A 56,871-nucleotide genomic window follows, 5' to 3' on the forward strand; every position below is an offset into this window, starting at 1 on the left:
ATTTTTGAATCTGTTTACTGCATTCGTAGCTGTTTAGCTTTTATAAAGGGTGGTTAAGTTTCAAGGGCCGGTGTTGATTTTGAATAAAATACAATTTTTTAGGAAATTATTGTCATTTCTCTTTATTATGATAATAGTGGTATATTTCAATTACGGATAAAACAAAATATCGGCCGAATGGCCGCCGCGGCATACCTCCATCCGATGGTCCAAATTTTCGATGACGCTGAGGCATAATTGAGGTCATAATTGAGGTTCCGTTAATGTGCCGAATTATCTCATCCTTTAGCTCTTGATTTGTTGCTGGCTTATCGACGTACACCTTTTCTTTCAAATAACCCCAAAGAAAGAAGTCCAACAGTGTCAAATCACATGACCTTAGCGGCGAATTGACATCGCCGCGACGTGAGATTATTCGCCCATCAAATTTTTCGCGCAAAAGAGCCATTGTTTCGTTAGCTGTGTGACAAGTGGCATCGTCTTGTTGAAACCACATACCGTCTACATCCATATCTTCCAATTTGGGCCATAAAAAGTTCGTTATCATCTCACAATAGCGAACACTATTCACAGTAACTGCCTGACCGGCCTCATTTTGGAAAAAATACGGCCCAATGATGCCGCCGGGCCATAAACCGTACCAAACAGTCACTCTTTGTGGGTGCATTGGTTTTTCGGCAATCACTCTTGGATTATCATTCGCCCAAATGCGGCAATTCTGCTTATTGACGAATCCACTGAGGTGAAAATGTGCCTCATCACTGAAGATGATTTTCTCGAAAATTGGTCATTAACTGTTGCCCGTTTTCATAATAAGCCTGAATAACTTTAACGCGTTGCTCGATTGTGTATCTTTCCATGGTTCAAATTGAGTTAGTCTGAAATTGAAAAATGTCAAATGAAAGGCAGAGAAAAACTTGACGTTTAGGTGTGGTTCACATTCAACATCTGCCCTTGAAATTTAACCACCCTTTAGTATAACGCCAACTTTTCCACTTTCCTAATTTCTTTCAATATATTTGGAATCAAGGTAAGAAAAGTTAAATTTTTTATTGATTAACTAGTGGTCGTATGTGTATTTCCCATTTTTTGGGGCAGGATTATTCTGAATTTCCACTCTCAAATTTTCGCGAAAAAAGAGGTTTCTTCGTTTTAAAAATATTGTTTTTATTTATTTATTTATTTCCTGAGTTTCTTAGAACTATTCCTTAAATAAATGCGAGTCTTCAATTTTATAATAAAGTGGAAAATATTGCATTTGTATAGTACTTTATTATTCAATACATGACCAATTTTCATAAATGAAAAACAGAATTATTTTCCTTTTTATATTTATTTTTTTTTAATTATATTTATTGTTTTTTTTTATTATATTCACATTGGAATTCGTTAAATTATTTTAAATAAATCACCTACTGTTAATTCAAATATAATCTTCTCTACAAAAATGCTAAAATGTTTTCTCTACAAAAGCTTTCCTATGAATTCTACAAAGATTTGTAGCACAGCTTTAAGTGTAATGTGTTGAGATACAAGTTAGTTGTTGCTATTGGACGCTAGAGAGCACTCTTCAGAGCCATAATCAACGGCGGAAAAAGTTTTTTGTATTTTGTTGTATTTGTCTATTTGTATTTGCTCAATAGTCAGTGGTTAATTCATAGCCCATTCTTCTCAATATTCTGGTTTTTTGGAGTATTACACTCTTGCAATAAAAAAAAATAAATAAAAAATGTTGCATAAAGAAGACTGTAGTTCATTAGCCTTGTACGACGAAAACGTTATATTTTGTGGTGTCGCTCTAGTGGCATTCAGAAGATTTGGAATTTCACACATGCACAAATTCTTATACTGCACCGTAATAGGTCTAATTGTACCTTGGGATGAAGTAGGGGATGCATTAGCTCGAGAAGCTGCTGCCTGGTTATTAATTGCATCTTCCTTACCATGAGACAACGCACCCAAAAAAAAAGGAGAATTTAGAAGCAAAGAGCTAAGGTTACGTTAGCTGGCATAAAACTCTGGGGCTACGTCAGGCAAAGTCCTCACTCCTCCCTAAATACACACGAAAAATGGTCACTGACATTCTCACAGGTAACTGCAGCCATCAGTACATGCTGGGGATATACTCCACTGAGACCTGTTGTTGCTATGACCAATCCTCGGAAACTTCAATACACCATATTCTCGAATATTATGAGTAGGCGAGAAGAAGGCTTAGATATTTCGTCCGGATGCAGCTGGAACAATGGCACATATGCTCAGTTAATCCAACTACATCTTAGCTTCATTGTGGGGCTGAGTTTGGTTGAGGTACTGTGTTGTGTAGAGGGCACAAAAGGCCGTGAAATTGAAGTGTATACCGCATTTCCATTCATTCGTTTAATTAATTCTAATTAACAAAATTACGAAATAAAAAAAATCTTATAAGACGTGGTTGGCATGGAAATTTGTAGAATGCCACATCGTATGAGTTTCCCAATGCCGTGAGAAATATAACTCACAATTTCTCAAAAATTCGCAAATCAAAAAAAGTCGAAGACAGTTTTAGTTGTGGAAACTTTTTGTTCTAGGTGAATTAAAAAAATTACAGAAATACAAAAATATTTCAGAAAAAAATTTATTTCGACCTCGTATAAAAATGAAAAAAAAAAAAAAATTCCAATAGAGGAGAATATAGCACTAACAAGAATAAGTCATGATTAATTCCAAAAGTTGCATAATTTTTTGTTTTTATTTTAGTGTGTTATCAAATTCAGAGAACTCATAAAAATGAAATGCCGCGCAAACGAGCTTCTAAGTTATAGTTTAGCAGTTCGGTCGCACCTTAACTACCTGCTGCTCTTCTGCTTCTTGCTCTGTACATACATACATTTCTATTGAAACATTGGGAACGAGACTCTGTAACTTTGTGCGCCTGTATTTTGAAATATATTAGGAATCGAGAGAGGCCAGAAAAAAACGATTTTTTTTTACCCTCTTAAAGCAGGATAAGAAGAAATATCTCACTTAAAACGAGATCGCATATTTTATAAGTATATGTAAGTTTATAACGCTGTAAATAAATTAGAAAACTGAAACAATTTGGCCCCTCTATGTCCCTTGCAGTAAATTCTAAAAAAAAAAATAATAATGTTCCATACAAATCTATTATGATTTAGGTTATGCTAGATCACAGAGAGAGCCATTCATGTTATGGCTGCGGCGAGCGAACGTACGGTTGTTCCGCTAATACATTACTTTCTGAAAAGAGTGGTTCGAAAGTTCGATATACAGCAACAACGATAGAAGAACAAAACGGATGAATTAAGGTCTTACTCGATCAACAACAATAACAGCAATATGCGAGAGGGTAGTAACTAAGTATTTTATAAGCTAACGCAGGCGTTTTATTTCGTAACCGCCAACCTTTTTTATTTAAAGCTGTATTAAAAATGAAAATAAGAAATTAAAAAAATTACGAAGTAGAAAATATAAACAAAGGGAAATAAATAAGTAAAAGGGAAACGTGGGAACTCAGATGGGCGGGAAATATAGAACAGACACTAACACGAACAACAACATTATTGCTAAGGAGGAAAAAATGAAAGACTCAGCAACAATTAGAACTGAGCGGACTGAGTAGGCTCAGCAACAACAATACAACGGAGTGACAGCAACAAATGTGTTTGGTGTTAATGCTAATGAAAAGGCAATATGGGAAGAGCAACAACAACAACAACAACAACAACAACAACAACAACAACAACAGATATACAAACACATAACAACACATATAAGTAATAAAAAATTTGGTATAAAAACTGAAAATTTATATCAGCAGTATGACACCGGCAGAAGATAACACGAGTGCCGCAAAGAAATGAAACAAAAAAAAAAAAAACAAAAAAACAGATAAAAAGTATAAGTATATTTTTGCGATATGAAGGAAAATATTATATATAGCAAAATCTTTGCTGAGTTCGAAGCGACAACTGCAATTCTTTTCACAGCAGTTCAAATTCACAAGCGCAAGTGAATAAACGTCGCATGAACAGACGGGCAAAACAGAGTGAGATGATGCGGTAGAATCGTGAGATATATCGAGACAAATGTGAATGTAGTGAGGGGGCGGTGTAGTGTGAAGGGAAAATCTGAGTGCGCAACGTGGCGAAATTTCAAGGTACAAAGTGGAAAACTTGGCTGAAAATGTGAAAGAAAGTATTAAAATGATTGACAATTGGAACTAATTTGATGTGAAATTTCAAGTTGAAAAGGAGACTGAAATGAAAATGGAATCGAATGAAGTGAAACGAAGAGAACTACAACGAGACGAAATGATGTGAAACGAAATCAAATGAAACTAATAGAAATGAAATAAAATAATATGATTCGAAATGAAATTAAATGAAATGAATTAAGTTAAATCGAATGAAATGAAAATATATAAAATAAAATAATATAAAATAAAGTAAAATAAAACAAATGAAAATGAAATAAAATAGAATAAAATAAAAGTGAACAAAATAAAATAGAAATAAATAAAGTAAAATGGCATGAATTAATTGGAAATATGGAGAAATAAAATCGTCTGAAAAGAAATGCAATGACATGGAATGGAATAAATGCCATTGCACTTCGTTTAGAAGTGGAATGGTATGAATTGAAATAAAATAATCGGAAGTTAAGCTAAATTTAATTAAATAAGAAAATAAACTAAAAAAATAAAACAAAATAAACTAAAATGAAATAAAATATAATAAAATAAAATGAGATGAAATGAAGTGAAGTGAAATAAAATAAAACAAAATACAATACAATACAATACAATAAAATAAAATAAAATAAAATAAAATGAAATGAAATGAGATGAGATGAGATGAGATTAAATGAAATGAAATGAAATGAAGTGAAATGAAATGAAATAAAATAAAATGAAAAATAAAAAATAAAAAGTAAAAAATAAAATAAAATGAAATAAAATAAGGTACATTGAAGTAAATTAAAGTAAAACAAAATAAAGTAAAAAGTAAAGTAATAAAACGAAATTGTCTCAAACGAAATGAAATGAGATGGAATGGAATAAAATCAAAATGGAATGGTATGAAATGAAATAAAATTAAATGAATTTGAATCAAATAATATCAATGGAACGAATTAAAATGGAACTATATTCATTGTTTGAAATTATTTGAATTGAGATTTATTTTATTATAAAATGAATTCAGGCTGAAACTGAAACAAATGGGAACAAGGGGAACAAAGCCATAAACTTAGTGAACATATATAAGAATAAAATGAAATGAATGAAAGCGACTGCAGAAGATCATGGGTTGATCTCATTTCAGAGGCTTCCAATCGCTTCTTGACCTACAATTTCAGACTTCCGAATGCTCTTGTTCCATGAAGCAGCGTTTCAGAATTATTTTCCGGGAATATAAAACTGAGATATACATAACAAATTTTATGTTCCTGCAAAATGTGCTGGATAATTAAAAATCAGATATAACCTGAACTGAGATACGTGGGTCAATCTATTTGAGAGTTATGTAGCTAGCCAGATTCATACTTCGAGTTGATTGGTGCTAGATATTACAATATGAAGACCCATGGAGAAAAAATTTCAGAAGGTGTAGCCAATATCAGACCGTTAATCGGCTCTCAGTGAATTTGAAAGAATCAGTTGATTGGCTGACGTAACCGGATTCATGACAGCGGGTTGCTTACGAAAAAACTGAAATTGTCTTGGTGCTATAAGAAAAAAATCAACACAGCCTTCATTCATGTTGCTTCGTTGCCGTTTGAACAACGACTGATTGGACGAGGGTGTCAAATGAGCGAGCATAACTCCGTTGTCGAGTTCCCGGTGACGTGACCTGACTAGCTCAATTTTTTTTCACCATAGCTGAAGACCCAATCTGGCATCCTTGATGAAGACCCTTTCTATGATCACTGCGCTCATGTGTTTTCAGCTGTGTGGATCCAGGTTGGAAAGGAATTCAAAGCCTCCACAAATAGATAATAGTTGGACGAGAGTGGTGCAGATATCACGCGCAAGACTCCCCGTTTAGTCGTCAATGGGTTACGTGTACTGAGCGAAATACATACAAAGTACCGATGAATATGGATTGGTGCTTGGTTAAAATTTTACTGAACACCCTTAATGCATTTTTACATCAAATATTCATAAATTTGACATATTTCTCCAACAAATTTGTTATCCTTTGTCTCAACGTTTTTAAATAGAAATACGCAATGGTTTCCAAAACAGTTTTTTCAAATTTTTTAATCAATTCAAATTTTTATTTGAGTGAATATCAAAAGGAAAAACAGCGCAATTTCCGCATTTCCTACTCGGAAGTCAGCAAAAAAAGTGCGTGTAACGTAGTACACATAACACAAGTGAAACTTTCAAGGCAGAAAAAGAAAGAGGGAGAGACCCGAGAGCGAATGAAAGAAAGAGAGAGAAAGAGAGAGAAAGAATATATATCTAAATAAATTCACAACATTTGCAGAGAATACAAATAGACAACATTTACAAAAAAAAAAAACACAAAAATGAATAATAATACACGTGGTATATCAACTGCGTATATATAGTGTCTTTCGCCATCGCGTTCTGCCACAGCACGCACAATACGATCTGTCGTATTCTAACTATACGTTGTTCTCTCTCGATCCCATGTATTAGCGTGGCATTAGAGCCGTGCGCACATATAGCGTCTAACTCTATAACGTGCATAGACAAGGCACGCGCATGCGCAATACTATCTATCCTATTCTAACAATATGTTGCCCTCTTTCGCTCTACTATAGTAACATAGCGTTAGTGCTGTACGTTTACACGTCACTCTATTTCTCTCTCTGTTATATTCTAACGCCTTGTATATAATGACTCCTGAGATACGAGTAACGTCGTACGACTTAGACTAGAGCCTTAGCGTAGAAGTGGGAGAAACGACGAAGGACCGCACAAAAGGGAGACGTGAATAGCCTAAAGTGTATCTAAGATATATATAAGGTAAAGCTCTCTCTCTTCTTTTCCTTTACGTTATATCTTTTTTCTCTCTCGCGGAACGAAAATGCCCAAAACGTTGCATGACGTTGAAATTTTACTCTCCATTCTCGCTCGTCCATCGACGCCTAGCCTAAGAAGTTTCACTTCAAAAGTAAATATGTAAATAAAATTGCAAGAAAACTATTAATTTAACAAAGAAGTACACACTTTGTGAGGCCTTATCTTTTAAAAAATCAATATTGACTTCGCAAGGTATTTGAAAATTTATTAGCTGCTTGATCGTAGTGAAATTTCGTTTTTCCCTTATCGATTACTAATACATACATACGTATGTATGTAGACTAACAATAGCACCTAATTATCTTTGAAATTTATTACGGTTTGGAGTCTACTTATAAATACACTTTTTGTCATTTACTTTGAAGTTTCCAGTCACACAGCTGAGAAACGTGGTTAGTGCGTTTTTTCGCGTAGCTGGAATTCCTGACTAATCATTTGTTAAGAAAACATTTGTATTTGTGTGGCAGGTGTTTGGTATAGCGAAGTTGTGCAAAAATTTTGGGAAAAATATAAAACTAAAGAAAAAAATTATACAACACTGTATTCAAAGTCTCGAATGTGGGAAATCAGCGGCGGTGCAAGCCATTGAATTTTTCGACCACAACTTTTTGTTTTAAAGCTCACATTTAGATTTTAATACCAATAGCAAGTCAAGTGTGAGATTGCATTCACTTTTTTATCGCCAGTTTATCAATGAAAAGAAATAAAGTCATAAATTATAAGCATTTCAGCAAAGGCTGTACAAGAAAAAAAAAGTAATAATAATAAAATAATCAAAGAATGTATACGTGAGGGGATTTTTATTTGGAAATTTTATTTATCAGTATTTGTTTAACTACATGGTTTAATAAGTATGACTAAGTATGTAAAATATTTTAATTTTGCTTGGTAAAAAAATTCATCAAATATTTTATACATTTCATAATAATAGCAATAAAAAGGGCGTAGCACCAAGTAGTGCCCTTTATGACACGAAACACAGATTACTTAGTCCAGCCATAAGTTCCGTTACAAATTAACTCCTTTATAGATATGAAATTATAATACTTGTTTTTAATGAAGTTATATATATATATATATATATAATTGAGGCGTACACCCTTTTCGGGTGCTTGGCCGAACTCCTACTCCTATTTGTGGTGTGCGTCTTAATGTTGTTCCAAAAATGGAGGGACCCACACTTTCAAGTCGACTCCGAACGGCAGATATTTTTTTATGAGAAGCTTTTTCATGGCAGAAATACACTCGGAGGTTTGCCATTGCCTGCCTAGAGACGACCGCTATTAGAAAAAACTTTTTCTTCATTTTAATCTTTCACAGAGATTCGAACTTACGTTCTCTCGGAATTCCGAATGATAGTCACGCGCCAATCCATTCGGCTATGGCGGTCGTGCCCCTTTTATCTTATATATAAAATAAAGTCAACTTTTTGTGTGTGTTCGCTAACCGGCCGTGTCTTTGCACCGAATTAAACCAAACTTACACACATTGTTAAGAAGGTATTGAAGATGGTTTCCGTATAGTTTGGATACCTATTTGTGGATAGGGTTCGAGATATAGGTCAAAACGTGGACCCGGGTAACCTTCGGATGTGTATGTACAATATGGATATCAAATGGAAGCTGTTGATAAGTGCTTTAATACGGGGTAATTTTCATACTTATTGATGACAAGGGTCTCGAAATATATGCCAAAACGTGCACCCGCCGTGTCCTTGCACCGAATTAAACCAAACTTACACACATTGTATTGAAAATGGGTTTCGAAAAGTTTGGTTGTAATTCGGAACACTGGCAACGGGTACAGCGTTCTTTTGAGCCAGCCATAATGTCGTTTACTTTTATAACGCTTGGGGCGGAACTGAACTGTCAAATTCACAGTGTGAATTACAATGTGTCAATATTTCTTTCTGATTTGGATGCCATAAGGAGAAGACGTAAGGGCAAAGTGTAAAAATTTTTTGTGAAATTGTTTGGAGTGGATTTTGGAACAGTGAATAATTTCTTACGAAATTTGAGAATTTAATGTGAAATCCGAATGTTCAAACGAAATTATGTGTTCGTGGAAAAAAAAATTTTTTCGTTTTTTTTTTTTTTGAAAAATATGAATTGAAAATAGTTATAAAAGGTCCAATGCTTAATAAAACATATAAATTGAAACGAAAAATTCATGGATGATCAGGAAAATAGACGATTGTTTTTTAGTTATTCATTTGCGTTGATTTAAAATTTAAAAACAATCTTCTTTTTTCCTGATTTTCAATTTATATTTTATATTTAATCAAAAACAAATAGAAAAACAAAAAATATTGTTTATGCCAAAGCGCTTGAATAAAGAATAAAGAAATAAATAATATGAAAACCATATATTTTCTGTTCTAAACCATATCTATTCTATTTTAGTGTGCCCAGCGAAGGGGGCCGGGTTTGCTAGTGATAAATAAAATCGTTTTCAACCACCAATGCTCATTTTCCTATTGTTAGGCCAGCATAGCCTAAATAGCAACCCTTGTATCTATATTGCGCTGTAAAAATAACAATGCAGCAGTGTAGATCATCCTAAGAAAAACTCAAGTCACTGCTAATGAAAACTGCATGTGGTGTGTGTGTGTGACTAGAAACAAAATCGTTCATTGTTCATTACAATGTCGTTATTTCGTTTTATGGAAATTGAATGGCGAGGAGTCCAAACGACTTTCTGAGCCATCCTTCTATTGTACTGGGGCCAAAGGGTTTTGCGAAATAGCTCACGAAGAAACGGAGCTCCATCTTTTCTGGGCTTTTCTGAAAAATAAGTTGTGCGATTCCCCTTCAATAACAGTCAGGGGGATGCCAATGATCGAGCAGAAGGTCTCTGAGACTAATTCAGTCTTCTTCCTGGCAAGCTCATCAGCAATGTCATTTCCCCCTATGTTTTTGTGTCCTGGAAACCATATCAGAGAGATGTTACCTGCACTCCCAAGAGATTTGATCTCCTCCTTACAGAAGTTGACTAGTTTGGATCTGCAGCATGGCATCGTCAGAGTTTTGATCGTAGCTTGACTATTGGATAAAATGTTAATATCTCCCTTGTTTGCAAGGATCGCAAAGACTTTTGCCTGAAAAGCATTAGCAGTATTCGGAAATTTTAAGGAGATAGACAAATTGTCTAATTTAGAGAAAACCCCTGCTGCGATGCCCCATTCCATCTTGGAGCCTTCAGTGAAGGCATAGGTGCCAGTTTCGGTATTGATTTTCCGCCTTGTTTCAATCCTGCCTATTTGGAAAGATTGCTCAAATTCGTAAAAAGTAAAAAAGAAAAAATACAACTCATGAGCGAGTTCGCTATTTAATTGAGATTACACTTTTACCGATCGTCCGATATTGTGTTGGTGCTATAAGAAAATAAAATCAACACATTCCTCATTTATATTGCTTCGTTGTCGTTTGCACAACAACTGATTGGACGAGTGTGAGCGAGCAGAATTTTGCTGCCGAGTCTCCAGTGACCTGAGAGCCGAAGTTAATCGCTCAATTTCGTTTTTCACCATGGCTGATATCTGGTTATCTATCATCCTTGATAAAGACTCTTTCTATGATTAGTGTCAATAGATCAAATGTTTGACCAACTGTTTGGTGTCGGGCTCAATCTTGCTGGAACCGCATATCATTCATATTAAGTCCTTTCAATTCTGTTAAAAAATAGTTCTCCGAATTCCATAGATCATATAATAGCATGGCGATTATTTTCATCGCTTAAAAAAAGAAGTTGAATCGCACCTCTGCCATGAAGTGAAGCACTTACTGCACTCTTTTCTATGTAGATAGAATCATAAATCCGATTACGGGGTGTGTATGCATGTATGCATATGTGTGTATGCATGCTCTTGTAGCATAATGGGCTTGTACATCTTCAACAAAGCATACTTTTTTATAATATTTGACAAGGCCATTAGTTCGAAAGGAGTTTTGTTTTATTTATGAAGAATAGTTTTCCTGCTTCAAATGAACCAGTGACTTCACTTCTTGATTTGATATAATTTTGTTGAGGTGTAGGCTTAGACTTTTGCGCAAATACCGCCACGAAGAGAACTGAGATATTTCGAATTCCTATTAAAATCATCAACTCGGTATAAAGGTTGCCAGTTCCTTCGCAACTAGTTTAATATCGTTCATGTTACCGTGGCATTCAGAAGATGTATATGGGATATGGAAGAGGAAGAGAGATATGGTGAGGAAGTGGTAGAAAGTGGTTCTCATTGAACTATTGAACTCGATTTATTCTTTCCTAAGCTCTTGTTAACTTTGTTGCCAGTATTTATGTAGGCTGCTTTGTGGGCAAAGTCCTTCAAAACTTCAACTCTATTCGTTTTATCTTTGCCTTATTCTCTATACCATATTAAAGAAAAGAGTGCTGCAGTAAATGCTTATTCACTAACAGCATTGAGGCTAACGATATTTTGACTGACTTAAGCCAACACATTTGATAAGATTAAAAGTTTTACGCATACAGGTATTCAACGGTTCTTCGAACATATAAGTGATTTTTTGGTTGATTTGTAAGCAAGAAATAAAAAATTAGCATTGAAAAACGTAGCACCGAAAAAACTGAAACAAGGTAGAAAAAAATCTGTCGCGATATTTGAGTAAAAAATTATAATATAATAAAAAAAAGTTTTTCTGTACGTGTACGCGTACGATTTTACGTCATTGCGGGACATACAAAAAATTCGGCTGAATGTCTCGTGAATTGCGCAAATTGATAAGTAAAAAAATTTAGGTAAAACAACTAAAAACGTCCACTGCAATAACTTAAATAACTTATCAAGCTGAAAACAAAGAAAACCGGGAAGTAAAGAAGAATCGTAAAGAAAAGTACACTAATGTGTATGGAGTGCAATAAAAAATTATTGAAAACGTTTTAAACTACTTACTTATATATAAAAATTAATATAGGCATGCGAAGTCAAGTTAATTGTAAATAAGTAGTAAGGAAAAAACGCAAGAGAGAGAGGAAATATGCATGTGCAGAGAGTTGTTTATGTAGACAAGGGCTAATACTCGTATTTACTATATATCGTTAAGTAAATGGGCGTCAGAAGAGCTTAAATCGTCGATTGAGGTATTTTTTGTTTTGAGAAATCGTAATTTCTGCTAGCCTATATTTATTACTATGCTGGGGCGAGTGTGCGAGTGTGTTTGTGTGAGAGTATGCGCCTCTAACAAATTTATAATATAATATTTGTTCTCTTTGTTGTTTTTTCCTTTATTTCATTTGGACATTTTAAATAATACCCGGCGTATTACCAATTTGTACAGTTGTTGTAGACTAACTCGACAATGCTTAAAAACACCTACTAAGTATAGAATGTGTGCATGTAGGTGTGCATATGTGGACACGAATGTGAGTATAATGAGCTGACTCTGCCTGGCACTGCTGTGCTAGTTAGTCAAGACGTGCACACGGGGTTTATTGGTTACTTGGTTAGTTACTTAGTGGCTTGTCGGTTGTTCGATTGTGAGCAAAAAATTTAAATGTTTTAATTACTCTGATATTCTGATCGGTGCGTTGCGCGAAAAGTGTGTTATTGTTTTTGAGTGTTGAAAACACAGAGTGTGCATAATGGGTTGATTTTAATTGTTTTAAAATGTAGAGTTTACAGACAAAAAAATAAAAATTGGTAAAATTGCACTTTTTGGAAAGAATAAATAAAAACAAAAGATCAATAACAAAGAAATAAAAACAAATTAAAAAAATAAAATAAAATAAACTCAAGTAAAATGAAAAAAATAACAAACAAAATAAAGGTGAAATAAAAAAACTAATATAATAAATTAAAAAATATAGTACAGCAATTATAAAATTAAGTAAAAAGAAAAAATTTAACCAATTTAAAGTGAAGTAAAAAATTCAGTAAGGAAAAACAAAAAAAAATTAATGAATATAAGATAAAATAAAGCAATTAGAATGAAAAATTAAAAAATAAGGAAATTAAATGGCAACAAAATCGAATAAAATGAAAAAATGAGCAGCTTAAACTTAAAAAGGGCCTAAATATAAAAAAAAAACAAAAAACAAATTTATATATATTAAAACCAAATAAAATGAAATGGAATATAAATTTTAAAAAGACGCAATAAATAAAAACTAAACTAAAAAGTATAAATGAAATTAAAACAATTGAATTAAAGTAAAAAATAAATAAAGTAATTTGAGATAAAAAGGAACAGCGAAATTAGAATGAAATAAAAAAAAATTAATAAAGTAAAAAATTTAGTGAGGAAAAAAATAAAATATATTAAATTAGCATAACATAAAAAAAACAATTAGAATTAAAAACTAAAAAAAAGGAGATTAAATGGCAGCAACATCAAATAAAATACAAAATTAAAAAAATTATAGGTTAAACTTAAAAAGGCTTAAATAAAAAAAAAATAAGTAAATAATATTTAATTAAATAAAATGAAAAAGAATACAAAATTTAAAAAATAAAGAGTAAATAAAAACTACAACAAAACGTAACATAAAGTTTAAATGAAATAAAACCATTTGATTTAAAGTAAGAATTAAATAAAATAAATTAATTAAAACAAATTGAAATTAAAAGTAACAGCAAAACTAGAAAGAAATAAAAAAATGTATAAAGTAAAGCAAAAAATTTCGTAAGTAAAAATAAAAATATATTAATATGAAAAAAGTGCATGTAACGTAGTACACATAACAGAAGTAAAACTTTCAAGACAGACAAAGAAAGAGGGAGAGACTCGAGAGAGAATGAGAGAGAGAGGGAGAGAGAGAAAGAATATATATCTAAATAAATTCACAACATTTGCAGAAAATACAAATAGACAAAATTTACAAAAAAACGGAGAAGGGTCGAACGGTGTAGGTAAACGTCGGACACAAACCGTGGCAACAAAGCGCACTACTCCAAGCGTTTATCACCCGCAAAAACGCAGCGATTCCAGGACCGCAGCTACGGCACAAATTACGGCAAGGCAATACCAATAAATCCGACGCCGGAATGGATAGCATTTTATAGTACGCACAAGCACTAGCCAGGAAACGGAAATAAGCGCCAAAAAGTAGGCACCAAAAATGTACTTCCTAAAAGTTTGCGCCAACAAACAAGCGCCAAAAAATAGGCAGTGTTATTTCTGACTAGAAATTAGCAACCACAAGAAAAACTCAGGAAAAATAACCTAAAGTGTATCTAAGATATACATAAAGTACAGCTCTCTCTCTCCTTTTCCTCTACGTTACATCTTTTTTCTCTCTCGCAAAAAACGTTGCATGGCCTTGAAATTTTACTCTCCATTCTCGCTCGTCTATCGACGCCTAAGAAGTTTTACTTCAATAAAATAAAATAAGGAAATTAAACGGAAATAACATAAAACATGAAAAAATATAATAAAAAAATGAGAAAATAAAGTAAAATGAAATATAACTAAAAATTTAAATTTATAAAAAACAAATAAAAAATTGTGTAAAATTTAATTAATTTCGCTTAAAATAAAAAAAATGATTAAAAATTTAGTAAAGTAAAAATGAAATCATATAAAATATACCAACCGAATTATAATAAAATAAAAAATAGAGAAATCAAATGGAAATAAAATCAAATGAAGTAAAACATGAGCTAAACGTTATAGCAGAATGAAATAAAATAGTAAAAAAATAAAATAAATAATTGAAATGAAATTAAAAAATAATTAAAAAAAAATTAATTCAAAATCATGGAAAACACTAAAATGCATAAAAACCAAAAAAATAAATAAATGATAAAAAATTTAAGATAAAATTTAAATGAAATTAGAAAGAATGTATATAAGTATACTGTATTAAAACATTTTGTAAAGCAAATAAACCAATTAAAATAAAATAAAACTGACATAAAAACTATAATTAAATAAAAAAAAATTATAAAGTAAAAAATTTAGTAAAGCAAAACTAAAATAAACAAATAAAAATAAAAATTGATATAACAAAACTATAATAAAAAAATTATGTTAAATTAAAAATTTAGTGAAATGAAAAAAAATTCAGTGAAATAAAATAATAAAAACTAAAGTAAACGAATTTAAATAAAATAAAAAATCAATAACTCAAATTAAATAAAATATAAACAAATTAAGCAGATACAAATTTGGTGAAAAAGTGATTCACTTGAAAAATTACTAAAATTTAAAGAGAAAAACTAACAGCGTTGCCCGTTGCAGTTACGTAAAGTTTAACAGAAAATTGTTGAAAAACTCTGTTTGCAAAATGCTAATTATCAGAAAAGCAGTATAAGCGTGCAGTTTGCAGTGCTTTGAAAATTAATTTCGTCCAACTCATTTTTATTGATCTATAAACTCGTTGCTGGCAAAATATTCAGAAATGTTTCCATTCATTTGCTTTGTTTACATTTGTATATAACAAAAATGAAAGGTGTTTGAAAGCTAAAAATGTTTCAATAGAAACCAAAAGTGAGAGTAATAATGTGAGAGAGCTACAAGTTTGTGTTGGTAAACGTTTTGTTAGTACGGCAAATTATTTACTAGGGGAATTTTGCAGCTCTCACGTTGTATGTTCTCGTTCTGGGATTCTCTTTCAAGTACAGGAACACTTTAAAGTATAATTTCGTAATAACTTGTAAACATTTTTTGATAAAGTTATGTAAAATAAACTGTGGGTAAAAAAAAAAAATACAAAATAAAGGAAAAAAAGTTCATTAGCGAATTAATAAGAAAAAATGAATTAATTAAAATCCATATGGTAAAAAATTTTGTTTTATAAACACAGTGCGCTGCAAAAATATACAAAAAGCAATAATTAGTTTGAATCTCATATTTCATATTTTGTTTTATATTTTCTTATATTTTTATATTTTACAAAACAAAAAAAAAATAGGTAAATATTTACCGACAACTTGCCGATCAAGTGCGTTTGCGATAATTATATGTATGTATTACCAAAATTTCTATTATAAACTTAAATGTATGAACAATAAAAAATAGAAAAAATGAAAACAAAAAGTCGGTGTATTAAAATTCATCGACATTGACATGCACAGCCGTGACAAAAATATTAGCAAAATCTGAAAGTGTGAAAATACGACAAAACGTGTAACGTCGCGCCTTAGCCGAATGTGTGAAAAGTGTGTAGAATTAACAAAACTGACAAGCACAAAAACAATAATAACCGCATCCAAATCCATAAAAACAAGTGTTTGACAAATCTGTAATAATTTTCTATTTTTAGCAGCAACAATAAATGAGGAGAAACATAAACAAAAAGCTGACGAATGAAATTAATCAAAAACAATTTTAGAAAATAGAGAAATAGTGCGAGGGCGCACTATACCAGCAGTGTACATATGTAGGTATGCATGCACGTGAGTGAGCGCTACACAGAAATACATGAAAAAAATATTGAAAGAGAATAGAGAGCTAAAGTCAGCGTGATCAACAGTAAGCACACTCAAGAGAGAGTGCAGAAGGCGAGCAAATAGCTTCCGTTAGTGATTTCAGCCGAGTGTGCTTGTGGGTGGTACGTTAAAACCCTTATCACACTCCGTTCCATTTGAATTTTGCGCTGTCTTGCCAATTAACCCACTATCGTTACAAAACCACTCAAGCTACTTGCACATGGCGGACGAGAGCAGCACCGATAGTCCGCGTCCATTTCGACGCGAACGCAATCTCAGTAATCGCAATTTCGCTAAGCGACGCTCTACGCGACGTATCAGCGTTGAGAGTCACAGCTCAGTGGAGTCGTTTAATCTGAGTGCAGCTGAGAGGAACAACACTGCCAGCGAGGCGAGCTCAGCGCATGAGAGCAACTCCAGTGCGAGACACAATCACAGTACGGCGAGTAGCAGCGGCAGTAGTGGTTCACATTCGTTCAGCGTCGCTAGTAGCCAACTGCAGTATTCATATTCGGTACAATCGGACACGGAAAGTGCTTTTCAACGCGTTTCTACGCGTAGAATGATACCACCACCATTGCCCGTAACTGGGCCTCCCCACAGTGACGATGAGCAGGCAACGAACCATGATGGCGGTGCAGAAGATGGCGCTGCACAGCCAACGACACCCACAGATCCAGCTTTGTTGGGTGTACGACAGAAAGTGCATCGCTTCGAGACGTTGACAGCTGAGCAGCGTATTTTGTTCAAAACGGGACGTCATCAATTACGTAAGCAACAGTACAACACACATGGGGAGACAGTTGAAGTGACAACATCGCCTGGCTTATGGCGAGTCTTTCCGCCTGTGCTCCGACGGCCGACACCCGAAGCGGATAGTTCGGCGGCAAGTCGCATCTCGACAACCAGCTCTTTTCACACCTCCATCGATGAGGAACGTTCAGTGGACGATGTGGATGATTTCTCCGACTATGCAGAGGATGCGCATGCTGCGCGCGCAGAGGACGACAGTATTGGCGTTGTGGCGGAAAACCTCGTGCCGGAGGAGGCGCATGAATTACGCGAGGATGTGGTGCCGTCCCCCTTGCCTGGCTATGAGCAGCCCAATGAGGGTGATCAGCTAGTAACGACGCATGCTGTTGAATCGGAAATAGATGATTTGGGCAAAGTGGAAAATGTGCGTCGCGCTGTGAGCCATGAATATGCGACCACAATGCCGAAGAGTCGGAAGAAGACGCACGCAGTAGAAGAGGACAAAAGTGCAAACAAAGCGGGTGTAGATTTTCCGAGGTAAGTGATAATTCTTTAGTAATATAGTTATGCTTGGTGCAGAGGCATTCGTTTTAGGAAAATTTTGTAGTAGCGCGAGTGCTAGTGCCCTTGAACCAATTATGCTAAAGTGCACTGAATTCTGGAAATGGAAAGTGGGATAATTCCGATTGATCTTCTGTTATGACCTAATTTTCAGAAGTTCAGGGAGTTACTCGTCTTACTGAGTTATGTCTTTTAGGAACAATAAAAAATCCGGAAAGTATTAAAATAGGGAAGGTCACTACTATTGTCCAGTACTACTCGAACCTATCTACAAAAGTTTCTAACAACTGTTTTATTGTTTACATTGCTTATTCAAAGTCTGTCGCATATAAGCCACACAGCTTCTATTGAGATTGAAATTCAAGTCGGCGTAAGATCTCGTTGTGCTACACCTTCACCATACTTTGCATCCAATGTGGGGTTAAAGTTGCCCCTCAAGTGGTCAGACCTACTGTGTTATCACGTCTGCGCAGAGCAGACAGCTTTTTCTGGCAAATCGTTTCATTACTTATCTGGCTTCGGCGTTTGCAACTGATTGCCGAGAAGCCACTATTGTTAGAAAAAATACCATTTTTTATATGGATATCGAAGGGAATAATTTTCATGCATCTACTTCGTGGAGAGAACCGCCGACCACTGATCATTAGTGAACATTAATTTCCTGCGAAAGTTACAGTATTTTTTGAGAGAAGTAAATCCATGATTCATGCTAAATTAGGTAGACTCCCTTTGTCTTACTTCCTCTTCTCCTTGAGCGCCTGAACCTAATAGTTCACTCCAAAGGTAAATACAAACAAATACAAAATAAAGCGACCCTTTTCTATGCTCCATCATTCACCAATTTACATAGCCACGATCCACACTAAAGTATTATATTAAGTTTTAAAAGCTGGATCCTTCGGATTCATTATCTGATCTGAACTATATCTGGTCGAAATGCTTTTACAGCTCATCACACTAATGCATGCAGACTCCCGGAAGCAAACGAACTGAGATCCATAAATCAGGTTGAAAAAACTTGTTATATAGCGTCCAACACAATAGGAGTGGGAGGCGAGCGACTTGAAGAAATTAATTTTTGTTTGTGCAAGTCTCAAGGCTTTACTGTTCATTTGTCTTTTTAATCCAAAGCAGATTTGATGGTGAGTTGCTGTGTAAGGCTAACAATTCCGGTGTTGATGCTGATTTCAAAGTAAGCGAAATCTTCTACCACTTTCGATATACGAGATGTGCTTGTCAAAAAATATTTGGTCCCCTTCAAAATAAACCTCACTCAGATAAAGGGTGTTTTTTTAGAGGTTAGGTTTTCAAGATGAAATAAAACGTATATAATTTAATGTTATGGCCAAGAATTTAGCTTTATTATAAAGATAAGGGTTTGCCATTATGTTTTAAAAATGATTTCGGGCAAGTGGCCGCCGCGGCTGGCTCGAATAAATTCCAGCCGAGAGGCCCAATTTTCGACCACTTTTTGTAGTAATTGGGACCGTATGTCAGCAATAACGCGCCGAATATTTTCTTCCAAGACGTCAATCGTCTCGGGTTTATCTGCGTAGCCAAGCGACTTCACATAGCCCCACAAGAAATAGTCCAGCGGTGTTATATCACACGATCTTGGAGGCCACGCCACAGGTCCACGGCGCGAGATAATGCGCTCACCAAAAGTTTCCTTCAATAAATCGATTGTTGCGTTGGCTGTATGGCATGTAGCGCCGTCTTGTTGGAACCAAGGGTCGTCCACATCAACATCGTCCAATTCAGGCACGAAAAAGTCATTAATCATGGCTCTATAGCGCTCTCCATTGACTGTAACATTATGGCCGGCTTCATTTTTAAAGAAATATGGACCAATGATTCCCTCTGCCCATAGAGCACACCAAACAGTGACTTTTTGAGGATGTAACGGCGTCTCAGCAATGGCTTGTGGATTATGTTCACTCCAAATGCGACAATTTTGCTTATTGACATACCCATTCAACCAAAAGTGAGCTTCATCGCTGAACAAAATTTTCTCGATGCGTCGCGCGAACCGAACCATTATTTTCGTAATAAATTTGCACGATTTGCAAACGTTGTTCAGGTGTAAGTCTATTCATTATGAAATGGCAACCCAAACTGAGCGTAAATCAAGTGACAGCTGTCAAAAAGACCATCTACGAAAAAAGTAGTGCCAACTTGAAAACCTAACCTCTAAAAAAACACCCTTTAGAATATACTTGGGAGAACGCTCTTCCTATCTCCGAACGACCTCTGACCAAAAAACGCTGTGGTATGACGTGAGCTCTTCCAAAGTTGCCAAGCTTATCTCCAGAATTGTGGTAAATGTCAGTCTTTTCACAGGTACTTTCTGTAAGAAAAAGTCGCTAGCAGCTAAACCTGAGTATGGTGTTTGTCGCAAAATTATGGTGTTATTTTTCGCAAAAAATTTAAGATTTTTTTAATGAACTTTCGTCGAAGTTTACTTTTTGAAATAATTTTTGAACACCCACGTATAACTATCAGCAGCGGGAGCCCAAAAATTTAAGATTTTTTTACGATCTTTGGTGCAAATTTGAAAAGTTATCTTACTTTTTGAACACCCTCGTATAACTATTAGCAGTGAAGTGCTTGTCGAGACGCGAGAGCAAACAATTCGTATTTTTTTATGATTTTTTGTAAAATTTGAAAAGTTATTTTACTTTTTGTACACCCTCGTATAACTATTAGCAGTTAAGTGCTTGTCGAGATGCAAGAGCAAACAATTTAAAATTTTTTTATGAACTTTTGCCGAAGTTTCAAAAGTTATCTACTTTTTGCACACCCTCGTATAACTATCAGCAGTGAAGTGATTGTCGAGAAGCGAGGGCTCTAAATGGTTGCTGACAGAATATACTTCACATTTTCCTCCTTCCATAGCGGGCGTTTTGGCTTCATCCAGTATAGAGAAGTCAGTACTAAGGTGCGATTTGTGATTTCCGCGACCGATGTGTTGTTGATATCGTCTTCATACGTCAGCTGTCTGTAGTGCGTGACTCAATTCAGTAATAACAGATTAAAATAATTTGATTAAGGGGGGGTAACGTTAATTCATGGAAAAAAAGGCACCTTTTTATGATTTTTTTTTGATGACACAGTTAAAATTTATTCGTCAAATCTTTTACTACATAAAACTATAGCATTTGAAGTATATTTTGTGAAATTTTCATCCAAAAATATTTAAAAATACGGCAATGGCAGAAATTATTCGGAGGCATCTCAAAAAAAAGTAGTTTTGCGGTGCCCCTCATAACTCGGTGTTAAATCATCTGAAATCAAAAAACCAAAGTTATTTCGTTAGATAATCGTTTTCTCCGGGTAACGCCGAGAGGGTTTTTTGAAATTAAAAATTTTTCGATTTTTGGGAACACGTTAAAGTCAAAAACACGATTTTCGCGTAAAAAATCGGTGAATTAGTTACCGTAAAAACAAAAGTATCAACAAATTCGAAAAAAACTCTTCGGCGTTACCTTGTAAAACATCTACAGAAAAAGTGTTCAAAATTTCAAAAGGATCGGTGCAGTAGTTTCAAAGTTATGAGGGGCACCGACTTTGAAAACGTAAGTTGTGGGAAAAACGCTTTAAAGTACAAATGGCGCGCGGTTGAGCCAGGTAGGTAGCAATACTTACATGGCTGTATCTTTGTAAGTTTTGCTCCGATTCGTCTAAAATTTTCACAGAATATTCTTGAAAGGTTCTTCATTTAAAAAACCAAATAAAAAAAAAAAATGCAAAAATAAAAATTTAAAAACGTTACCCCCCCCTTAATGATAGGAAGCCAATGCTTCTGAATTTTCGGTTGGAGAGTTTCGTCTCAATTTTGTTGGATGGAATATTATCCCCATCATTAGCGCATTGGAATGCTAAAAATTCTCATTTTAAAATAATTTGTATGCAGCCTTGAAACCATCGAGTATACGCCAGCATTTTCGGACTTTTCTCTTTTCGACCGAAATTATGAGGTATTCTTATTCCAACTACTGCTCTCTTTTTCCTGCTTTCGTAAATACTGGTTTGCTACTCTCTTATGTTTTTTCATACTTTTTCATACTAATTAACTTTTCAGACTTGTGAAAATCCAATGACTTTCTCAGCGTTTGTACGAAAAAACATTCTAATGTTAAAGATGGCTTTTTATGAACACTCCAGCCAAAAAAAAGGGGAAATTTTTGTCTCCCCATTGCGACATTAATAATTTCACTAAACTGTATTCAAACCTAAAAATAAGTAACCAGAAGTTTTTTAAAAAATATATTTTCAATATGTAGTGAAAAATATGTGCCTACATACGTACATACATACACACATATGTTTATATAAATAAACAACATGCGTCAGTGGGTTTACCAAGTGTAACTATAAACTATGGCCAGTGGCCGCAATTAAACGCAAACGCTTTGTGCCCAAAACATGAAATGTTGCTTCTGTTTTTCAAGGTGTTTGCAACTACACAAGTGGTTTTGGCGGTCATCGCATTACAGCGACATATATTTACAACAACAATATGACACTTAATACTTACTTTGTAGAATAGCTATAAAAAAATAAATAAAAACATTTAAATATAAAGTCAGACTAACACCCAATTTGTCGTAATGCCATATTGAGTGAAATGCTTAAACATTTGCGGCCTACATTGAGTTGGTGAACAGCTTTTGCTGAGTACAAATATTTTGTGTAATTTCGGCGTTACAGCTTTGTAGTTTATTTACAGTGATTTTTTTCTCCACAGCTTTGGTAGTTCTTCATTTTTAGCAGCCTACTCTGCTCTGTCTGGCTGTAGTTGAAGGTAAAAAAAGAGGGGAAAAACATGTTGCTCTGAATGTCTCGCAACATTGTTGCTGAAGATTGCCTTGCCTCATTTATTCTTTTTAATTGGCTTGGGTGTAGACAAAATTCTATTATAGGTTTTATTTCTTATAAAGCGCGAGGGTGTATGCATTATTGACGTTTGGTGACAGTGAAAAAATTTATTAAAAAATAAATGAATAAATAATTGGCGCGTACACTTCTGTTAGGTGTACGGCCGCGCTCCTTCTCCTATTTGTGGTGTGCGTCTTAATGTTGCTCCACAAACGGAAAGGGGACCTACAGTTTTAAGTCGACTCCAAATAGCAGATGGAGGAGTTTTAATGGCGCATTTTTTGATGAGAGAAATACACTCGGAGGTTTGCCACTGCCTGTCGACCGGGGCGACCGCTGTTAGAAAAAAATTTTTTTCTATTATTTTGCTGTTTCATGCAGCGACATATGAACCTACGCACTCTCGAATAGCAGTCACGCACCAACTCGGCTACGGCGACCGCTTAGAAGTGTTTAAAGTAATTTTTTACACTATTTTTTAGCTTATCTGTCTCTCTGTTTGCATTGTATTTAAGGTGTTGCCAATTGATGGACGTCATCTAAATGGTGTCATATAACAATTCACCAGACAAAAAACTGGTTAGACATGTTCGCGAGGTTTATTGTTGATATTTTATTGTTTTTTTTTTTTAATTTTTATTTTGTTTGGACGTGTATTTGCATGTGGCGCATTGTTTAGGTTGCGCTTGTAAACAGTATTTAGAGCTGTGGGTTGGTGCTGTGTTTGGTCATACTTTAAAGTATTAAAATTCATAATTTAAAATGATATAAAAATAAGGAAAGGCGAGCCACAGACATTTTTGAACGCAAAGCTTCCCAAATGCATATATATATTTATATATGTATGTGACATTTATGGAAAATTGTCAATAAATATTGTTTTTATTATATACAGGGTGAATTTTTGTGGTATACGAATTAAAAAAAAAATATTATTTTATTTAAATATATTATTATATTTTTACTTTTAGTCTCAAAACTAATTTTATGACTAAATAGTGATAATAACCACAATACAATTTTTTGCTTACCGTATTTTTCGAGGGATATTTCGTTGGATAGTCATTATCGTAATTTTTCCAAATCCATCCTTGTAGCGACTCACTTATGTGCTCAGCAACTCGATTCACTGCTTCACTGTGCCACAAAGCATCAGCTTGTACTTAGGCTTGCTATTACTTACGCTCTTCTTTTTCCCCTTCATCTTTCCTATGCTGTAATGGTACTACAAAGTACGAATGATTTTTTACGTCAAAAAAAAAAAAATTAAATATGACAAAGTTTTTTATAAACTATTCCTACGGCAGCTAGTATTTTTTGCGTATAATATTAATTTCGGTAAATTTTAAATTCAACAAACTCTTTTAATTCTCCAAAATTTTGGAAGCATTTCGGCTTCGCTCTTTGAATATCCTCAAAAGAAAGACGACGGCGCAATCAAATTCGATGATCGTGGTGAATAGCTATGTTTGTTAATTTTCAAAATCAGTCCTTCATGTTGTTGTTTTTGTAGTTGCTGTAGTAGTATAAACTTTCCCCATACATGTACGGGTTAGGCTGCTGGAATGACAGCCCTCGGTCGAATATAAGTCCGGGCAATGTAGAATCGACTGTCAGTGGAATGAGTTCTTTAACTCGATTGCTTTAGTACGCCACAAAAAGATCAGATTGCTCGTAGGCTTGCTATTGCGTTCCCTCTCCTTCTTCCCCTACATCCTTCTTATGCTATATGGGCACTACAATGGACGAATTATTTGTCACGTGCAACTGAGCGCTTCTTTTTAAAGGCAATAAATAATCTCTCCCAACTAAATTTGACTTAAGTGACTTGTGGTTAGGTTGTGGTGCTTATCGCTGTAAGCAGTTTGCCGAGCGAGGCACACTTAAACAGTCGCCCATTACTTGAGTGCGCATCTCTTCGTTCTTCTTCACTTACTCACAAAGCTAATTTTTTTCCACAAGGGCTTGAGTATATCTTAGCGTTGAAATAACGAACTTAATGCCATTGCATAAGCCGGTAGAAAGGTGCAGAAGTGAAGTTTACATTTTTTTTGAACTTTTGGCTTGGCATTTCACATCAAAAAGTGATTAAAAGTCGTCACGTTCAATTGCAGTTGCCAATTTGTACTGTCTATTTCGAAGCTTGAAATGGAATTCGAATGCAGTGGGAATGTAATTGTAAAGCCACTATCTGCTTTTCTCAAAGCAGCTGCATACTAAGCACCCTACGTATGTATGTATGTACATCAGACATTTTCTTTGATAAATTTCACTTGATAAAAATTAGCACGCGATGCGTTGCTATATCAAAATACAATAGAATTTTAAAACCAATCAAAATATTCCATTGCTTTACTTTTTTTTAATGCTTTTTAACAATACAAAGTGTACGTATGTGTATGTACATATATAAAGAATTGGCAGATTTTCCATCACTCTTCCGCATATTTATATCGGTCTACTAACTTTTCTGACTTGTTCCCGTAAATCTATGATTTCATGTATGCAGTTCCAAACAACAAAAAATTTCTGGCTCTTTCTGAAAATACCATATTAACTTTGCGTCCTCTCAGTGGAGAATTGCGATAAATTACTGGCGAGTTCTCAGCCAATAGCTTTGCAGGCATCCATAACAAATAGCTGAGAAATTTAACATTTTCCACCTTCAATAAAAATGCTTTTGTGTTTTTTGTTTGTTTTAATAACTCGGTGTGTTAAATTGAAATACAGCTTTGTTTTTTCTATAATTAAAAAAAAAGATAATAATAAATAAAAAAAAATAATTAGATTAATTAAGAATAAAAGAGATTGTTGCTAAAAAAAGCATATTTAAAGTAAAAAAAATATTAAAAATAAAAAAATCTTGTCAAACAAACTATTTTTTTTATAAATTATAAAAATAGAAAAATTAAAATAAAAAGTTTTCTTTCACAAAAGATATTTAATGTAAAAAAATTTGTAAAAAGAAACATTTGTCTATAAATCATAATTTTGCGAAAAGAAATAAATTTAAAAAAAAATAATTAAATTAATTAAAAGAGAAGAACTTTGTAAAAAAATGTATTTAAATTAAAAAAAAAAACATTAAAAATAAAAAAAATCTTGTAAAACACAATTTTTTTTAATTAATTATAAAAAACGTAAAATTTTAAATAAAAAAATATTATAAAAAAATTTTCTTTCACAAAAAATATTTAAAATAACTGTAAAAAATATTTGTAACAATAAACATTTTTCTATAAATCATAATTTTGTGAAAAGATATAAATTAAAAATAAGAATTAAATTAATTAAAAAGAGAAGAATTTTGTTAAAAAATATATATTTAAAATAAAGAAATATTAAAAATAAAAAATCTTGTGAAAAAATTTTTGTTTTTATAAATCATAAAAAAAGAAAACTTTAAAATAAAAAATTATATTATATTACAAAAAAATTTTTCTTTAAAAAAAGATATTTAATATAAAAAGAATTTTATAAAAAAAATTGTAAAAAGAAACATTTTTCTATAAATCATAATTTTGCGAAAAGAAAAAAATTAAGAAAGAATTATTTTATTTTGAATTTAAAAAAAGAAAAATTTTCTTAAAGAAAATATATCTAAAATAAAAAAACATTAAACATAAAAAAGTTGTAAAAAAAATAATTTTTTTTTATAAATCATAAAATAAAAAAATTTTTAATAAAAAAAAAAAATTACAAAAAAAATTTTCTTTCACAAAAGATATTCAATATAAAAAAACTTTATACAAAAAAATTTGTAAAAAGAAACATTTTTCTATGAATCAGAATTTTGTGAAAAGAAAAAAATAAAAAAAAAAATAATTAAATTAGCTTTGTTAGAAAAATACATTTAAAATAAAAAAAACATTAAACATAAAAAAATCGTGTAAAAAAATAACATATTCTTTAAAAATCATAAAATAAAAAAATTTAAAATAAAAAAAATTACAAAAAAAAATTTTCTTTCACAAAAGATATTCAATATAAAAAAATTGTATAAAAAAAAATTTGTATGAATCATAACTTTTTCTATGAATCATAATTTTGTAAAAAGAAAACATTTCCTCTTTTGAAAAAGGTTATCTCGAAAATAATTGAAAGCATTTGAACGCATTTCTTTGTAATGCGAGTATAATACATGCAAATAACCATGCAAAATATTTTTCGGAAAAAAAAAAATTTTAAAAAATATTTTTCCAATGAAAAATAAAAACCTTTTAATATAAAAAAAGCTAATAAAAGCTCAATTGTTTTGACAGAAATACAAAGTAAAAACTACAATTTGAATAAAAAAATTTTCAATAAAAGATATTTTTTCAATAAGAAATATTTAGAATATAAAAAACATCATAAACAAGTGTATTATATAAAAAACTTGTAAATTTTTAGAAGTAACTTGTGCCAAGCGCCTGCCAAGGATGTCCACATGTGACAGTTTATTTTTATTACTGTATTTGTATATTTTTGTTATTGAACTAAAAGAAAATAGCAGACCTTGGTAAGCTAATTGACATTGAAAAATGCATTCAAAGTAAAAAAAAAAAATATTATGGATTGCCCCCAACCTTTTTTGTAATTTAATACGTATTAATCAACGCGCACGTGGGCGTATACGTAACCGAATGGCGGCGATCTGGAATTGTTTATTCTGCGCTCAATGCTACGCCTAATTAGCGCGATAAGTAAAGGCAAACAAAAATTATTATATATGTGTACATACATACGAATGTGAGGGAAAGAAAAGAAATATATAAATTAAAAAAGTTAAAAATTAAAAAATACGAAGTACAAAACCACAAAAAGGAGAGATATGATCACATCCAGTCGCATCAGAAATATGGCTAACAGAACATTTTTTACATATAAGGACACGATTATTGTGGCCCTTTGATGATCATTACCGCAAGTAAAAATACCAATCTGAATAAATACATATATATACATATAGAAAAATATTTTGTATTTTTTCGATTGTTAAGGCGATCAATCCACGGCTATTTTGCAAATGAATTAGATAATATCTGTCTTAACTGCTTGTATAGATGTATTCATCACTTCTAAGCAATTTACCTGTTATCAAATAATATTCACAAGCATTTATGCATATGTAGGTATATGCGTTTGAATCAAAGCAAACACTTTGATTTATTCTGCGCAGGCGGTAAATCACCCGGCGGCTTCCTTTAACTGCACGACACCAATGCTTAGCGCCATTGGCCATATGATGATAAATGAATTTCATTTCTCAGAATTGATAAGCCAATATAAACGATAAACTAATACATCTAAATGAAATGTCTATATGTATGTATATGTGTACATATATTCAGGCAAACTAAATAGGCTGAGTAAACAAGTGGTAAAGTGGCAACAAGCCGGTGCAATTAAGGTGCAATTTCGTTAAAAAAAGAGCAAAAAAAAAAGAAACTGTTTGGAGAGCGATAAGAAACTGTATAAGGAAAAATATTTTTGCTCGAATTTGGTATGCTCGCAATTTAAGTTTTCATATTTTAAATAATTTAATTAAAAAATTTAAATTTAAATTTTTTGAACCTTTTTATTCAAATTTGATATTTCAAATATGAAATTTAAATTTGAATATTTGAAATAATTTTATTCGAAATTAAATTTTTTTTTAAATTTGTATTTAATATTCTAATTTGAGTTTTTTTCAATTTATAACACAAAATCCAGATTTAAATTATACTATTTTGAATATTTTTATGCAAAACTGGAAATTTAAACTTTTTAATATTTTAATTTGAAAGAATTTTGTTCGAAATTAAATTTTTTTTAATATTTGTATTCAATATTCTAAATTTAAGTTTTTTTTCAATTTTTAACCCAAAATCGAGATTTAATTTACTATTTTGAATATTTTTTTTCAAAACTGGAAATTTAAACTTTTTAATATTTTTACTCAAAATTTGTATTAAATTTTTTATAAATATTTTAAAGAGTGTTAAAATTCGAAATATATATTTTAATATTTCGTATAATTTCATTCGGGATTCGAAATTTAAACTTTTTTAAATATTTTTATGCAAAATACGTTATTAAAACTTCCGAACCCTAAATTTATTTTCAATATTTTTATTTTTATTCAAATTATTTTCATATTATTTCATATTTCACTTAAATTTTAATGTTTTTCATATTTTTATTAAACACTGGAAATTTTAACTTTTATTAAATATTTCTATTCGAAATTCGTTAGCAAATGTTTTGATATTTTGCTTAAATATTTTTAATTATATTTTAATTTTAAATAATTTGCATATCTCTGTTCAAACTCTAAATTTAAATATTAAAGTTTTCTAAAGTTTTATTCGAAACTCAAAATTCTATGTGTTTTTAAACATTTTTATTCAAAGTTCATTATAAAAATGTTGGTAAAATTTTTTTTTAATATTTTTAATTAAAATTGAGAATTTAAATATTTTGTTTTTTATTTTTATACAAAACTTGTTATTGAAATTTTTGAAATATTATTATGTTTTTAATATTTTTATTGAAAACTCAAAATTAAAATTTTGATACTTTCAATATTTCTATTCAAAATTAACTTTTTTTTACATTTTTATTAAAAATTCGTTTTTAAAATTTTCGAAATATTTTTTTTTTTATATTTTAGTTCAAAATTCGAAACTTTAACGTTTTTTCTAATATTTTTATCCAAAATACGTAACTAAATTTTGGAAAAATATATTCTTCGTTAAAAGTGAGAATTTAAATTTAAGTATTTTTGCATATTTTTATTCCAAACTCAAAATTTTAATTTCGAAATTTTTTTTTTAATATTTCTATTGAAAACTCTATGTGTGTTATTTCTCACTAGAAATTAGCAACCACAAGGAAAAACTTAGGAAAAATAGCCTAAAGTGTAACTAAGATATATATAAGGTATAGCTCTCTTTCTCTCCTTTTCCTCTACGTCATATCTTTTTTCTCTCTCGCGGAACGACAATGCCCAAAACGTTGCATGGCCTTGAAATTTAACGCACCATTCTCGCTCGTCCATCGACGCCTAAGAAGTTTACTTCAAAAAACATAGTTTGATACATTTCATCCAACATTTTCCCAATGTTTTATGGCCTCCAGACATGTATAGAACGGGTTTTCGTGGCTTTTGAAATATCCACTAACGTCATCGATTTCACTCGACTCAAATCTCTCACCTTGAAGCCGTTCTTTACCATTTGGTATTAGAAAATAGTTGCAGACAAGCAACCCTCTAGATTAAACTGGATGACCTGCAAAGATTCATGTAATTTTGTTATGTCCGGTGCGGACTTGCGTATTTTCGCATTATCCTGGTGGAAGAAAACTTTTCTCTCCGGCAAGTGGGTGAGTCCATTTAGCAACATGCCTTTGCTGCCCGACGTACCCACCTTTGCCTTCTTTGCTTACGATTCACTACGAAAAGTCCAATATCGCGCATGCCCCTGCTCTTTATTGGGTTGTGATGAATCTGTGCCTCGCCCATGATTGATAAACTGCATAAAACTGTATTGGGATTTTGATTGAAAACCGCCAATCATTCCATTGAAGTTGTTAAATTATTGAATTTGTTGTCGAAATCTTGTTGTTATTGTGCAAATTCGGCAGTGCCCATCCTTTTCTTATTCAAATAAATATTTATGAAAAACTGAAATCAAGCGCATTCTCTTTAAGTGAGTGCACATATATATTTCGCCCATCGTGAGTTCTTAAAATTTCTCATGATCTCAATTCTGCAGCCACATCGTTCGGCATCATTTGAGTTGGTACGATCCCACAGAAACTCAAGTAAACTAAATGGATTTTATAAGAAGGTTTTTGAAGGTAAATATAAACTTGAAAAGGCTTTTTTTTCTATCACAGTAGTTCTATCATGCAAATGAGTGTGCTGAGTCACGCATCAACTGTTGTCCCTTTCAGCACTAGGGACCAGGTAGTACAAGTGAAATCATTCTTAAATTGACTGATTGACTGACCTGATTGATTGAACCTAAAATTAAAAATGTTTGTGAATTTGAATTATTTCTTAAACCTTTTTTAAATTTGAATGAAACTTTCGCAAAATTGGCGTTATCTGCCACACGCACACATAAACACCTGAGCATAATCTACTTTTTCTAGAATCAAGTACGGGCTTGCCCATACAGTCTTTAGGAGCAGCTGAACTGAATTTCTGTTGTATCGTAGCGCACGATCTAACCTACATACAAATATTGCTGCATATCTGAGTATGAAAAGTATAAGTATCGGGTGTTTTTTTAGTTGCACGAGAACTATCGATATCGATAACTGAGGTTCGACAGCTGGCAATGGCAAACTGTGTTGAGATTTTTGTTCCGTAAGGTTTGAAGAGTCATCATGAATTGTTTAATGCCAGAACATGGCTTCCAAATTGTGGAAATTTACTTTGACAAAAAAAATCATGACGACATCATTGGTGCTTATTTCTTTCGAAATGAGGAAATTCGGAAACATAAATGTGGAAAAAAAATTCTTTCGAAATCACTGAATTTTTGTGTCCAAAAATTAATCAGCTAAACATCGATGACATTTGGCTCCAACAAGACGGCGTAACTTGTCATACAGGCCGCTTAACCCTTTTACATCACCACTCGAAATGCGCGATGTACTCAAAGTAACTTGCGTGGGCAAGACTTTTACTCTTTCTCCTAATGAAAAATAATAGCACAGGATTCCCAAAATTATTTATTTACCTCAAACTTGAACAATAAAAAAATTTATTCCGGATTATTTCGTTCTTAGGTTAGGTTTGGCAGCCGCATCGGACATAGAGACAGCGATGTCACTTAGACCACGAAGTGGGTCCGTTGTGAGCCGCAGGGGCTGGGCTATATTTCCCTTTCCATATTGAACCATCCTGAGCTTTTGACAAAGCGTAAAAGGTTGTTGATGCCTAAAGTATTAAAGATTATCTATATTCATTAAGAAGTAAGATCTTAAATATCGGTTCCTGCTTCTGGCTAAAGCCGCGCATGTACAAAAAAGGTGTTGAATTGCTTCCAACTCCTCCTCATTCCTGCAGCTACGACAGAAATCATGCATGCAAACGCCTAATCTCCTTGCATGATTTCCTATGAGACAATGGCCCTTATTATGAGCAACATTCGATCTTCGACTGTAGTCGAAAGTGCTGATCGAACGAATTTTCATTTGGTATTATGGTGCCCATTTGTTGAAGAATAGGACTATTGTGAAATTCGATCGCTCGAAGCATTTACAATAGATAATTTTTTCTCAGCTGATACAGCAAATCAAAATAAAAGAAAAACCGATTGTGTTGAAATTCTTTGCTAACAACATTTTTAAAAGTTAAAAAAAGTATTTTTTGTGAAAAAGAGTACAACGGAGTTGTGGTTCGACGATTTATCGGACGATGAAAGATTATTGGAACTAGCTAGAAGTAGAAAACAGTTGAGAGGCGCATCCAACCCCCTAGAAATGGCTTCCACTGAGTACGTTTAGAATTTTCAAAATGTGTTGACGTACTTAATATTACAGAAATTTCCTTACAGATTTTTAAGGAACTTTAGATTATCTAAAGAGGCGTTTATGAACCTACTGTCCAGTACAGAAAACCAGTTGCAGCAGTGCACCCGAGCCAAATCCATTCCAAATATTTTAAGGGGGGAAGCTGGTCTAGAATTTTGAAAAAATCGAAAAATTTTTTTTTGTCTTAAAAGGTGCTTTAGGGTCTTAGAAATAATATACCAAATGAGGGATGCCAGCAAAAATGTCTAAATGCCCAAATTTTTCATTCGACGGCAGTGCCTCGCAGGTATGCCCCGAACGCTACTTACAACTTTAAACGGATTTTCTCGAAATCACTTTTTTTAAACTGGCCGAAGACATAACTCGAACAAATCTTTACCGATTCTTACGAAATTTTGACAATACATTCGAAATACCTTTCTCCGGAGACGTACGTAGGATTTTTTATTTATATTACATAGTTTTTTTTTTAATCAACAATTTTATGTCGTTCTTTATAGTGAAAATTGTAACTTTTTGTTCAAACGTGCACCATTTCGCGAAAAAACAAAATATCGAAAAAATCCTACGTACGTCTCTTTCTGTTGTTATATAGAAACTAAAAAAAATTTATTTTTTGATCCAGGACAAAAATTAAAGAGTTTACGTCTTCGGCAATGGACCCACTAGAAAAAAAGGCGCCTTAGGAGAACTGCTGGAAATTAATTCAGACGAAAAATTTTGTATTTGTACCATGAAAGCTATATTATTAAACCTATTTCACAGATTTTCGATTGATTCCTTTGTTGAGTCAAAATAAATTCATAAAATATGCCCATTTTTTGCGCTCTAGACCAGCTTCCCCCCTTAAAGCTAGCCACAGTTCTGCGATTTTATGTTCAGGGATCCTACCAATTGAGTATTGGTAATGAAGGTATGCTAGGACTTGCTCAACCCACTGTGTCTGTTGTGCTATCGGAAATAATAGATGTCCTGGAAAATTATATTTGCCAAAGATGGATACAATTTAGTAGTACAGAGGCTGATCTGCAACAAAGAAAAGCACATTTTTATAGCAAATACAGCATAAGAAATGAAATTCTAAGAATATTATAGAAAAATCTAAAAAGTATTAAATAGAAACCTTTACGCCACAGTTTCTGTTTTATTTTTGTTATAAATTTTCTTTATTCAATTTTCGTCATTCGAAAAAAATATGTATTTCAGTTCCTCTACGTATTTCAGCCCATACCTGCCAAAGGAAAATAAAAATGTATTTCTATAATCATCACAAAAAAAAACATTATTAACCTTAATCCATTTTGCTGCCGTTCTAACTGGTGGTCCCAAGCAATTCAGCTCCGTTGTAAATTCCTCCCATTTTTTTGCTGCTTGAACTTTGGTGCAAATCTCTTTTGCGAATTGTGGATTCTCTTCCATTAATGAAACTAGCCTTTCTAATTGCTGTTTGGTACTCACGACTTTCGGCCTGCATAAAATTAACAAAATTAGTATATATTTATTACTTGGTTACTATAAAACCATAAATAATCGCAAACAACTTACATCTTAACAAGTTTTCCCACAATACGCTACACAATCGAAAGCAAAATTGGATTCGACTCTAAATTCGGTATACAACGAAAATTTCGACAGGGTTGCACCGCTCAAAATACCAAATTGACATTCGATTTTCGATCTCCGAAAACTAACGATTATCGAAGATCCAATCCAACTCATAATAGGGGCCAATGTCCTTTGAGGGCCCCTACTAAGGTCCCAATTTGAAGCTACTCAATTTTATAAAATTCTTGGCCATGTTTGCCTAGCATTTTCACAGGTATTGGCACTAATCCATCTTTGATTTACAGAACTGATTAGTGCATGCTTAATAAGAAGCTTACAAATTGCGAGACGTACCCGCATAAAATTACTTATGTTTTTCATACAGGTACCTTCTCTTGCATGTTGGTCAGCCCTACAGTTCCCTGGTATATCTCTGTGACCTGGAACCCAACATAAGATTATACGATATTCTTTGGTCATCTCATTAAGAGATTGGCGACAATGTAAGACACTCCTTGAGGTTTTTGGAGATAAGAGAGAGTTTTTGTTCGCGGATTATTCCAACGAATGATACGAAAGAGTGAACAATCGATTTATTGAACTGATCGAATGTGACACGTAGCTGCGGCTATGACATTTAAAAAATCAATGCCATGAAATTATAAATTAATTATAACAAAAATAAAAAAAATTCCTTCCAACAATATTTCTGTTTTTTATGATTATTTTTAATTCTCAAGCTCTTAAAAAACACCCGATATATGCTCATATTTACAATAGTCGAAACTTAGGCACTTCAAATAATCAGATCTGATATAAATTTGAAATAATCAATAACTGAGTACATCCATATAAGTGTAGGTTCATATTTACGATAGTAAAAATTTATAGATTTCAAGCAATAGAAATGTAACGGAAATTTAGTATATTTCCTCGCCATTAACAGCTATTCTTGCTATTTTACTTTATTTGCTGTTGCTTGATTTATTGCTTTTGCATGACTCAGTATGAAGCTAACTAGCACAAGCTAACGTACAAGTACACTTATATTCATATACCCACGTATGTCTAGGCGTATTAGCCCAGCTGATGTGCCGCAAATTTACGTTATGCGAATGGCGCAAATATATGCATGTACATATTTTTTATAATGCTCCTATACACATGCATGAGTGTGTGTATCCATAGAATAGATGCACAAATACTTCTACACATGCATGTAGTTCATGAGTACCTTCATTAGCGCTCATTACCGCAGTACCACTGATTAGCTGCGAGTAATGCGAAAGTGGCAAAAATAGCTGATGTCTGTGCAGGCTTATCGCTCAAGCACAAGGCGTGTAATAACTGTGGGAAGTTGGCGTGAAAATTAATAAAAATGAAAACAAAATAAAAATGTAATATTTAGCGAATGGAAGAGAAAGAATGAATGACTAAAAAATATTCAACGCTCTTTTCCATCGATCACTCTACCTTTAGTCAGTGACTAGGCAAAAAATGTTTATAGAAGTATCGTAAATAGTAAATAAATAGCTTCCATGAGAGAAATGTTGTAAACTGTTATAAATGCTTTAATTAAAACTTTTACATTGCATTTAAATTTCGTTGAGCCAAACAAAAAAACATGGTTTTTTCAATGCTTTTGGTTTTTATTTGATTTATTTTTCATTAGTAATTGACTTTTGATACATTTACGCTGAAGAAGTTTAGGCTGAGCTGCTTTTTAGATTTCCAATATGCAGCTTACTTCATTTATTAATCCTCTAAAGCACATAAATTTAAAAGCTATGAATTAAAAAATAAAATAAAATAAAATAAAAAACAAAAAATATAAAACAAAGCCGAATTTTCATCAAATCTAAGTCTAGTGATTCATAGTAAAGGGTGGTTAAGTTTTAAGGGCCGGTGTTGATTTTGAATAAAATACAATTTTTTTAAGAAATTATTACCATTTCTCTTTATTATGATAATATATGTATGGCTCAATTACGCATGCAAAAAAATATCGGCCAAATCGCTGCCGCGGCCTCCGCGGCACACCTTCAAAGACCACCAAATGCAAATAGTCCCTTATCTAAAGGGTGGTTAAGTTTCAAGGGCCGGTGTTGCTTTTGAATAATTACAATTTTTTTAGGAAATTATTCTCATTTCTCTTTATTATGATAATATTTGTATGACTCAATTACGCATGCAAAAAAATATCGGCCAAATAGTCGGCGGCACACCTCCATCCGCTGGTCCAAATTTTCGATGACGCTGAGACATAATTGAGGTTCTTTGCCGTTAATGTGCCGAGTTATCTCATCCTTTAGCTCTTGAATTGTTGCTGGCTTATCGACGTACACCTTTTCTTTCAAATAACCCCAAAGAAAGAACTCCAACGGTGTCAAATCACATGATCTTGGCGGCCAATTGACATCGCCGCGACGTGAGATTATTCGGCCATCAAATTTTTCTCGCAAAAGAGCCATTGTTTCGTTAGCTGCGTGACAAGTGGCACCGTCCTGTTGAAACCACATACCGTCTACATCCATATCCTCCAATTTGGGCCATAAAAAGTTCGTTATCATCTCACGATAGCGAACACTATTCACAGTAACTGCCTGACCGGTCTCATTTTGGAAAAAATACGGCCCAATGATGCCGCCGGCCCATAAACCGCATTAAACAGTCACTCTTTGTGGGTGCATTGGTTTTTCGGCAATCACTCCTAGATCATCATTCGCCCAAATGCGGCAATTCTGCTTATTGACGAATCCACTGAGGTGAAAATGTGCCTCATCACTGAAGATGATTTTCTCGAAAATTGGTCATTAACTGTAGCCCGTTTTCATAATAAGCCTGAATAACTTTAACGCGTTGCTCGATTGTGTATCTTTCCATGGTTCAAATTGAGTTAGTCTGAAATTGAAAAATGTCAAATGAAATGCAGAAAAAAGCTTGACGTTTAGGTGTGGTTCACATTCCACATCGGCTCTTGAAATTTAACCACTCTTTATAATGCAAAATGCTAATTTTTTTTTAAACTCGAAATTTACATTTTGATGTTTTTTCATATTTTTATTAAGAACTCAACATTTTAATTGTTTTGGTTTTTTTACATTTTTATTCAAAACTCGTTATTAAAATTGTCTAAAAATATTTAATTTTTAAAATATTTTTATTAATTTAAATTTAAATATTTTGCACATTTTTATTCCAAGCTCAAAATTTAAATTTTTTGTTCATATTTATATATATATTTTTATACAAAATTCGTTATTAAAATTTGTGAGAATTTTATATTCAAAGTTCGATATTAAAACTTGATTATTTTAATCTTGTTCTGCTTTTTTAAGTTTAAAATCTCGCATAACCTATGATTTGAAAGTACCGGGAATGTTTAAATAAAACGAAAGGGAGTTGAATTTCAGGCAAATTTATTTTATCTCCTTCAAAATAGGGCCCGTCTGAAGCAACACACATGTGCCAACGTTTAACTCAGTCCTTGATGCACCCCTTGTAGGCCGATGAAGGGATAGCCCTTGACTCTTTCATCTATTTCTCTATCCATGGTAAGCAGTCTTTTGGATATCATAGAGTGAATCCATCTGACAATGATTTCTTCTACTCCATGACTTCTGATAGAAAAGCACATAGAGTCAAAGGTAGCATTGTCAAAAGCTCCCTTAATGTCCACAAACCCACCAAGAGTGTAAGTTAAGTTTTTATATTAAAACCCTTTTTTTATTATATTTTTTTTTACATAACTTTATTTAGTCCAGTTAAGCTTTTTTATTAAAACACTTTTTTTTACATCTTTATTTACTCCCGACCACGACTTGTCGTCGTCAATCCACAAATCAAATAACTAACTTCTTATTCTACGCTGCCACCTTAAATACCCTTTGTCTGTCTATGTTGTTGTTGTTGTCATATGCTTTGATCCCGCATGCCCGGTGACACTGTTATTGGGATGCATTGTTAGCGAACGCCACTGTTAAGTTGCTGTTAAGCAATGCTCTTAGTCTGCGTACCGTAAAGGGATTTGCTGTTTTTCATTGTTACTGATGATCACGTTAGGATCCCATAACTGGACATATTACGGCGTGATGATTATAGACGGCGCACTTGTTTGTGAAAAACAAAATCAAAGCAATGCTAACTGCAGGGTCAAATATTAGGGCAGGCATGATATGATAACTTGTACTCTCTTGTTTCCAGCCCTTTTTCAATTATGTTAACGCATTCGTGCAGAGCCGATTCGCAAGATTTCAAAGATTTCACTGGTACATTACTTAGCCAAAAGTTGCTAATATGGACGTATATCCTTCTTTTTCCTGTTTCTCTGCTCTGCTATTTTTATACCTTCACAATTTCAATATTATTCATATTTAATATCCTAATGAGTCCCTCTATGTTAATATTAAAAATAGTATTCATAAGTTCAAACACTGTGGGTTAACTTTTGGTTGTTTGTTTCATAAAAAAAAAATTAAAAAAAAGAAGAAAAGGTTAAATAAAAATAAAAAAAGTTAAAGAAATATTAAAAAATACTAATTTACTTTGTACTGAAAATCAAGCAAAAATTGTTGGATGATATCTTCCAAAAAAAGGGCTGTATTTGAAGGTAGTGCTAAAAATACCTTAATTATTTTTAAACAAAGAAACTTTCTGCTCCACCCTCGCATATTTTACTTATAGAATAGTTAAACTGAGCGTATGAAAACTTCCAAATCACAACAGAACAACACTGAAAACCAATACAACAGTTAATTATTTATATAGAGATAGCAAATTTATGTGTATGTATGTGTGAATACTCCTATATTTGTATACAAATTTATTACATATATACCCATGTATGCTTAATAAATAATTGCCATACCTACTTGTTACTTGTAAAATAGATAAAACGCGGTAGCCAGTAGGCTCAAGCGCTTTCCTTATCTGCGACGCCGCTGGCCTTATTATGCAGCAGGGCTGAGTGGCTGACTCACTGCTTTAGTTCACTGACAGCAGATAGACAAATGTAAGGAAAACAGAAAACAATTGAACTGAAATATTGTATGGGTTATCAATAATTGAAATGAATAGCCTTGCGTTCGTTTTGTTTCAAGCTCGCATATTTGAGTTGTAATTGATAACTGGAATTTCCTGAATTATCTTTGTTTTATTTTTGAAATAGCAAAAAAAGAAAACGTTTACTTTGTCAGCGCTAAGTTACCTTTAGTGTGAGTATTTATGGTTTGAAAAGGGTTAATTTCCACGTGACTCCATGGCAAATCATCCAAGTACTTCGGCCATTTTCATAAATTGTGATGAAAGTTGGCTTATTTGTAGGCGAGAGTATAAGAAGAAGAAAACTAAAAACATTTTGGAGAAAATTTAATATTTTGGGATTTATTTAATGCTGCAAATTTTCATATAGAGTTTTTTAAAGTGTAAAGGCCTCAGTTGCTGTTTTTTTTGTGGTATAAAATATACTTAAAAAAAAACTATGAAAAAAAAATTAAAAAAAAAAATGTATTGGAAGAAAACAAAGTAAGAAAAAAAGTGTTTTTTTTGGTAGAAAATAAAATAAAGCAAAAATATTTTTTTTGGAACAAAAATAAATAAACAAAAAATTAAAAAAAAAAATTTTTTTTGAAAAAAACTAAAATCAAAACACAAAGTTTTTTTTGGAAAAAAATAAAATCAAAATAAAATAAAAAAAAATTTTGTTTGGAAGAAAATAATAAAAAAAAATTTTTGTTTTTGAATTGAAAAAAAAAAATTAAAGAAAAATTTTATTTTGAAGAAATAAAAATTGAAAAAAAAACTTTAGAAAATAATAAAAAAATTTTTTTTGTTTTTGAATTGAAAAGAAATTAAAAAAAAATTTTTTTGGGAAAAAAATAAAATCTATAAACAAAAAATTTTTTTGGAAAAAAATAAAATAAAACAAAAAATTTTTTTGGGAAGCAAAAAATTAAAAAAAATTTTTTTTTTGGTAGAAACAAAAATAAAAAAACTTTGTTTTGAAGAATAAAGATTTAAAAAAAAATTAAAAAAAAAAAGTTTTTGTTTGGAAGAAAATAATAAAAAAAAAATGTTTTTGAATTGAAAAAAAAATTAAAAAAAATAAAAAAAATTAAAAAAAATTTTTTTGGGGAAAAAATAAAATCTATAAACTAAAATTTTTTCTTTAAAAAATATAGAATCAAAAAAATAAAATTTTTTTTTGGCATAAAAAATAAAAAGAAATTAGAAAATAATAAAATTTTAATAAATAAATAATCCAATGCTGAAATATGAATGATCTTATAAGCCACATGTAGTCGGAAAGTTTAAAACAAAAATAATAGGAAAATGTAGAAAAATGTTTTTTATGCAAATGTATTTTGCAGGATTGAAATTGAAAACTTCTCAAATACTTTTCTCATATTTTTAATTTAAGCTTTATGAATATAAAAACATACTTGCTTGTTAACAGGAGAATTTTTGCGTTTTCCTTCCTCCTGTTTAGAAAGAAAAACCATTCGAAGTCATTCTGCAGATAAAGAGCTTTTCACCCACTGTGGTGAAGCTCATAAGATTTAAGCTTCGAGGGATTGTTTAAGAAAACAAGCTTTTCCGCCAAATGTCGAAGGAATGGACAACAAAAATAATGAAATTGAGGCCGTTAGTTGTGAACAACAGAGTACTAATCACTTTTTAGTCGTCTATTCATATCAATTTTTTGATTGTTTTACTGGAAAAATAAACAAAACCAGCAACTTTAAATCTTTTTCGTTATAGCTGATTGCTTGAAAACCTTTAACTTTGGGTATATTCCAGCTTCTTTCTGCATTTCAGCGCCAAATGATTTTTTTTTTCAATGCCTTCCATCGCAAAAGTATCCAAAGAGGCTTGTCAAAGTCTGCCGATAATTAAAATTTTGTTGATTAAATTTTCATGCATTTTTTACATAAAAGTGGCAACTTAGCAAACATCGCACGGAGTTCTCATATATGCGTACGTACAATAGGTTTATGGAGTTATTTAAAGATTTTTGCAAATAACGAAATCATTGAAGAGGTGCGGCTACTAAATAAAGAGGCTGACACTGTAAAACTTTTTATTCTGATTCCAAACATTTCTATATACCAGGCGGGGCAAAGCTAGTCCCCCTATCGCAAACTTTGTAATTTTTACAAATGGTGTCAATCATATTTGACACTTGTAAACTAGACAGCTGCAGTGCACGAACAGACAAGCAATGAATCACTCAAACTCATTTTTGTGTTTATTTAGTAAAAAAAAGTTATTTAAAAACAATTGGATGACTAATTTTGTGCTACCATTTTACTACGTATTTCGAGTTCGTATTTAAAGAAATATTAGTTTAAGTTTAAAATTAAAATAAAGGTGGCACGCCGTTTTTTCCATACAAAATTCATGCTCGAATTTTTTTTAATATAATTTAACAAAAAAAATAGCCAAAAATCAAAATGTATTTTGTAGTCACTTGGAATTTAAGCTTTGAACTTTTGAATTGAAATATAGTTGGCTATAAAACTACATACCCAGAAAAGTTGTAAAAATTCTGTTTAAAAGGTTGAAAGTTTTTTATAAAATAACAGTAGAAACATCCGATCTCTGTAACCGTACCAAAAATTAGCATGTACATACATATAATATTGTAATCATATTTGTTTTTCCATCTGTATTTTTCGTTAAGCTAACAGTGCCTGCTTTGCAGATTTGATACTATAAATAAGGTTGCGAAAATACATTGCACCCTCTTCTACTTGGTGCGTGAACAAATCCACACATTGTTTTTCACTCGGAAAAAATAATTAACAGGATTAAGAAAATACTTAATTCCTCAACACAAGAGGTTTGAAACAAATTCCGAAATTTTTAGCAAAACAATTAAATTTTTTTCCAAAACAAAATTGGTTTTTAATATTTTTAATTAATTTTAATTTACATTTTTTCCAAAATTTTTAACAAAAAATTTAATTTTTTTCCAAAAATAACTTTTTTCTAAAGTATCATATATTGGATTCTGAAAAATTAAAAATTAAAAAAAAAAATAAAGAACAAAAATTAAATATTCTATAAAACAATATATGCAGAAATATTCTGCTTAATAGTTTGAAAGAGAGGTTGAATTTCGCTAAACTCTTTACGAGTTTGAAACAAAAAACATTTTTCCATTTCATTAAATCTTTTGTCAACAATTTTTTTTTTAATTTTTTTAATTAACCTTAAATTTAATTTTTTCTAAAAATATTTAACAAAAAAATTAAAAACAAAATTTTTTTAAGTGTATTTGATATTAAAAAATTAAAAGTTAAAAAAACGAACCGAAGACCCACTTTCAAAAACCCTATACCAAAATTCTCAACATTGAACAAACCTCGAAACTATTAAATTTTTTCGAAATATTTTCAGTTTTCTTCTTATTATACTCAAGCCTACGAATAAACCAATTTTTAGAAAAATTTACGACACATCCGAAACACTTGGATACTTTTCAAATTGCAAATACTTGATAACGCGCATAAATCAGCGATGGCCCGATTGGACTCCTGCTACGGAAATATCTGAAATATTTAAAAGGAAATGTGTTTGAAAAAAAAAAAAAAAAAATGTTAGTCCAAATTTTTTGTGCCTACTATTTGGCGTTGGAGTGACCCACAGTTTGTGAAAATCGCACTCAGAATTTTTGTTTTGTATGTCTCTGCATATATCAGGTCAGTCCATAAGCTCGTGCGTATTTTACCCATAATTTCACTTTTGTACCATTTTTGCATAGAAAAAATTATTCGCGGAATATAACGGAACTACTTACATTTTCTTTGATATATAGTATTGTGCATTGCACAAGTGATTTTAATCCGTGAGTGTAAGGTTTGCGCAAAAGTTTTCAGAATTCCGAAGTGGTAACAGCGACGTAGAGGATGCCCCGCGCGCTGGTCGTCTTCAACTCCGACGCCTTGCTCGAACTCATGGAAGCTGAGCCAAATATGACAGTCGATATGATAGCTCAGAGGTTAAATTCATTGCATGGAACAGTTCACAGGCACCTGGTTCAGTTGGGAAAGGTTTCAAAGCTGGGCAAATGGGTTCCGCATAAACTTTCCGTCGTCAGCCTTCAACAGAGAGTGAATGTGTGTTCTCAGCTGCTGCAACGGCTTGAAAATGAAAGTTTTTTGAACCATATCGTTACTGGTGATGAATAATGGGTCCTTTACAATAATGCAGTTCGCAAACACCAATGGTTAGATAAAGATGAAACACCAGAACCTACCCCTAGAGATGACCTTCACCCCAAGAAGATTCTCCTGTCTATTTGATGGGATATGGCCGGTATTGTTTATTATGAACTTCTGGAACCAAACCAGGCTATAACTGCTGATTATTATTTCCACCAGCTATCAAGCCTGAATGAGGCACTTAACAACAATCGACCGACTTTAGCAAAGTTTTATTTCACCACGATAACGCAAGACCTCATACCGCAAGGCAAACATTAGGCAAGCTGAACGAGCTCGGATGGGAGCTAATGCCGCATCCACCATACTCTCCGGATATTGCACCTTCAGATTATCACCTTTTCCGGGGACTTCAATCCCATATGAGTAACAAGAACTACTCCTCAAAAGAAGCTATAAAAAGGGATATCGAAGCGTATTTTGGCTCCAAGAACAAAAAATTGTTTGAGCTGGGAATTAAAAATTTGCCTAAACGATGGGAAGACATTGTAAATAAAGAAGAAAAATATATTATTGATTAATAAATACTTTGAACATTTATTTTATTTTTTATTTTTAAAAAACGCACGGCTTCACCTGCTACTTCCAAAAAACTGTTACACTATGCAATTTCATTATCTCTTGAATTATATAAGTATTGTGTGACAAATTGAAAGTTAAGTTTTGGGAAATTCGTGCTGCAAAGGACGTCGGGTGAGTGTATCAAAAACCGCTGAAATGTTTGGTCTATTGAAGTAAATTTTTTCTCTTATGTTGAAATTAAGTTTTCATACTCTGCCACAGGTTGTTTTTAGAAACTATAAATAACGTAGAGTGTATCATTTTGAGCTAAATATTATGTACGGGCATATGATATAAAATTTTAGGAGCAATTTTTTCGTAAAACATTTTAAGCCCTTTTTGTCTCCCATATTAGGTATTTTTGACCTTTTATTTGACAAGTACCTAAAATGTCCTGTTAAAAAGGAGTTAGAGGGTTAAAAGGTTTTACAAATATATTCCTCAAACAATTTCACTATGGGTCTTCTCTCACTAAAACTTCGTGCGATTAAGGGGGTCTTCTGGTCTCCAGCGAAAAAAAAATCGATTTTTTTTTTGCATAATTTTGTTGTATGTGTATGCGAGAATACGCCACAGAAAGGATTTTTTGAAAATCGCATTTTTTCACATTTTTCTGGGCACCGAAGTGTACCCTCCTCCGGCCGTTTTTATCATAAACTTTATCTTTAAACGCGTTTCCCCGAAAATCGTGTTTTTTAAGCATTTTGGTCACACTTTTCATAGTAGTTATACTCCGATTTCAATGGTTTTGGTCTTAAAAGGTTCGGAAAACTTACCGCTAAGTTTCCCCGTATACGATTTTTGAAATTTTTTTTCATTCCATTTTTATAACCTTTTAAAGTTCAAAAAATGAGCAAAACAAAATTTTTTTTGCAAATTGTTGCATAACTTTTGAAAAAAATTTAAAAAAAAAACTCTGTCACGGGAAAACTTAACCAGGGCAACTCTGAAGACAACGCATATCTAATTTTTGCTTTCTGATTACCCAGGTGGAAAAACCGTGACCAATATGGAGACCTGTTTCGTTTGGAGGTGGACGTCTTCAGCGCCATTTCAAGGTCGCGGGTGTTAATTTTTTTCAAAGTCAAAACCATTTTTTAAAAGCCAAGACATGTACCTTTAAAATAAAAAAAATTTTTTTTTAAATATTCACAGGATTTGTCACAATCAATCCCCAAAAAACCCCTTCATTTCAGGGCCTCGAGACCAGAAGACCCCTTTAATAAAAGTTCCCAAAAAATGAAAAAAGAGAACTTATGCTATAACTTTTTTCATAGGCATGCATTTCTGCAATTTAGTAAATTTCTGTTCGCAGGTTCATATTATACCCATTATTTACGCACTCACATTAAAATAGAATTTAAAAAGTTGTACTGCAGAGATTTAGCCAGGAAACAGATTTACTCAGAACCAAAGAAAAAGGATTGAATTGGGATTTAAGGAAAATTCTAGTTAGCCCAAATATTTATTAGCTCCAATAGTGTTATGCTAAATAAAAAAGACTTTGCTACTCATTTCATTCTTCTACATTTACATTTTTTCAATCTTTTCTTCCAGAAACTATCGTTCGTCGCCCCGTCCGAAGACTGAAATTATTGGTACCAAAAATCAAGCGATTATTGATAAATGCAAATCCCTCTACCAGCCGAGGTAATTTAAGGCAAAAAATAAAAATTTGCTTAATTAAAAGTTATTCATATAGAGATTACAGTGAATGACGTCAAGAGACTAAAACTTTCAAAAGATAAGAAATACTAATAAATGTGCGCCATGGCGTATGCGTCATGCGAAGCAACATGAAGAAAGCGATTCATATTTCGAACAGAAATTTTTTATAAAAAATGTGTAAAAAGAAAAAAAAGAGAAAAAAAGAAACCAAATTTTTGCGAACTGCAACTTATACTAAAAATAAAAAATACAAGCTTTTAAAAAAAGTTATGCCTAAAATATTTAAGAAAATCGTATGACGCTGCAAGCAGCAGCAAACACAGATTAGCCTTATACAGAAGCGAATATGAGTACATTATGAATTAACCAATCTTTATTTTACTCATATCATACATTTTTTATTCATATTTTTCTTTCTTTTAATAAAGTCATTTTTTAATGTGTTTTTTTTTTTTTGCTACAGTGACGAGGTGGAAGAGGAAGCCGAGGCTGAGCTGCGTGATAAGAGTTCCCAGCATATAAAACCGATTCTGGATGAGCTCATTAAAACGGAAGAAACCTACGTAGAAAATCTTCGCATCGGCCTGGAGAATTATGGAAATATATTCACGCGCAAAGACTTGCCAATTGGGCTGCTTGGCAAGAAATATGTACTGCTCGGCAATATAGGCCAGATCTATGAATTTCATTTGGAGCATTTTTTGCCAATGCTACAAGCAAATCGAAGAGATCTGAAGCGAATATTTGATGAATTTCAGCATTACATAGAAGTAAGTGAGAGAAGAGGTTACATTATTTTGTTCATAACAATAAAAATTAGTTAGTAAAGAAAGTGTTGATGCTTTATGCTAAGATTGGAGATACTGTGTGACGTTCACCAAATAATTACTAGTAATGCACAGTGGTCGAAAACAGAGATTTGATCAATTGAAAAACGATTAATCTGCGATGAGTTCTTTCGTTTTAACCTTAATTCATCACATGACGTACCACTTTTGTTAAACAATCGAAACAATCAGTTATTAAGCTTATAAGAAAGATTCCAATAACAGCCACTTTTCAATATAAAGATGGAATATTGCCATAAATTTAACCATACTGAATTCCAATCCATTTTGTTTTTTATGGGGACAAACTAGGGCTCCCTTTTTAGTTTTCTTTAAATCTATCCGACATCCGAAGAAATCTGTGTAGATCTTATTGGGTCAAGGAGCCAAGGTGGTCGCTTCGTAACACATCAGTGCCAAAGACCTCAAGCCTGACTCGAGCGTAGGCCGGACAGACGCACAGAAAGTGATCTGCCGTCTCAACCTCCTCTCCCCATGTTGGGCAGAATGCACTGTCTAAGATGCCTACCTTTTCCATTTGCCTCACCTATAGAAAGTGGCCCGTCATGAGACCAACCAGCTGCCTACAGTCCCTTCTGCTTAAGGTCAGGAGGATCTGCGATAGTCGGTCGAACATAGCAGCAAACATCAGTTTTGTCAATCTGCCCCCTCTGTCAACCTGCCAAGCTCGCTTGTGGTTTGCTAATCGTCGCTTTGATGGCTGCAGAAGAGAGTGGTAGAACGGACTCCGGGGCAAAGAAGTTGGCTTCAGAGCCCATCCTAGCAAAAGAGTTAGAGGTCTCCCATGTTAGCATCAGAATATTATGTCTACCGACATAGCGCAGCCTGTATTTGCAGGACTCAATTACCCTTGAAATGGTAGGAGGCACTGTCTAAGACCATGAGCGCAGCTTTGGTATCGTTGCCGACACATACAGATCTGTCACTCCAAATTGGTTTACCACAACAAGGTTCATTACTTCTTCAATAGCATACACCTTCGTTAAAGTGTAGTTTTGTCCCGTTGGATTCCACGTAGACACCAGAGTCGGAACCGTGCTCGATCCTGAAGCAATCCGGAAAAATGCGAAAACAGTGTATGCCAGGCTCATTCTCCCAGTTTGACCACAATCGAGTCTCTGGTAGCATCACAGTGTATCTTTTTAAGTACTTTTTACCTACGACTCTTGATTGCTTAGAGTGGCTTCAAGAGGCATAGAGAAGATCGTTGGATCGAAGCCCATGCCTTCTCTGTTGTCCAATGCCGGATAGGGGCCATACTAATTTCCATGGTGTTTCAGCCTGCAGACGACGTTCAAGGCCCCTCCTTGGATGGAAACATCAAATGGTGGTAGACTAACCAGAGCATCTCGCCGGGCCTGAAATAGTTGGGAAAGCTCAGGTGCAAAAGATGGCGTTGTAGTCTCGGTAAGGTTCTTCTAACTCCCACAAGAGGGCCTCTACTCATCCAGACCACTGATGCATAGGTGATGATAGGATCTTGCTAGGAGCAAGGCCCCAAGTTTTCTCAAAGACACCTTTGCACTGCCAGAAGGCTGTCAATGCTTTGGATGTTTTTGTTTCAACGTGGGATTTCCATAGGAGCTTACCATCGAGGATTACTCCAAGATATTTGTTTTTTTTCTGATAACTGGATTGTGACTCCTTTTAGCTTAGGCAGAATGAGTCCATTAAGCTTCCTCCTTCTGGTGAAGGGGAAATTATCAGTCTTGGTAGGGTTTGCCGATAGTCCCTTAGCATAGCACCAAGCGTCAATCATATCCAGAGTTTTCTTACTTTATACAGTATACATGTAGCGAAATGCACTTTGTATGGTCTTGATGTTTGTGGACCTGTGCTTAGGAAATTTATAAGGCAGCAAATCTAATTCACACTTTGTCTATTGATGCTTAGAAGGATAAAACACGTTACGAATTACCTTCTGCTCAAATATGAACGAGACGTTATCAATAAAACGGTCCGCGGATGACATATGGCAAAATAATTTTTTTGTTTTTTGGTAGGACTGTTATAAGCTTACATGGCAAATTTCAGCATGATATGTCACATAGTTTGTTTTCTGTGCTACTGTAAACAAGTAAAGCTCGAGTGGGTTCTTCGAATTTAACGATGGAAATTCAAGTTGAACAAAGAATTTGTTTGAAATTTTGTTATTCCAACAAAATTTCGGCTTCACGCCTTAAAAATGTTGCAGACAACCTATGGGGACTCTGCTCTATCGCGTGCACGTGTTTTCCAGTGGTACAAATCGTTCAAAGAGGGCCGTACATCAACCGAAAAAACCACGCCAAAGTCGCTCAAAACTTAAGGTTATGCTGACTGTTTTTTTCGATTACGAAGGTGTGGTGCACTCGGAGTTCCTTCCGCAAGGCCGATCGGTTAACGCTGAATATTATTTAAACGTTTTAAAGCGTTTGCGCGAGAACATTCGTCTTAAAAGGAAGGAATTGTGGGACAACAAGTCATGGTTCTTGCATCACGATAATGCACCAGCTCACACATCACGTCTTGTTCGCGATTATTTGAACAAAAATAATGTTAATATCGTTCCGCAAGCACCGTATTCGCCTGATATGGCTCCATGTGACTTTTTCCTGTTTCCCAAGCTCAAGTTGCCGCTCCGTGCAAAACATTTTGAGACAATTGAAGTCATAAAAGTGAATTCGAAGAACACACTCGAGCTTGACTTGTTTACAGTATCACAGAAAACAAACTATGTGATATATCACGCTGAAATTTGCCATGTAAGCTTATAACAGTTCTACCAAAAAACAAAAAAATTATTTTTGCCATATGTCATCCGCGGACCGTTTTATTGATAACGTCTCGTTCATATTTGAGTTGAAGGTATATCAGCTGTCGACTTTATAGACGCCTGCTGCAATGGCAAAAATTTACTATAGGAAAATCAGGATCTGCCGGGCAGCTGCCCGATTCCTTTGTACTCTTTGACCACCCTTATACATACTAATTTTTCGGATTATGTTTATTTATCATAAATATTTATTTTTTGTAATTTTATTTTCATTTGCTTTTTATGATCATTTTTTTAACTTTGTTTTCATTTTTATTTTCACTTTTTTCATAAATATTTGCTTTTATAGTTTTATTTTCATTTACTTTTCATACTAAGTTTTTTAAATTTTACTTTATTTACAATACTTTTCATGATAATTTTTTTAAATCTTTTTTTATTTTTATTTTCACTTTTTTTATAAATATTTATTTTTAAAATTTTATTTTCGTCTACTTTTATACTAATTTTTTTCAATTTTATTTTCACTTTTTTCATAAGTATTTATTTTTAAAATTTTATTTTCATTTACTTTTACACTAATTTTTTTAAATTTTATTGCCACTTTTTTCATAAATATTTATTTTTAAAATTTTATTTTCATTTACTTTTCATACTAAGTTTTTTAAATTATACTTTATTTACTTTTCATATTAATTTTTTTTAAATTTTATTTTAATTTTATTTTAATTTTCTTTTCATGATAATTTTTTTAAATCTTTTTCATTTTTATTTTCACTTTTTTCATAAATATTTATTTTTAAAATTTTATTTTCATTTACTTTTCATACTAAGTTTTTTTTTAATTTTAATTTTATTTACTTTTATACTAAGTTTTTTAAATTTTATTTTCATTTTCATTTTTTTTAATTTTATTTTCATTTACTTTTCATACTAAGTTTTTTAAATTATACTTTATTTACTTTTCATATTAATTTTTGTAAATTTTATTTTCATTTACTTTTCATAATAATTTTTGCTTAATTTTATTTTCATTTTCTATTTATGATAATTTTTTTAAATCTTTTTTTAATTTTTATTTTCACTTTTTTCATAAATATTTAGTTTTATAATTTTATTTTCATTTACATTTCATACAATTTTTTTTAATTTTATTTTTTAAATCTAATTTTTTTTTAATTTTATTTTCATTAACTTTTCATGCTAATTTTTTTAAATTTTTATTTTCACTTTTATTCACAAATATTTATTTTCATTTCGTTGTAATTTTATTTTCATTCACTTTCCATATTATTATTTTTTTAATTTTTATTTTCGCTTTTTTCATAAATATTTATTTTTGTAATTTTATTTTCATTTACTTTTCATACAAATTTTTGTAAATTTTATTTTCATTTACTTTTCATACAAATTTTTTAAATTTTATTTTCATTTACTTTTCATACAAATTTTTTTTTTTTATTTTATTTTCTCTTTTTTCACAAATATTCATTTTTGAATTTTATTTTCATTTACTTTTCATAATCATTTTTTTTAAATTTTATTTTCACTTTTTTTCACAAATATTTATTTTTTTTATTTACTTTTTATACTAATATTTTCAAATTTTTTTTGTGTGTTTTTTTATTATTTTATTTTCATTTTTATTTCCCCTCACTTTGTTTAAGGGTACTCTATTTATTGTATTAATAGAAACAATTTTAAGTCGGTTTTTAATGAAATAATTTGTTTAATTTTTGCAGCAAAATTTCTTCTACTGCTACGTCATATTCACAATGAATAAGCAGCGTTCGCTCAAATTATGTGATACTTATAAAAATTATTTTAAGGTATGGAAAGTAGGAAATATTTCATTTTTTTCCTGCATTTAAAATAATTGAGGAATGCTTAAATAAAAATTTATATAAATTCTAATAATATTTATCAATTTGTAGCGGATACAAAATGAACTGGACGATAAGCTGGGCATAAATAGCTTCCTGGTACAGCCCATACAACGAATGGCTCGATATCCGCTGCTGCTGCAACAGTTTATCACGGTGAGTGGTTTGGATAGCTGTAAAGCGAATTAATTCCGACTAATTCAAGGCATATTGTAATTGGCAAATTAAAAGTAAAATTTTTTGGCACAAAAGTAATAATAAATAATTATAAATAAAACAAATATGAATAACGCCATCTGAACCGCCTCATATTCTGTGATGTCTTTTAAATCTGCTAATTTCTGCTCTTTGTTCTCCATTAACCATTTGCTCTGCTCTTTCAGACGCTTTTCAAACATCGCGACTTTCAAATCAAGCCACTGCTTGAGTCCTGCTGTCGTTTGGAGAAGAAAATGCGCACGCTGCTCACCACCACCAATGAATCCGAAGTCATTAACGACATAGTCGAGTGTAATGAGGTTAGTAATGTGCGAAAAAAAAACAATTCTCAGCTAATTTTCCCCATTGCAAATACATCTTTTAACGCTCGTCTTTCTCCTTTCACCCCTCCCGCTTTAGTTCAATGTCTTCCATCAAGGCAAATTTCGCAAGGTGAGCGAATTCTCTGTGATCGATCACACGCTCAGACGTACCTATCGCGGCAAAGTCTTCATCTTCGACAAATGCATCATCTATACTGAAATCAAAGGCAAACATCTGATTTTTCACGGCCGCTATCCATACGAACACATCGGCATTGTTTCGAAGGCGAAACATTTTACACTCTTCTACGAGCGTCGCAAACAGCAGGAATGTGATTTCGTTTCCGAGCCACCGGTTATCGAGGCGTGGCTAGAGCTGATACGCGAAATGATTAGTGCATACATAATGGAGGAGCGGCAAAAGCTACAGGATCGTTATGCGCGCGAAGGCGACCAACAGTACAGGAAGCCAGTCAGCTTGTCACTGTTTCGTGACTCGAATCGCTTTAGCTCGGATAGTGGCATAGGCAATATTTGGGTATTGCCCAAGCCGGAAGCGGAGTCGGAGGCGGCGAATAATCGAACGACGTGGTATGCGGTGAATTGAGGGAGAGCGCACGATGTATGCTCATAGTATATAAGAGAAGGAGAATATGTAGGTAGGGGAGCTTGTTTACGGACGATTAGAACGATTAACTGTTCTATTAAATTCAAGAATGTCCCAAATGAAAGTGTTAGAAATATCACTCTATTGAACGTCATCTAAAAATTTTCACTTTATGTGGCATCAGAATTGGAGTTTGGATGATGGGGTTCGAGTTGGAATGCAGAGTGGCCATATTTATCTACATATTTACATACATAAATTAACGAAGCGCTTTCAAAGTCGTTGTGCGTTACAAGGGGTTGCTCAACAATTCGTAAGAAAATAATAACACCACTCAAAATTAATCTAATCTGGCAACACGATATTTGCAATTTGACAGGGCAATGCAACAATTGCATGCAGATACTTGTATTTGGTAGCATAATTTGCAAATATCAGAATTTGTGAACTGCCTTAATGCTCTTAAAGGTAAAACCTGTACGAAAAAAATATTTGTTTTTGGTTTTTTTTTTTTTTAATTAATTTAAATTTTTATAAATTCCGATGTGGATGTTTTAGCATTTCGGTTTGTAAACTTAAAGCAAAGCTCAATAATTCGTTTAGTTTAGTAAATTTTAAAAACACAAATTTATAATAAAATGCCAAAAAATATTTAATTTTATTTAAGTATTGATTTTATAGTATTTTGTAGTTAAGATGACGAAAAAATTGTTGTAGTCACAAATAATGTTTATATGTACACCTTTTATATGTATGCACGAAGTTGAAAAATGTTAAGTACCTATACGAGTATATTTGTAATTATTATATTTAATACAATTATGTGTAAAATAATAGCAGTGACATATGGGCGAACTTTCAATTGAAGAAAGAAATAAATAAAAATTTTTTGTTTGTATTCCATTTTGTTTATATACGTTTAAGTTATTGAACAAAATACTTATCAATCGGAAATATAGTTATACGCTTTTCAAATAAATGTGAAATGTATGAATGGAATGATTTCAGTTGTGCTAAATATCGGGCGGGACAACGGCTGGCTTTCATTTACATAACACGGCATTGTGAAAGCTATTTAGTATTGCAAAAAGTAAAAAGAGTTCAATAACATATCTTTGCGTCACTAAAACGAATATACCAATCAAGAAAATAACTTCGAAAGAAATGCGAATAGCAATTGAGACAAAAATTGACGTAAATAAATCGCCAGTATATGACGGAATCACAGGAAGGATTCTAAAGAAGTTACCTGACAAAGCCACTCTCTACTTAAGAAATACATATATTTAACTCAGCATTACGAATGAAGTATTTTCCTCTGCCTTGGAAGGTTGCTGAAATCATCGCAATACCCAAACCTAATAAAGACGCCTCTGAAGCTTCTTCATATAGACCAATTAGTTTATTACCATTATTATCTAAACTTTTTGAGAACTGTGGGCAAAAAGTAAGGTGAATGTATTTGTCAAACTTTGCGGGATTAAAATTTCGCTCTAGTTATTTTGTTCATGAGTTGGCAGCACTGTTAATAACATCTGGGCCAACTTTCATGTGAATGTCATTATCAGTAATATATTTACGCTTATGTTTACCAAACGACCAAGAGTGCATTTTTCAATTTTTACAATGTCTGATTTGATTGAGCAGAGAAATGCCATCAAATTTTGTTTGCGGAATGAAATTTCGGCTGCGGAAACGTTTAGCATGTTGCAGAAGGCATTTAGTGATTCGACCATGTCGCAGAAAAATGTTTATAAGTGGTACAAAGGCTTCAAAGAGGGTCGAGAACGCGTTGATGACTTGGAGCACTCCGGACGGCCATCGACGTCAACAGATGACCAACACGTCAATAAAGTGAAGGAGTTAATGCTCAAAAATCGTCGGTTGACTGTTAAAGACCTTACTGATATGATCTGAATATCAGAAGGATCTGTGAAAACCATTTTGAAAGACCATTTGGGCCTACGAAAAGTCAAATCTCGTTTGGTACCGAAAACTCTCAATTTCTTGGCAAAAAGTCGTCGCGTTGATGTGTGGGAAACAATGCTTTCAGACTATCAGGACAAGCTCAAATGCATCATTACGGGAGATGAGACTTGGATTTATGCTTACGACCATGACACAACCGACCAATGAAGCGAATATCAAGCTAAAGGCGAGGCCAGACCGAAAAGAGCACGCCAAAGTCGTTCAAAAATAAAGGTCATGATGACAGTTTTTTTCGATTTTCGTGGTGTGGTGCACTACGAATTCCTTCCACCTGGCCAAACTGTTAATAAGGAATATTATTTGAGCGTTATGCGTCGTTTACGTGAAGCAATTCATCTAAAAAGACCAGAATTATGGGCCGACAACTCTTGGTTTTTGCATCACGATAATGCACCTTCTCACACTGCACTCATTCTTCGTGACCATTTCGCCAAAAATTCCACGCATATCGTTCTGCAACCACCGTATTCGCCTGATTTGGCTCCGTGTGACTTCTGGCTATTCCCAAAACTCAAGAGACCCCTTCGGGGAACGCGTTTCGAGTCGATTGAGGAGATACTCGTAAAAGCTGAATCGAAGAAGGTGCTGATGGCTATACCGGAAATGGACTATTTGGCATGTTTCGGGGATTGGAAAAATCGTTGGCATAAGTGTATTTCATCGAGAGAGGATTATTTTGAAAGGGATGAAATTGATTTACAAGAATAAATAAAGATTTTTCATTTTACAACCAAATTCACCTTACTTTTTGCCCACAGTAGTACTTGACCGCCTTGACCCCATACTACAGGCGCGAAACTTATTTCCTTCACACCAATTCGGATTTCGTAGAAAACATTCAACAATAGAACAGGTCCATAGAGTAACAAATAAAATATTGTCAGAAATTGTTAAAAGAAATACATGCGTTGCTGTGTATCTTGATGTAGCGAAAGCTTTCGACAGCGTGTGGTACAAGGGCTTAATATTTAAACTTAAACAGTATCTTCCACGCGGCTACTATTTGTTAATGAAAAGCTATTTAGCAAACAGATACTTTTATGTGAAATATAGAGACAAATACTCCAACATTCAACTCATGGAAGCCGGTGTACCTCAGGGCAGTGTACTAGGGCTTGTACTATATGTGCTGTACACAGCTGATATTCCCGTCCTATTGGCAACTCATGTAACCTTAGAAGCAGCAACAAACAAGTTATAACAGATTTTGAACAAAACACTAACATGGTGGGGGTATACCAATCAATAGTGGCAAAACAATTCATGTAGTTTATTCTAACAAGAAAGTAGGATACAAGAATCTGACAATAAACAATTCACAAATCCCGATAGACACCAAAGCAAGATACCTTGGAACGACTATTGACTCCAAACTTCTCTGGAAAGAACATATTACGTTGAAAAGAAATGAGGTAAAAAACAGATTCTGACAACTATACTGGCTACTTGGCATGCGCATGAAACTGTCATTGCTGAATTAAACTCTTCTATACAAAACTGTGATTGTGCCAATCTGGGCATACGGCATAGAAATCTGGGGAACTGCAAGTAAAACTAACATTAACATTATTCAACGACTACAATCAAAAATACTCAAAACTATAACTAAGAAACATACAAGGCCATCACCTTCAACGGTTGTACTTCGTCGGACCCGAAGAGATGCGCGAGCTATTTTAGCCGACTTTTTACACTGCATCCTCGGGCCGACAGAACTAAGCGACGTGCCACCAGACGGCTGCATAAACTGACGAACGACAGTGCGCCACTTACTTTCTCCTGCAACGAGGTTCAGGGGGCAAAAGCAAAAAGCAAAATCATCTAAAGCCATTGGCCCCGACGGACTGAACACGCTGATGCTGAAGCACCTGGGAACTTTGGGAGTAGGATTTCTCACAAGGGTCTTCAATCTGTCCTTGGACACTCTCATCATCCCTGACAAGTGGAAAGCAGGGAGAGTGGTCCCACTACTGGAACCTGGGAAACCCGCCAACCAAGGGGAATCTTATCGCCCGATAACTCTCCTTTCCTCAGTAGTCAAGACACTGGAAGCCCTTCTACTCCCACTGTTTACGAAACATCTGGCCCCAGCCCGACATCAGCATGGTTTCCAAGGGGAATCTTATCGCCCAATAGCTCTCCTTTCCTCAGTAGTCAAGACACTTGAAGTCCTTCTACTGTCACTCTTTACGAAACATCTGGCCCCAGCCCCACATCAGCATGGTGTCCGTCGAGTGCATAGCACCACCACTGCACTCATCCTCATAAACGCCCAGATAAACCGCGGGCTTAACCAAAACCGCCCCTGCGAGAGGATTGTCCTAGTAGCGTTGAACCTGAAGGAGGCTTTCGACATAGTCAGCCATTCCACGCTACTAAATGATATTTATCAGTCGACACTCCCGCCAGGGCTGAAGCGATGGTCCTTCAACTATCTGAACGGTCGTCACTCGTCAGTGATTTTTCGTGGCCACACATCTAAACAGAGGAAGATTAAGCAAAGGGTTACGCTGGGTGGTGTCCTTTCACCATTGCTGTTCAACTTCTACATCTCGAAACTCCCCCAGTCACTAGAGAGAGTCTCCCTGGTAATATACGCTGATAATGGCGTCGGGCAATGACATCGATGGCCTGTGTTCCAAAGTGAACAACTACCTCACCGACCTTTCTCGCTTTTTCACTGCGAGGAATTCACAACTTTCCCCCACTAAGTCCACGGCGACCCTCTTTACCACCTGGACAAAGGAGGTCAAACTGCTCCTCAAGGTAAAAGTCGATGACACACAAAGTACGACGGTAAACAACCCCTAAATTTTGGGTGTAACCTTCGACAGTTTGCTCTCCTTCTCAGCGCATACAACCACAATTGCCACTAAAGTCCAAAATTGCAACAAGGTCCTCAAATCGCTTGCCGGCAGCACTTGGGCAAAGACAAAGAATTGTTGCTATCGACATTTAAGGCAATTCGCCGGCCGGTTCAAACTATGCTGCGCCTGTCTGGTCGCCTGGAACTAGATGCAGTAGCGATAGGCCTCTGGCATTATTAAAGGGGTGATTTGAGCAATACACATTAAAGCCTTTGAAGTCAACATGAGTTTGAGTAGTTAAATGAGTTTCAAATAT

At 33.2% G+C, this 56,871-nt stretch overlaps 1 protein-coding gene across 3 annotated transcripts; it reads left to right on the forward strand.

Annotated features, from left to right (window-relative positions):
- The first annotated feature begins 3,920 nt into the window (after positions 1-3,920).
- LOC129244899 (uncharacterized) lies at positions 3,921-52,666 on the forward strand. Of its 3 annotated transcripts, none has more exons than XM_054882799.1 (8): positions 3,921-4,159; positions 16,277-17,732; positions 45,035-45,127; positions 45,609-45,915; positions 50,491-50,577; positions 50,683-50,787; positions 51,015-51,149; positions 51,250-52,666. In XM_054882799.1, exons 2-8 carry the CDS (start codon positions 16,663-16,665, stop codon positions 51,757-51,759), a joined length of 2,307 nt encoding a protein of 768 aa, XP_054738774.1. In that variant the 5' UTR covers positions 3,921-4,159; positions 16,277-16,662; the 3' UTR covers positions 51,760-52,666. The 3 variants fall into 3 exon arrangements, with proteins under 3 accessions (XP_054738774.1, XP_054738775.1, XP_054738776.1); XM_054882800.1 differs by having other exon boundaries at positions 16,280-17,732; XM_054882801.1 differs by having other exon boundaries at positions 3,929-4,048.
- The last annotated feature ends 4,205 nt before the right edge of the window (positions 52,667-56,871 follow it).

The sequence above is a fragment of the Anastrepha obliqua genome, chromosome 4, assembly GCF_027943255.1.
Source record: "Anastrepha obliqua isolate idAnaObli1 chromosome 4, idAnaObli1_1.0, whole genome shotgun sequence".
NCBI classification, from domain to species: domain Eukaryota; kingdom Metazoa; phylum Arthropoda; class Insecta; order Diptera; family Tephritidae; genus Anastrepha; species Anastrepha obliqua.

Coding starts and splice junctions, on each gene's coding strand:
- LOC129244899 (XM_054882799.1), top strand. CDS start 16,663: ATGGCGGACGAGAGCAGCACCGATAGTCCGCGTCCATTTCGACGCGAA. Junction 45,128..45,608: donor AAATCCCTCTACCAGCCGAG/GTAATTTAAGGC, acceptor TTTTTGCTACAG/TGACGAGGTGGAAGAGGAAG. Junction 45,916..50,490: donor AATTTCAGCATTACATAGAA/GTAAGTGAGAGA, acceptor TAATTTTTGCAG/CAAAATTTCTTCTACTGCTA.